The sequence below is a fragment of the Salvia miltiorrhiza genome, chromosome 3 (assembly GCF_028751815.1).
Source record: "Salvia miltiorrhiza cultivar Shanhuang (shh) chromosome 3, IMPLAD_Smil_shh, whole genome shotgun sequence".
Classification (NCBI taxonomy): Eukaryota; Viridiplantae; Streptophyta; class Magnoliopsida; order Lamiales; family Lamiaceae; genus Salvia; species Salvia miltiorrhiza.
In genome coordinates, this window is record NC_080389.1 from 34,622,507 (window position 1) to 34,679,032 (window position 56,526).

Genomic DNA, 56,526 nt, shown 5'->3' on the forward strand with positions numbered 1-56,526 from the left:
AAAAAATTTGCAAAGAGTAATCTCACAGTAGGGTGCTGTGGATTTTGGAAGTTAGAGAGAATGCAAAAGTAATGGAAGATGGAGGAGTGGCCGTAATGGAGAAAGTGTGATCGTGGAGGATGAACAGTTTCCTAGGGCAATCGAAAAGACGTGGGCGGTTTGAAATCTGCGCGCCAAGTCAGGTTTAATAAATTTTGACGTCCGTAATAAATGCCCGTCAGAAAAATACCTTAAAATAAGAGATTTAAACTGATATGGAATATTTGGCACGATCTCTTGCTGAAAATAGGCGGCGTACAATGCATGCTATGATTTGAAACGATATGCCCAAAAAGAGGTGTTCAGAAGTTGAAAGATCAATACTAAACACAAAGTCGCCAGTTAATCATGATGCCACAAAAGCCCTATTTTCTTTAATAGACAAAGATAAAAGCGAATAAAAACAAGTTCCCAACAATCAGTCAGGAAAACAGTCAAGTACTGATAAAGCTTAAGCAGAGTTCCCCCTAAATTGGATAATCCATAATTAACTCAAGTAAATTAGGCAAAGAGAACAATGACAGAGTAAACGTAAATCAGCTAGGAATCAGTAAAAGATAATATTCCAAAAGTGTGCAGAAAAACAAAACAAGGAAGAATGAACTATGACAATCTAAGAATATCATGTACAAAAATAAAGAGTTTCTGATTAGATGACATTCCTTGATCTTCCTTAGTCCTTAGTTGATGCGGAGCTGTTTGCTTGGTTTCCTTGGAGGATTTCCTTTTGTTTCTTCAATCATCTTCCCTTTTCCCTTCTTGTCTTCCTCTGGAGTATGTTCATGCTGACCTGTGGGGGCCATCAAAGACTGAGACTATTGGAGGAGGAAGATGGTATTTCTCACAGATTGACCATTTCTCAGGGAAGCTCTAGTTATATGTTTAGAAACAAAAGTCAAATACTTTTCAGAAATTCATTGAATGGTAAAATGAGGTTGAAAGTGAGACTGGGATAAAGCTTAAATACTTGAGGACTGACAATGGATAGGAGTTTCTTTCTAATGAATTCCATAAATTTTGTGCAGCAAATGGCATAAAGAGGCACAAGACCGTGCAGGCTAGCCCACATCAAAATGGAATTATAGAAAGAATGAATAGGACCATCCTTTAGAGAATAAGGTCCATGTTTGCTGATAGTGGTGTACCAAAGAGATTTTTGGGAGATACAACTGTCAATGCATGTTATCTGATTAACATGAGCCCTTCATCAGCTATTAGTTTCAAAACACCAGAAGAATTGTGGTTAGGAAGAGCACCTGATTATAACCACTTGAAGACATTTGGTTGTCTTGCCTATGCACACATAAGGTGGGATAAATTGGATCCTAGGGCGCTTAAGTGTGTATTCATTGGATATCCTAAGGGAGTAAAAGGATACAAGCTTTGGTGTATTGAACAAGGAAAGAAAAAGACAATTATAGAGATGTTGTCTTTAGAGAAGATGTAATGTCATTTCTCAAGACTACTGAACAAAAGGCAGTTATGAGAAAGGATACTCAAGTGGATGTGGATCTCACATGGGCCAAAAGTCAAGATATGCCCGAAGAGAAATATGACGATAGTACATTTGACACTAAGCAGCCAACTGAGGATGAAGCAAATAATCTAAACGACTATCTGCTAGCAAGATATAGGACAAGAAGGCTCATCAAACCACCTGACAGATTTGGGGAAGCTGATCTGATTTTTTTTGCACTCACTGTTGCAAAGATATGGAATACAGTGTACCAAAGAATTACAAAGAAGCTGTGAATGGGAAAGAAATGGATCAATGAATTAAGGCCATGAATGAAGAGATAGAGTCTCTAATTAGGACTGCAGCTTGAGAGTTAGTTCACAAGCCTGTCAAACAAAAATGCATTGGCTGTAAATAGATTTTCAAAAACAAAGTCGAAGTGGATGACTCTATCAGATTTAAAGCTCATTCTGGTGGCAAAGGGCTTCACTAAAAAGAAGGGTGGTATAGACTTTAATGAGGACTTCTCTCCAGTAGCAAAGCATATCTCCAGAAGGATTCTTTTGGCCATAGTGGTTCAAGAAAATTTAGAGCTTCAGCAATTAGATGCTAAAACTGCATTCTTACATGGTGAATTGGAGGAGAAGATCTTTATGGTGCAGCCAGAGGGCTTTATGCTACCAGAAAATTTGTCAACTCAAAAAGTCTCTTTATATCTTAAAGCAATCATTAAGGCAATGGTGTCTCAGATTTGATCGGTATATGATGAAGATTAGGTTTTAAAGATCAATGTATGATAGTTGTGTCTATCTAAGAAGGAATGACAAATCAGATGTGACATACTTGCTTCTTTATGTTGATGATATGCTAGTTGCCAGTAAGGATGTAGCAGAGATCAAGAGGTTAAAGTCTAAACTACAAGATGAGTTTGAAATGAAAAACCTTCAGAATGAAAGAAGGATTTTGGGCATGGATTTGTTCAGAAACAAGTCCAATAATTGTCTATGGCTGGTATAAACAAGATTACATCATGAAAGTGTTGAAGAAATTCAACATGGCTGAAACTAGAGAAGTCAAGGTACCCTTTGCTCAACATTTCAAATTTTCAACTGCATAAAGACCAGGAAATGATGAAGATGAGAGGTATATGAGAACATTCACATTCCAATATTGTTGGATCAATCAAGTATAACATAATTTGCACCAGTTCAGATTTGGCTCATGCAATTAGTGTTATGAGTACGTTCATGCCAGAACTAGGTAAAGATCAATGATTAGGTTTGAATTGGATATTGAGATACCTTAGAGGTTGACGGAGGTTATCCTTTGCCTTGTCGTTGTGCAGTGGAACTCTCCGTACAAATAAATTTATAATTTTTCTATGCCCACAGCTAGGTTCCGCTAGCGGTAAGTATAAGGTCGATCCCACAAGGAGTTGGTGTATTCTTCTCTCTTGTCACGATGTCACAATCACATTGGTATCACTATGGTCAGAGTGCTTGGAATAGAAGGCTGAGCCCAGAAAAGAGAAACTGAAACAAAACAAAGAAAAATATTAAAAGCAAAGATAACCTGGTCTGGGCACATCTCGTTAAGTCTGGGCACAGTTATCGCTCATAGGTTCAAGGAAAGTCGTTGTGCCCATGTATCATTGGTTATGGGCAGTCGATCAATAGGCTGGCCCCCCTTGGTAATTGTCACATGCGCAACCTACCCTGCCCTCATCCGCTCCTCACATGTGGTTGCCCAGAGGAGGTTTGTTGGACCCAAATAGTTATCAGGCATGTCCGAAGACAAACTACCGCTCGCCCACAATTGTCGCACTTCGTGGAGTTAAGAGATCTCCTAACTTGTGCCAACGTACTGCATGTAACTTGGCCGTGCCCAGAGCATTACCAGCCTCATAAAGCACTGGGTTTGTCCAAGTTGTATTGGAATCAGGCCAATTGCTTCGGGAACACACATGCACAACTCATTTGCCCAGATACAACCTCACAAATTCATATGCTCATACATAATTCGATCATGCCCACACCAGGAAGGAAAAAAACTAACTAGGCATAAAGAAATAAACAAAGACAAAGGAAAAGACATAAAATAAAATACTTAATGATGAAGATAAAATCGTATAATATATTATATCTTTAATTATTGATTTGTCTTGTTGGTCAAGTTAGTTTGTTTCCTTTTAGATGTTTAGGGTTTTATTATAAATATGAGTTTTATTTATGTTTAGGGGAGTCGAATTGAGAGTTAAAATATAGAGGGTGGGATTGTTCCCTTCTCGCGGTGTTCTTTCGGTATTCATGAGTGAATCAACGGATTAACCCTTATTGTACGTATTCCGGTATACAATGGTTATCAACGGAGTTCGTATATTTATCAGTATCAAATATATTTCACACTTCTACCTGCATCAGTTGGTATCCAGAGCCTTGCTACGGTCTTAAGAAATGTCTTCCCGTCAATCAACCGTTCAGAATATTCAAGATTATCTCCATCGTGATGACGACCTTCTGTCTCAACAATTTAAGGAATTATGAGCATAGAATCGAGAGATCTTTGACTTTCTACACGGTCATTATGATCGACCCTATGCAGAACATCATCAAGAACGTTTCCGATTCGAGGATGAATCGTTTCAAGGATGGAGAGAATGATGAAGATAGAATCGTATAATATATTATATCTTTAATTATTGATTTGTCTTGTTGGTCAAGTTAGTTTATTTCCTTTTAGATGTTTAGGGCTTTATTATAAATAGGAGTTTTATTTATGTTTTAGGGGAGTCGAATTGAGAGTTAAAATGTAGAGGGTGGAATTGTTCCCTTCTCGGGGTGTTCTTCCGGTATTCATGAGTGAATCAACAGAAGATTAACCCTTATTGTACGTATTTCCGGTATACAATGGTTATCAACAGAGTTCGTATATTTATCAGTATCAAATATATTTCACGCTTCTACTTGCATCACTTGAATATATCATTGAAGCTCAAACGAAAAACATCTCTACCCAAAACCAAGTTTGGGAAGATCAAATAAAAACAAGGAGGTACAAATTAAACTAAGTCATGGCGAAGCCATGGCTACCCAAACTACTCTAGTGATTACATTGTGATAAGTATGTCTAGCCTCTAAAACTCAAAAACTGACTACTCTGGGCGTAGGAGAGTGCATCCTTATGTAGAGAGTGGAGTGGGCCTTGGGCTAGGTCCATGCAGATTAGGGCTTCTGGGTGCAGCAGCTAGGGTTTCTAAGCACGGCGACTAGGATTTGTGGGCGTAGCCAAGCTGCTGAGATTTCTTTCCATATATGCTTAGCCCAAATCAGATATGCATCCCATAACTTTGGTAAGTAGATTAGGTCAGATCCTCCTATACATGATAAGTGGATATCCGCCTCATTCTTTCCTTATGTTGATGGGTGCGCGCTGTGCCCTTGCATGCCAGGTTGTGCCTCAAAGTCAGCATCATAATTTTGCTTAATTCTCGTTCGACCTCTGACTTGCGACTGTGCCCTTGAACACCAGTTTTTCCTGCTTTGTCCTGGAACGCCAAATTGTGCTCCTGTCTCGCCGCTGTACCTTTGAACGCACTGGATCCCACATGGTACTTGGTCTGGACACAGGAGTACGATTGTTGTGCCCATGAACGATCTCAAATCTGTGCCTCTTTTGCGGAATACAGCCTGCTTTGCCTAAGATCTTGTCCACTTGTCCTTGTGCCCAAAATGTGTCCTCCCAAACACAAAAGACACAAAACACACAAAAACAAGACTCGATCTAGGCCTAAACAACACACAAAAAGAGCACGAAAAATAGGCTCGTCACACTCACACACTTTAAGCACGATTGTCCTCAAGCGTGTAAATGCAATTTGCCCAAAATGAAAACAGAAAAAGACAGAAAAGAAAGACTCAAACATACCAAAGCAATAAGCATAATAGGCACTCTGGGCACATAATCGTATATGCGTGCAAACGGAATAAAGAAATATTATGCCCTCAAGTGATTCAGGAAAAACATGTTGAGTAATGAGAGGGTTCCTTACCAAACACTCTTCGCTCTGTGTATGTGGGCTAAGTGTACTCGCTCGTATCCTCTGACCAAAGCGTTCACCATAGGCTTACCTGCCTTCTTATGCCTCCGCATCTCAAAATTATTGGTCTTAGGTCCTTATCTTTAGGTCTTATTAGGGTTGTAATGTGGCTTAACGCAGAGGTGGGAAAATTTATGGCTCTGGGCTAAGCTCAAATGAATTCCGTTCTGGGCACAACTACCCATCCCTTTCTTACATTAGACTTTGCCCAATTCTTGTGGGCCTAAGCACAAACAACTTGGACTCTATTTTTACCATTTTTTTCTAGTCCTTTTTTTTCTTTCTTTTTCTTTTCACATAAGGGACACAATGAAATCTGTGATTATAGGCATAACCCCTCCCTTTTTATTCCTCCGACTTTCCTTTCCCTTTGACTTTCTCTTTGCCCTAATTCATTTGATCGGGTAGGCTCATTCATTTGGGCAAATTTAAGTGATTTTTCAATTGAAACGAACAAGCTCAAAGGGGTTGTACAAAGGTTCGTACGTAGGGTTTGTCATTTGGGTATATATGGGTTAAGTGAAAGAAAATGCCTAAATCATTTAAGTTCCATAGACCAACTCAATGAGGCTTTGACCAGAATGCAGACAAGTTATAGTTCTACTCAAAGTCAAAGGATAAAATGCACACAGAAATGAATCATGCTTTTGCATATGAAAGATATAGCATGAAAAAGCTCAGACCTCACAGGATATATGCTCAACATTAGTAATCTCTCATACTCACTATCCCTAGGCATGTTCAAATCAAATATTCACATTCACAACACATAATTATCATATCCAAAATCTAAATCACACATCATGCTAGGTCAAACACGTCACACAAAAACAACACGGAATGTCTCCCCACTCACACACTTTGCTTTAGGCAAAGTGAGTTAGAAATGGGGTAACCATAGACCAAAACGAAAAGAAAACATCACATACATACATACAAATAATAACTGGCCTTCTCCACTCACACACTTTGCCTTAGGCAAAGTGTTAGGATAAAGAAGGCCACAAAACAACACCAAAAAGAAAAAGACTCAAAAAAAAAAAAAAAAACAAGGTAGGAAACAATAAGGGACACTAAGATGAGAACATGACTCTTACATGGGCATAGCAAGTGTTCTGGGCAGCGTGAACCTCCATCATTGTCTCCTGGGTTTTGCCCAAAGCATGTCATCATTCTGGTCAGATGGACTAGTTCAGCGGGTTCTGGGCAGAGAGTTGCTGTGTTGCTCTGACCGAAGGCTTTGGGCAGACTCCACCATCCTCAAGTTACCCTCTGATGCACTAGCTTTGCCCTCAGGGCACAGGTCTCACCCTTCTCTCATCATTACCTATCATGTTAGGCTCCAACAAAAAGAAAGAAAAAGACTATGGTCAAAACGAGAACAGAATTACTAGAAACATAAAACTAACGACACCAATTTGATGGAGCCTTGTCGGGATTTACGTTTCTAATGGTGGTAACCTCCTCATGTCTTAACCTGCCCATGTTAGACTAGAACACAAATAAAAAAAATTGAGAGACGAATACTGAAAAACCCAACTCCCCGGCAACGACACCAATTTGACGAAGGTTATCCTTTGCCTTGTCGTTGTGCAGTGGAACTCTCCGTACAAATAAATTTATAATTTTCCTATGCCCACAGCTAGGTTCCGCTAGCGGTAAGTATAGGGTCGATCCCACGAGGAGTTGGTGTATTCTTTTTTCTTGTCACGATGTCACAATCACACTGGTATCACTATGGTCAGAGTGCTTGGAACAGAAGACTGAGCCCGGAAAAGAGAAACTGAAACAAAACAAAGAAAAACATTAAAAGCAAAGATAACCTGGTCTGGGCACATCTCGTTAAGTCTGGGCACAATCATCGCTCATAGGTTCAAGAAAAGTCGTTGTGCCCATGTATCATTGGTTATGGGCAGTCGATCAATAGGTTGGGCCCCCTTAGTAATTGTCACGTGCGCAACCTACCCCGCCCTCATCCGCTCCTCACATGTGGTTGCCCACAGGAGGTTTGTTGGACCCAAATGGTCATCAGGCATGTCCGAAGACATACTACCACTCGCCCACAATTGCCGCACTTCGTGGAGTTAAGAGATCTCCTAACTTGTGCCCACATACTGCTTGTAACTTGGCCGTGCCCAAAGCATTACCGGCCGCATAAAGCACTGAGTTTGTCCAAGTTGTATTGGAATCAGGCCAATTGCTTCGAGAACACACATGCACAACTCCTTTGCCCAGATACAATCTCACAAATTCATATGCTCATACATAATTTGATTATTCCCACACCAGGAAGGAAAAAAACTAACTAGGCATAAAGAAATAAACAAAGACAAAGGAAAAGACATAAAATAAAATACTTGGATATATCATTGAAGTGAAGGATTATTAGCCCAACGGGATCGTTTCTTGGATATCTTAATTTACCATACAACGATTAATCCTAACATGCTGCTATGAATTTAATTGCTGCACGTTGGAGTTAGAATTACTTACTTGTAAATTGTATGCAGAGGCTGTCAATGATTGAATTGAACAACTCCAGTTCTGATCTTCTGAACTGTGTTCCGCTCAGCTTTCACCGTTGGATGGAGAACGAGCTATGAAAGTCCCAAGAGAGAACTCTGCTTCACATGTCTGGTGCCTCCCTACTGCTCTCAAAACCCTAATATTTTAGTGTGTATTTTTCCTGAGAGCAGAAAGCTGTATTTAAATAAAATACAATGTGTGGGGCGCCAGTTTCCTTGTGATAGGCGATTTCTCCCTCTGCTAGGGCAAGGAGACTTTGGGCCAGTCCAGGGACCAGATACAAGGAATAAAGATGGGCCTCAAATAAATTAATTCTCCATGGTCAGCCTAGATCATAATTAATTTATAAATATTAGTTCATTCCACTAGAGAACTAATATTGACTTACGCCTTTATTGTCGGTGATGAGTCGGGGCTTGTATTTAGACTTATTAAATCTCCGTATTTGAAATATCCGACATCCATTAATTAATTAGAGCTCTGACAGCTTAAATTAATTAATCTCTTTGTAATCCTTAAGCGGTACTGATTTATGCTTAATTTACACTATTTTTTAGGGGTTTGTATGTGCGTGTTTTAGGATAATCTTCTGGAATTTGGTGCGTTTTATGGTGTATTCTATGCTTTGCAGGAGATTTAGGCTTACCAGATGAAAGAATGCAATTTTGGAGAATTTTGGATTAATTAGGCGTTTTCTAAGTGTTCTGGAATGCCAGAGCAGAGGAATCAAAAGCCAGTCCAGAGAAATCCGCGGAATATCAGAGAAGCGGAGCCGACATCTCCAGAGCAGAGAAATCACCGTTCCTCTGGCACCAGAGATATCAATGTCAGAGGCGTGTCAGAGGCGAGATCCATTTCTCTGGCGAAGTCAGAGAAGTCATATCCAGCAAAGTCACAACCCAGATCAGAGAAATCGTCAAGAACAGAGAAGTGCCAGAAGAGCCGAAGATCAGAGCAGAGAAGTCATTGCAGAGGGATCGAGTCCCCGCTGCCAGAGAAGTCAATACCTAAATTTCAGAGGAGTCACCGTTCCTCTGGAGAAGGCCAGAGCGGAACCCATTCCTCTGGCGAGGCCAGAGAGATCAACCATTCCTCTGGCGCAACCCGTTCCCCGAGAGACATCCATTCCTCTGGCGAGAATGGGCAGGCAGCGAGAGTGGGAGTGTTTTCAGTGCGTGCATCCAGCTGGAAAGTTGCCTTGTTTTACACGATTCTATTACCTTTAGAATTCTATTTCCTTTTGGAATTCTACTTTGCATGGCAACTCCTATGGTGATTTGAAGGAAATCTGAAGCTTATAAATAGGTCCTCTTTTGACCTGAGGACATCATCAGACGGCAGACACCCGAAAACCTTAGTATTCATACTTTAGTTTTTAGCTTTAGAATTTTATTGCTTTCTAGTTTTCAAGGCTTGGATCAAGATTGAAGATTCAAGTCGCTACTTCAGTTTTTATTTTAGTTTTTATACAATTCAGTTTTTATAATTGCATTCTATTTATTTATGTTTATGTTTTACTTTAGCATGTCTGGCTAGTTTCGTTTAGCTGATTCTAGGGTTTGTAAATAGTTGATTGAATTTATGTGATTTATTTGTTAATACTTTTGTGCCTTCCAGTTTATGATTCATAATTCCTGGTACTTAATTCTTGTGAATTATCTGATCAATAGTTTGCATGTTTAGCTATTCGGTTTGAGACCTAGCGGAGATAACTGTTTAGCGGATTCAGGAATGTATGATATGATTTTAACCTTGAGACCTAGCGGAGATAGGTGGATCATAGGGAGCTATTCTTAGGAGCTATTGGGAGTTAGTATATTTTCTTGAGACCTAACGGAGATAGAGAATTTACTAATCTACGATCGTTGCTGCTCTAGCGAGAGTAATTGATTACTTAAGTGATCTCTCATCATAACTGGATTAAACTGGTACATAGGGTTAATAGATTTATTGCGTAGATTTAATTGATGAATTTACTACCCTAGGATCAGTTGTTTTTTATATTTGATTTTTCCTACGTCTTTTTAATTATTGTTAATTGCGTTTTAGTTTAAGTTAATTAAACCTTCATTCTTTCGTTTGCCTGAATATTACTAGAGTTTAATTAGGATTACTTAGAGTGATTCGTCATAATAGTCCCTGTGGATACGATACTCGGTTACTTAATTTGTGCTACAATTACACCGTGTTAGTTGCGGTAATTTGTTGCTAATAATTTAGTGATCAACTTTTTGGCGCCGTTGCCGGGGATTATTTAGAATTTACTTTAATATTTCTGATTAGACTTAAGCATTATTTCAGGCGTTATAAGTTTTAATTTTATTTTATTTTTAGTTTTTAAAATTTCTGTTTTTGTTTGTTGTCTCAGGCGTGTATGATCACGAGATCCAAAGGAAAGGAACATCTAGTGCCTTTGAACTTGGAAATCGAAAAGCAATACAAAAGAGACAACCGCGAAAAGAAAAAGCTAGCAATGGCAGAGAATAACATGGACCTTCAAACTCTTGTGGAAGTCGTGACAAACCTTCAGAGGCAACTAGATGAAGAAAGAGAGCGCAACCGGGCTCCTCCACCAGAGCCACCACTGAATCACATGTATCAGCCTCGAGTTGATCAATTTCAAGGAGGCAAATGGGGACCAACTGTGCAAGCCAACACATTCGAGCTGAAGCCGGGATTGATAAACATGGTGCAAGCTGAGCAGTTTAGTGGAGCGGCTTCTGAAAATCCGCATGCTCACATTACCCAGTTCCTAGATATCTGCGACACTATTAAGCAGAATGGAGTGCCACCTGATGCCATCAGAATGAAGATGTTTGGATTCTCTCTCAGGGACAGAGCGAAGGAGTGGTTCAAGAGTCTGGACAGAGGTGCTATTACTGGATGGGAGGATTTGTGTAGAGCTTTCCTAGCAAAATACTTTCCTGCCTCTAAAGCTCAGAAAATCATTGCGGAGATTTCTCACTTTTCCCAGCTAGGAGATGAGACCATTCATGATGCCTGGGAAAGATTTCGTGAGCTGCTCAGGAACTGTCCACAACATGGTTTCACGGAGGATCAGCAAATCATTCACTTTTATAATGGTTTGACTGGTCTGACAAAAAGTATGGTGGATGCCACTGCAGGTGGATGTCTTCTCCATAGAAACACAAAGGAGGCATATCGTGTGATAGAAGAGATGGCCTCCAACAGTTATCAATGGCCGAATGACAGAAGTTCCACGAGAAGAATTGCAGCTGTGAATGAGGAGAGAGATAATTTTAAAGAGAAATATGAAGCTCTTCAAAAGCAGTATGAGTTGGAGAGAAAAGCATTGCTAGCTAAAATTCCTCAGCAGCCGATTTTATCCGATGTAACACAGTTTGAAGATGCTAATTTTGTCCAGCAGCAGTACCAATTCAATAGACCAAACTATCAGGGACATCAGGGTGGAAATCCACCGTATCATCCCAATAATAGGAATCATCCAAATTTTTCCTATTCAAATCCCAACAATGCTGTGCAGCCTCCACCTGGGTTTTCTGTGTCTAGTGGAGGAGTCATCAATGAGCCGAAGAAGGATTCACTAGAGGAGATGATGAAGCAAGTGTTGGTGAAGGTGACCGGGATGGAGGCAAACTCGGCAAACATGGGGACCAAAATTTCCAACATGGAGCAAAATTTTTCAGCATTGTCTAAGCAGGTGCAGATGTTGGAGACTCAAGTTGGTCAGATGGCCAACCAAGCAGCTGCGCAGAACAAGCCAGGCCAACTTCCTAGCAACACTCAGTTCAATCCGAAGAGCCAACATCAGCAGCCTCAGCAAAATCAGCAATGTCATTCCATCCGGGTGGTTGATAATCTAGTTGAGGATCCAGAGCAGAGGAATCAAGAGCAGCGGGATCCAGAGCAGAGGGTTCCAGAGAAGCGGGTTCCAGAACAGCGAAATCACTCAGAGCAGAGGAATCCTCCAGAGCAGCGGAATGGCAAGGAAAAAGGTGTCGAGATTTTTGAGGAGGATGATTTGGAGACGATTGTATGCGATTCGCCACCAATTTCTAAGGTGTCGAGTTCTTCTGCAGTTAAGGAGCCCATCCCTAATCCCACATTTCCCAGGCCAGAGTACAAGCCTGTGGCGCCTTTCCCGAATCACCTGGCAAAACCAAGATTAGATGAGCAAAGCTCCAATTTTTTGGAGACATTTAAGAAGTTGGCTGTGAATATTCCTTCCGTGGAGATCTTGAGAAACAAGCCAAATGTGGTGCAAATTGTGAAGGCTGTGATGGAAAAGAAGCGTGCATTCAATGAAATTGAGGAGGTGCTCGCAGTGAAGGAGTATCAGCTGCCTCCAAAGAGAGAAGATCCGGGCAGTTTCAATATTCCTGTGAAGATTGGGAAGTCATTGTTTGAGAAAGTGCTGTGTGACACCGGAGCAAGCATAAATGTCATGCCTCTTAAAGTATATAGGAAGTTGCAGCTGGGGGATTTGAAGCCAACCGACAAGACAATTCAACTGATTGATAAGTCTTGCTCTAAACCTCTAGGAGTTGCGGAAGATGTGCTTGTGAAGGTGAGTGATTTTTTCTTCCCAGTCGACTTTGTAGTGTTGGATATTCCGGAGGATCCAAAGATGCCTTTGCTGTTAGGGAGACCTTTCCTTGCCACATGTGGAGCAAAGCTAGATATGCAAATGGGGACGATGATATTGGGAGCCTATGGGGAAACGGTGATCTTCAAGAAACCTCCACCAAAGGAAGTTCCCCAGAACGAAGTGATTAATTTGGCTGACAGTTTTCTAGCAAATTCGGAGGATGAAGAGGTTGCGAAAAATGAGCTGCCCAAGTATGAAGCCAAGGAAAAAACTCCAAAACCAAAAGAAGTTCTGACTTTTGAGATGTGTTTGTTTTTGGAGCATGATGGGGGGTCTTTGAAAACCCATACCCCCAAGAAGAAGAAAGTGAAATTCCGAATTTTTCGGAATAAGAATGAGAAGGGGGCAATGCTGGTGGAGGATGTCCGAGCCAAGAGAAGTGTTTTGGTGGAGAGGGCACCCAAGAGTAGAAAAGCCTTCCGATGGTTAGAATGTTGTTTCCGACCTCCATGAGTTTTTGAGGTATCGTCGAGCTCTAGACGTTAAATTAAGCACTTGTTGGGAGGTAACCCAACTATTTTTCTTTGTTTTGTTTTCCTTCCTTTTAGTTTCGTTGTGTTTTCTTTTGTTTCTTTTTGTTTCTTTGTTTTGTTTGGGGCTTTTGTTTCTCTGTCAGGTTTCTGGAGGTTTTCGTGTTTCAGCAAAGCCGCTCACTTCGCTGCTCTGTCCAGAGAAGCCACCCTCTCCTCTGTCCTGACCAGCGAAGTCACTCACTTCGCTGCCCTACCCAGCGCCGCCTTATTTACTCTACCCAAGGCCACAAACCTCTTCAACGCCTCTCACGAAGATTCAGCTTTGCAATGCCGATATTCAGGGAAGTTTTCTACACTTTTCATATTTCTTTTATGCCCTGAGGACATGGCATACTTTAAGTGTGGGGGAGTGGTGTTTTGTGCTTATATTTTTCAAAATTGGGCGAAATTGATTTTTCTATGCTTAGTTTTTAGTCTCGAATCTGGCTAATTTTTATGAATTTGTGGAAGAGAAGATGGTTTTCGATGTGAATTTCGGGTTTGTGAATGAATGGAGGATATTCTTGTTTTACCTTTGATATATGTTTCTTGTTTGTGCAAAGAATTATGAGTTTTGTTGCAACACTTTTGTAAGTTAGTAAAACGTGATTTGTCCGGTAGATGCTAGAAGGAGTGTTGTCATTGTGATTGCCTACGATCGTATCTTATCTGTGAAATGTGAAAAATGTTGGACGAATTGCCAACTTCAAAATTGCCAGCTCTGAAACATCTGGCCTGTTCTATAATGTGATAGCTCTGAGTCTCTGCTCCTCTAGTCTAACTATGAGCATGGGAAACCACGTGAAAAGACTTTGGATTACATCCAAATGGTTTTATTTCATGAATTATGGCTCAACTGTCAAAATCTCAAGCACACAAAGTGTGAAAAATGGTGATATTGATTATAAAGGCGATCACATTAGGGAATTCACTTCTAGCGGAGAATTGGGTCTGATCGAATTACTTGCATTACTCTTTTGTTGCTTCTTAAACTTTGAGTTACTTGCATGACCGAGAGATGTATGTTGATTGTAAAGTTTTGAATTGACTTTGTGAATGATGGGATGGAAATAAACGTTGTTGAAATCAATCTCTTCCTAGGATTCATATAGATTTTGCTTGAGGACAAGCAAAAGGCTAAGTGTGGGGGAGTTGATTTATGCTTAATTTACACTATTTTTTAGGGGTTTGTATGTGCGTGTTTTAGGATAATCTTCTGGAATTTGGTGCGTTTTATGGTGTATTCTATGCTTTGCAGGAGATTTAGGCTTACCAGATGAAAGAATGCAATTTTGGAGAATTTTGGATTAATTAGGCGTTTTCTAAGTGTTCTGGAATGCCAGAGCAGAGGAATCAAAAGCCAGTCCAGAGAAATCCGCGGAATATCAGAGAAGCGGAGCCGACATCTCCAGAGCAGAGAAATCACCGTTCCTCTGGCACCAGAGATATCAATGTCAGAGGCGTGTCAGAGGCGAGATCCATTTCTCTGGCGAAGTCAGAGAAGTCATATCCAGCAAAGTCACAACCCAGATCAGAGAAATCGTCAAGAACAGAGAAGTGCCAGAAGAGCCGAAGATCAGAGCAGAGAAGTCATTGCAGAGGGATCGAGTCCCCGCTGCCAGAGAAGTCAATACCTAAATTTCAGAGGAGTCACCGTTCCTCTGGAGAAGGCCAGAGCGGAACCCATTCCTCTGGCGAGGCCAGAGAGATCAACCATTCCTCTGGCGCAACCCGTTCCCCGAGAGACATCCATTCCTCTGGCGAGAATGGGCAGGCAGCGAGAGTGGGAGTGTTTTCAGTGCGTGCATCCAGCTGGAAAGTTGCCTTGTTTTACACGATTCTATTACCTTTAGAATTCTATTTCCTTTTGGAATTCTACTTTGCATGGCAACTCCTATGGTGATTTGAAGGAAATCTGAAGCTTATAAATAGGTCCTCTTTTGACCTGAGGACATCATCAGACGGCAGACACCCGAAAACCTTAGTATTCATACTTTAGTTTTTAGCTTTAGAATTTTATTGCTTTCTAGTTTTCAAGGCTTGGATCAAGATTGAAGATTCAAGTCGCTACTTCAGTTTTTATTTTAGTTTTTATACAATTCAGTTTTTATAATTGCATTCTATTTATTTATGTTTATGTTTTACTTTAGCATGTCTGGCTAGTTTCGTTTAGCTGATTCTAGGGTTTGTAAATAGTTGATTGAATTTATGTGATTTATTTGTTAATACTTTTGTGCCTTCCAGTTTATGATTCATAATTCCTGGTACTTAATTCTTGTGAATTATCTGATCAATAGTTTGCATGTTTAGCTATTCGGTTTGAGACCTAGCGGAGATAACTGTTTAGCGGATTCAGGAATGTATGATATGATTTTAACCTTGAGACCTAGCGGAGATAGGTGGATCATAGGGAGCTATTCTTAGGAGCTATTGGGAGTTAGTATATTTTCTTGAGACCTAACGGAGATAGAGAATTTACTAATCTACGATCGTTGCTGCTCTAGCGAGAGTAATTGATTACTTAAGTGATCTCTCATCATAACTGGATTAAACTGGTACATAGGGTTAATAGATTTATTGCGTAGATTTAATTGATGAATTTACTACCCTAGGATCAGTTGTTTTTTATATTTGATTTTTCCTACGTCTTTTTAATTATTGTTAATTGCGTTTTAGTTTAAGTTAATTAAACCTTCATTCTTTCGTTTGCCTGAATATTACTAGAGTTTAATTAGGATTACTTAGAGTGATTCGTCATAATAGTCCCTGTGGATACGATACTCGGTTACTTAATTTGTGCTACAATTACACCGTGTTAGTTGCGGTAATTTGTTGCTAATAATTTAGTGATCAGGTACCACTCAAACTTTATTATTGCGCCTGAACTTAATCAACCTGCAGGGTTTAACGCAATAAATCTTATTGAGCTCCTTAAGGGGATGTCAACGGCAATCCCATCCCTCGAGCATGCTTCTCGTAGGCCTTTTATGGCAAACTCTTCATGAAAGGGTCAGCTAAGTTCTCCAAGGTATTGATCTTCTCAACCAGCACATCTCCTCTGTTTACGATTTCTCGTATGATGTGGTATTTTCTCTCTATGTGTTTGGTCGCCTTGTGGGTCCTGGGTTCCTTAGAATTTGCCACTGCACCCGAGTTATCACAATAAATTATGAAACTCTTAGGCAAATTAGGTACCACTCCTAGATCCAAGAGGTAGTTCCGGAACCATACAACCTCTTTTGCAGCTTCGGAAGCAGCTACATACTCGGCTTCCATGGTGGAGTCTGCAATGCACTTCTACTTTGCACTCCGCCATGATACGGCTCCACCTCCCAAGGTAAACACATAGCCAGAGGTAGATCTCTTCTCATCCCGGTCAGCCTGGAAATCCGAATCGATATAACCCAAAGGAGTTAGACTGTCTGACTGGTAAACTAGCCTATAATCTCGAGTCCTTTTCAGGTACTTGAGAATATGCTTTACCGCAGTCCAGTGTCCTAGTCCAGGGTTGGACTGATATCTCGCAACCATGCCAACGACATAGCAAATATTAGGTCTCGTGCAAAGCATTGCATACATGAGGCTACCTACAGCGGAAGCATATGGTACCTTCCTTATTTTCTCAACCTCACTAGGCGTCTTAGGACATATGTTCTTAGACTGATGAATGCCATGTCTGAAATGTAGCAACCCTTTCTTGGCAGTTTGCATGCTAAAACGGGCAATCACAGTATCAATGTAGGATGCTTGAGATAAGCTCAACATCCTTTTCTGGCGATCACGAACAACCTTGATCCCCAGGATGTACGCTGCATCTCCTAAGTCCTTCATTTGAAACTATTCGGATAACCACTTCTTTATGTCCGATAATAGCGCCACATTGTTGCCAATGAGGAGGATATCATTTACATAAAGTGCAAGGAAAACCACGTCACCATTGGCATCTAAATGGTACACGCAACTTTCATTTTCACAACGAGTAAATCCATAGGATTTAATGACCTCGTCGAAACGTTTGTTCCATGACCTCGAAGCTTGCTTAAGTCCATAAATGGACTTCTTCAGCTTCCATACAAGATGCTATTCACCCTTCTTCACAAATCCTTCGGGTTGCTGCATATAGATGTCCCTTCCTTCTTCAAGGAAACCGTTTAAGAAAGCGGTTTTGACATCCATTTGCCAAACTTCAAGGTTCATGTGGGCTGCTATGGCAAGGAGTATTCGGATAGACTTAAGCATGGCAACCGGCGAAAAGGTGTCATCGTAATCTATACCCTGTTCCTGGGTATAGCCTTTCGCCACCAGTCTAGCTTTAAAAGCTGCGACTTCGCCATCCGAATCTCTTTTTCTCTTGTATACCCACCTACTACCTATAGCTAAAAAGCCATCAGGTAGTTCGGTTTTCTCGTATACATCCATAGCAGTCATGGATTCTATTTCAGAAACCATGGCGTCGTACCAAGAATCTGCATCTAGATCTTCCATCGCTTGTCTAAAGTTATCTGGGTCGATATCCTTTTGTTCATCAACAGGAAGAAGATCCGAAGATTCTCTCAAGAACATAAATCGATCGGGTTGGACGATAACCCTTCCACTACGACGAAGCGGTGGTGGTACAGCTGTGACAATGGTTTGTGCAGTGTCCTGTGGTGCATTCACTTGCACACTTGGCTGGGGTGATGGAATCGCCTGTCCATTGCCTTCGATTTCTTGAAGAACAATCTCGGACTTAGACTTGTGTTTATCTATATAATCATGTTCTAAGAATCATGCGTTGGTGCTAACAACCACTTTTTGATCCTTAGGATTATAGAAATAACCACCTTTCGTTTCCCTTGGATAGCCTACAAATAGCATTACTTCGCATCTAGGCTCCAATATCTTTACCTCTATGTCAAGCACGTATGCAGGACAATCCCATACCTTTATGTGATGCAAGCTGGGCTTTCACCCTGTCCATAATTTGGTAGGAGTCTTCGGTACAGACTTGGACGGTACTAGATTCAGCAAGTAAGCCGCTATTTCCAAGGCATATCCCCAAAACGAAATAGGCAACGATGCATAACTCATAATTGATCGTACCATTTCCAAAAGAGTTCTATTTCTTCTCTCTGCTACACCATTCTATTGGGGAGTACCCGGTGCAGTCAATTGGGATGTAATCCCAGAATCTGACAAGTATTGCTTAAACTCGTTTTCGAGGTATTCGCCACCGCGAACAGACCTCAATGACTTGATAGATTTACCCAATCTCTTCTCCACTACCGCCTTGAATTCTTTGAATTTCTCAAAGCATTCAGACTTGTGTTGAAGTAAGTAAATATACCCATATCTTGAGTAATCGTCAATGAAAGTGACAAAATACTCATACCCTCCACGAGTTTTTGTGGACATCGGTCCACACAAGTCAGAATGCATGAATTCCAACACATGCGAGGCCCTATTCCCCTTTGCCTTAAAAGGCCTTGCCATCATCTTTCCTTCTATACAGGATTCGCAGGTTCTAAATGGAACAGCTTGAAAGTCTTTCAAGATTCCATTTGACACGAGCCTTTGGATCCTATTTAGATTGATGTGGCCTAACCTTAGGTGCCACGCATGTGTATATTGTTCATGAAAAAAGTATTTCCTTTTATTTGGATTTGGACAGATTTGTGATGTAGATGCAACATGGACAGAAGTATTAATTGGACATGTAATAGTATAGAGAGAGTTGTTCAAAATTCCGGAGCAAATAGTCATGTTATTTTTCATGATAGAGACACATCTATCAAAAGTAACAGAATATCCATCCAAAAACAATTTTGAAACAGAAATTATGTTCCGCCGAAACTCCGGCACATATAAAGTATCTCTCAAAACAAAAATGTCATCACCAAAACATAAAGATAAATCTCCAATAGCAACAGCTGCGACCTTCGACGCATTGCCCATGGAGATGGTGATCTCATCACTTCCCAGCTCCCTTGTCGGCTTGAAGCCCTGCAAGGTGTAACAAACATGATTAGTTGCCCCCGTATCCACTACCCAAGAATGAGTAGAAAACGAAGCTGAACATGTCTCAGTTATTAGAACTTGTGACGTACCTTGTCCCTTTGCCTTGAGCACTGGACAATCTTTCTTCCAGTGCCCAGTCTTGCCGCACTTGAAGCACTTTCCCTTTCCCGTAGGCTTCTTCACGCTGCCGGTAGGGCCACCCGCTTTGCCACTCCCACTAGTTTCCTTGCCACCCTTGCCCTTCGGACATTTCCACTTCTTTTTCCTGTCTTTCGACGAAGAAGCAGATCCCTTGGCAGCGACAAGTACTTCTTTCCTATTGCCCAAGACTCCCTCTGCCGTAACTAGAGCATTCAATAACTCGTTAAGAGTATAGTTGAACTTGCTCATAATGGCATTGAGACGAAAGTTCTCAAAAGACTTGGGGAGAGAGTTCAGGATGATATCGACTTTGGCTTCTCCTTCGATACCTCATCCGAGTAACTCGAGCCTATCAAACAGATTTATCATGTGCATGACATGCTCGTGAACAGAACTGCCCTTGCTCATCTTACATGCTAAGATATCTCTCATTATGTTAAAACGAGCAGATCTCTCGGACTCCCCATAAACCTCAGAGAGGTTCAACATGATGTTAGCTAAGTCATTCATGACCTGATGCTGGAGTTGCAAAGTTTGTGACATAGTCATCATAATATAGCACTTGGCCATATTATTTGACTTGTGCCACGTTTTATGCGCCTCTCGTTCCGCATCAGTTGACTCATCAGTAAGGGCCGCGGGACGTGGAGTAGTAAGCACAAAACTGTGCTCCTCAGCGTCAAGAATATATATAATGTGGCGTTTCCATTCAGTACAGTTTGGACCGGTGAGAGGATTGTTTGCAAGAATAGAGATGATTGGAGACATATACATATCTGAAAGTAAAGAATTTAAACATGTAAGAACATGAAGCACATAATTCGTAACAATAATATTGTAACCTTTTGATAAAATAATATTAATGAAACCTCCAACTGCCCAAGGAATCTCACGAGTAAGCCACGATCGTGTGGACGTTTACACATGAACCCTCAACCAGACTATTTACCTAGTCGTTTAATTTCCATCCATGTCAACTTAACCTTTTGACAAAGGAAATTAATAGTTGGACCTTAACTAGACCATATCATATTCAAGAAGGGACTCCGATGGGGAGTTGTACATTGTACTTGAAATGATATCTAAGCAGCGACCACAATTTAACCTCGATAATTAAATTCTCGAAATTAGCATACTCACTAGGACCATACCGCTTTCAATTTAACTTCTTGGTTATCTTATTTAAAATCCATCCTCGAAAGTACTTATGAAAATCATACGAGTAAGCCACGATCGTGTGGACGTTTACCGCATAACCCCCACTACTTAAATGGATTTAAATATTTTTAACAGAAATCTCAACTTAACAAACTTGTGAAATCGAATATGAAGTAAGCCACGATCGTGTGGACGTTTACTCACATCCTCAATCACTTTGTCTTGAGACCGCTTGTGGAGGTCTACATAATTTTAAGAATAAAAATTATTAAAAAAATTACCACAATCTAACTTTGAAATTAAATTCTTGAATTTGACATACACACTAGGACCATGCCGCATTCAATTTAATTTCTTAGTTATCTTATTTAATTTCATCCTCTAAAGTACTCGTGAAAAATTATACGAGTAAGCCACGATCGTGTGGACGTTTACCGCATAACCCCCACTACTTAAATGGATTTAAATATTTTTAACAGAAATCTCAACTTAACAAACTTGTGAAATCGAATATGAAGTAAGCCACGATCGTGTGGACGTTTACTCACATCCTCAATCACTTTGTCTTGAGACCGCTTGTCGAAATTTAAATAATTTTTAATCATCTATAAAATTATTAATACAACTTAGTCTTTTTTCTTTCAAAAGGTTTGTACATGCTCAAGCACATAATTCTAAACATGCTCTTCTAGAACGCAACACATAAAACATGCTCGCAGAATTCTAAAACATGCTTAAGAAAATGATAAACCTAGCATTCTTGTCTAAGCGCAGTTAATAAACACATATTAACAAGCAAAGACAAAGATAGCAGGTAAAGAGCAAAAAGGATTAACACCACGACATGCAAAGAACAGAATAAAAGATAAAGTTCTTCGTGACCCATTCGTGGAATCCCATGTCTAATCTATTACATATTTTAAAAATAATGTAAAACTCGGCCCGAACTGATCTATCAGGCCCGTAGAGGAGACTAGGGTGTGAGCCCCTTAGGGTTTCTCGAAACTCGCGCCACCTAGGGTTTGGGACCCCCTAGGCGCCGCCACCACACACACCTCGACCGCAGCAGGATCAGCGCGGCAGCAGCAGCCTCGACACGCATAGCCCTCGGCAGCCAGCAGTCTTGGCGCGCAGCAGTCAGCCCAGCAGAGCAGAGCAGAGCTCGCACGGCAGAGCAGAGCTCGCGCAGCAGAGCAGGGCTCGCGCGGCAGAGCAGAGCTCGCGCGGCAGAGCACGCCTAACCCTACCAGAGCAGAATCCGACCAGAACAGTGCAGACAGAAAACTGATCATCAACTCCAAATCCTGTTCTCCGTTCAAGGTTTGATCATCGTCGTTTGCGTCTCGTTTGACCTAGAATTACAGATTACACCCGAAAAATAATTACAACAATTGAAATTCTAATCTAACCACGGATTTTCTCGTGGTGGAAAAATGATTACAACGTCAAAACGACGTATCCCACGAATCAACAAACCACGAAGAACATCAGCAGTAAAACCAACGCATATTATTAATCGTACGCAGAGCCAAGAAAAGCAATCCAGGCTCTGATACCAATTGAAGGATTATTAGCCCCAACAGGATCGTTTCTTGGATATCTTAATTTACCATACAACGATTAATCCTAACATGCTCCTATGAATTTAATTGCTGCACGTTGGAGTTAGAAATACTTACTTGTAAATTGTATGCAGAGGCTATCAATGATTGAATTGAACGACTCCAGTTCTGATCTTCTGAACTGTGTCCCGCTCAGCTTTCACCATTGGATGGACAATGAGCTATGAAAGTCCTAAGAGAGAACTCTGCTTCACACGTCTGGCGCCTCCCTACTGCTCTCAAAACCCTAATATTTTAGTGTGTATTTTTCCTGAGAGCAGACAGCTGTATTTAAATAAAATACAATGTGTGGGGCGCCAGTTTCCTTGTGATAGGCGATTTCTCCCTCTGCTAGGGCAATGAGACTTTGGGCCAGTCCAGAGACCAGATACAAGGAATAAAGATGAGCCTCAAATAAATTAATTCTCCATGGTCAACCCAGACCATAATTAATTTATAAATATTAGTTCATTCCACTAGAGAACCAATATTGACTTACCCCTTTATTGCCGGTGATAAGTCGGGGCTTGTATTTAGACTTATTAAATCTTCGTATTTAAAATATCCTCTGACGGCTTAAATTAATTAATCTCTTTGTAATCCTTAAGCAGTACCACTCAAACTTTATTATTGCGCCTGAACTTAATCAACATGCAGGGTTTAACACAATAAACCTTATTGAGCTCCTTAAGGGGATGTCATTATCCTTTACCGGATACGAGTACTAATACAGATAATCAAATATCATATATTGACCGCTATCACCCAAGATACAGAGTATTCAAGTTACTATATAACTCTCACCTATAGTAAATCAAAGTGATACACGAATCAACACATATATTCGAAATCTTATTAGTATTAAGATTCTATTAAGTCACCGAGATCTTGATTCTTCACTTATGTCAAACAGAAGAATACATCTCACTGTGATCCTATCAATACGCTATGACGTACCAGTATAGACAAGTAGTCAAGATAAGCCACTTCCATCTATACCGCAGCCTAAACCAATGACTCGTCCTAAGGTCATTTCGACTGTGATCATTTTATATCTCTTAAGGTTATTCCAATTATATGATCTTCTGTGATCTACAACACACCATATAATCTACTTATAAAGAGATAAGGAACATACATGTGCAATCATGAACACAATTAGATAGGAGATTAGATAGTGGTAACAGGAAACATTGTATACAAGCATAAAACGTTCTTGCTTTACAGTATACAAATCCAACATGAAGCTCAAACGAAAAACATCTCTACCCAAAACCAACTTTGGGAATAGCAAATAAAAACAAGGAGGTACAAACTAAACTAAGCCATGGCCGAAGCCATGGCTACCCAAACTACTCTAGTGATTACATTATGATAAGTGTATCTAGCATCTAAAACTCAAAAACTGAGTACTCTGGGCATAGGAGAGTGTATCCTTATATAGAGAGTGGAGTGGGCTTTGGGCTAGGTCCATGCTGCTGAAATAGAAATTTTATTAAAAGAAAAGAGAGCACCGACTCTAACAAAGGTTCGGAACATAAAAAAACCGACTAAAAGCAAAACAAACCGCATAAAAACCCCCCACAAAGTACCGCGGGAAGTCGAAAATAAAGGAAACGAAAGCTAAGAAGAAAAATTTAAAAAAACATCCTCGTCCCCAACATCTTCATCATCCAACATAAACAGAGAATTATTATATATTTCATTTTGAACAAGTCTATACATTTTACGAACAGATCAACATAACTAACGAACAGACGTATTAAGTAAAAAAAAGAGAAAAACTCGCCACCAGCAGGATTCGAACCCGGGGAAAATTGCTGTTCATGCGGTACATTGATTTGTTCGTAAAAATCGTAGATCTGTTCGTTTTTATTTCACGAATTCTCTATTCTCTAAATATTTAGCATTCTCTGTTTAGTCCATGCAGATTAGGGCTTCTGAGCGCAGCAGCTAAGGTTTCTGGGCACGGCGGCTAGGGTTTGTGGACGCAGCCAAGCTGCTGAGATTTCTTTCCATATATGTTTAGTCCAAATCAGATATGCATCCCATAACTTTGGTAAGTAGATTAGGTTAGATCTTCCTATACATGATAAGTGGATATCCGCCTCATTCTTTCCTTATGTTGATGGGTGTGCGTTGTGCCCTTGCATGCCAGGTTGTGCCTCAAAGTCAGATTGTGCTCATGTCTCACAATTCTACTTAATTCTCGTTCGACCTCTGACTTGCGGTTGTGCCCTTGAACACCAGTTTTTCCTGCTTTGCCCTGGAACGCCAGATTGTGCTCCTGTCTCACCGTTGTGCCTTTGAATGCACTGTATCCCACATGGTACTTGGTCTGGACACAAGAGTACGACTGTTGTGCCCATGAACGATCTCAAATATGTGCCTCTTTTGCGGAATGCAGTCTGCTTTGCCCAAGATTTTGTCCACCTTTCCTTGTGCCCAAAATGTGTCCTCCCAAACAAAAAAGACATAAAACACACAAAAACAAGACTCGATCTAGGCCTAAACAACACATCAAAAGAGCATGAAAAATGGGCTCGTCACAAGTATAGCCAGAAGTGGGATTCTATATCAGAAAACTGAGGTGCCAAAGGAAGGTTATTTACTTAGGTATGTAGATTCTGATTTTGCTGCGAATATAGCTTCTAGAAAGTCTCAATCAAGATACATATTTACCTTGCATGGATCTGCCTAGCTAAAAGTCAATGCAACAATTAGTGGTGGCTTTGTCTACTACAAAGGCTGAGTACTTAGCTGTTACAGAGGCAGTGAAAGAAACTATTTGGCTTAAAGGGAGTTTGGATGAGTTTGGTGTAAAGCAGCACACTGTGGATGTAAATTGTGATAGCCAAAGTGCTATACACCTGGTGAAACATCGTGTTTTCCGCGAAAAATCAAAGTACATTGATGTGTGGCACCATTTTGTGAGAGATATTGCAAATAAAGGTGTGGTAAGACTTGTGAATGTCTCAACTAAAGAGAATGCTGCTGATATGTTGACAAAGTCATTGCCAACATCGAAGTTTAAACATTGTTTGAATTTAGTCAGGTTGTTTTTCTAATTATTGCTTTAAAAAAATGTAATGTTTAAATTTAATTTTAATAAAATATATATTTTCAAATTTAATGTTAAAATTAATTGAAAAGAACATTAAAAAAAATTAAGAGCCCGGGTGCAGAGAGCCTCAATGTGGGGAAGGGGGCTCAGAAATGGTGGGGACCATTTAAGAGCCCCTTTAAGTGCTCTCGTATGTGGATTCTCTAAGGTTTGTAAATGAGTAAAAGATTAAAACCTGAAGTACAAAACCGGATAATCACTCGACTGTTCTTCAGTAAACCTTTTCTTTCAATATATTGGTTTTTGAGGAGTACAAGTATAAGGTGATAAACACTAGAAATCGGACCCCCCCTTCCTATTACAGATTTAGTATTTATAAGGAATGAAAGTAAAGGGGTACAAATGTCTTTTCTTCCTTCACATGTACTCAGCAGGCACGGCACATTTTCGGTGTCATTATCGTAGTTGATTGTCCTTGCTTTAACGGCCTTGCAGCTTTTACCTTTATCAGAAGGTTGTAATACCCCGCCCATTAATATTAAGTTTAGAATTATTTTTGAACTTAGATTTAAGATGATTCACGCCGGATTGAGAAAAAGAATTTATTTTAATTCCAACAAAAATGATTTACAAAAGCATTTGTAAATTTAGTAATTAAATTTATATGCATTTCATATTTATTTAATTAAGCATTCAAGCATTTTATGAGTGAGCTTATTTTCCAAATGTATGATTTAGCTATTGAGCTTAAATGTTTCAATGAAATGAAAACTGTTTATCCGATAAATATTTTGTGCACTCTGCTCTGTTTAAGGCTCGCAAAAATGAATCGATCGAGGTTCTCTCTTGACCTAACACGTTATTTGAGAATTATGTACACCTATTAGATGACTCGGTGGGTTGATCTTCATTCGGGCACTAATCATGTATGAGGCGTTTTAAGGGTGCTCGACGGGATGTGTTCCGGAGCATTGGGTCCCAAATGGGAACTTGACTGGGTTACGCCCTCAGTTCAAGTAAGCAGGAGTAATGGATCCGTCGGTGGCTAAAAGGTCCGGGATCACAGCGAGTAACGGAAATGGAGTGTGACAATTGCGCGCAATATTATAAAATGTTTTGACATGTTTAGAAGTTACTTGAATTTAAAAACCTTCTAAGTCATGTCAAGTATAATTGGATAAACTGCCCTTATGATTATGAAATGTTTACAAAAATGCTAGCCCACTAAGTACAATAGTACTTAGCCCAAAAATACTTTCAAATGTTTTTCAGGTTGATTGGTCGGTGCTGACGGGGCGAGCTGAGGCTAGGGTTCAACTCCGTATTTTTTCTTCCGCTGTTGCACTAGCTCTTTTGTCTTTTGTTTCTCTAAACATAAGACCTTTATGTAAATTCTGAATTTTGTTTCTTATCGAGCTTAGACTCTCAACTTCTATATATTTTGTTGAGCCGAGACTATTATTTCACAAGTATTTCATTCTAAATGTTGGTTATCAGAAGCATGACACTAAACTTGTGATCCAAAGGGGACTAGCCCGACTTGTTATTTTATTCGGGTTTTAACAAGGTTGTTCCTTGTTTATTTCTATGAATTAGTTGCACCTCGATTATAGTTTATTTCTTCCAGAATTGGGGTGTGACAGAGGTAGTTGGGATTCCATCCTGCACAAGCTTCCTGGATACACTAGTATCTTTAATTAGCTGCACCGACACTAAGGCTGCGTGGGTATCTTTGATTGGCTGCGCCGGCCTCTTGGATGCGTGGGTATCTTTAATTGGCTACGCCGGCCTCTTGGTTGTGCCTGTATCTTCGGTTGTCCGCTGAGGCACTTCGGCTGCACGGGTGTCTTTGTACGGCTATACAAGTGTCTTTGTTCTTTAACCTGCGCTGTTAGTCTTCTAGTTTGTGCAGTAATCGTTATAATAATAGTAATAAATGATAGTAAAATGTGAAGTGTAAATCAGATCTTGCGCTGATGAGAATCTTACCCCTCATCAAGAATAAACTCTTGCAATTTAATTTATCTCTATTTTTTTTCTCTCTAACTAAATTTTTTTCTATCTTACTCGCAATTCTCTTTAACTTATAGGTTTAGTTATTCAAACATTTTAATAATTTATAAACTCTTTAAATATTTACATACACTTTTCAAAACATAATATAAATTATTAAAATTTGTAAATTCTTTAAAATAAATTTAATCAAACACTTTCTTAATTGCTAAGTAAGCTCAACATTCATAGTAGTGACTGCGAGTATCTAAATTTTTTTTAAACAAAAAATGAAATCCGCGAAACACTTGTAATTCACTCTTTAAAGCTTGTCATCTTGAAGAAGTTAAGTGGGTCTAAACATATTTGTTTGGGCCTTTATTTGGAGCCTACTTACATTGATGGCCCATCACAAATTACGAATTCTACATCCTCTTTCAAAGTAATTGTAGTTACAGGCCCTATTTTATATATTGTAGTCTCCATATATAATAGTAATAATAAAATAATTATAAATTTACTATATTACCTTGTAGTCTATAGCTCCAAAGTTAAAATTGATTTTTTCTTTATGTATAGCCATAGCCTCCAAAACCCCAAGCACCACATATTGAAGTATTTAACAAAAATGAAATATAAAAGTTCATTCTTTACCCCTTCAAGCACACCTCCAAAGTCTAAGCCTCTATGTGATTCACATTTCGCAACTTTCTATGCCTTATTTAATATGGGCTAAAGCGAAGACTTGTTCGGCCGCGAGTGGAGCCAACCGTGAGCTTTCAGCTGCCACATGTGCAACGGCATGGAAGAGTCGTTGAGTATTCTGCTATTTGCATCTTCTCTCGAGTCCAAAAGGTCCAACATTTTCTCGATTTGCGATTTCGATGACAGATAATACTCATCGACATCGTCTTCTTCTCCCTCCTAATCATTTTCTCTTTTTGCATCTTCTTCTTCTTTGATAATTTATTCTCCTTATTTTTTCGCTGCAACCATTGTGGCTTCCTTCTGGTAATTTTAGCCGTCCCATTTTGAGTTGTAGGCTTATAGCTACCTATGCCTCTCGTGAAAATCTTGTTGTTATGTATCAATTATCGTGAAAAAAATATATATTTATTTATTTTGAAAGATTGTATAATACTAGGGGTGAGCAGAAACCGAACCGTTTTTGTGCGGTTCGGTCCCGATTCTGCTGGTTCGATTTTCGGTTCGATTTTGATTTTCAATTTTTGATGCGGTTTTAAACCGAATCGAACCGAACTGATAAATACTAATATTTTATTATATATTTATATTTTATAATATATAATTATTTTTCTAATTTTAAACCTAAAACTCTTAACACATCTGAACTCCTCCAATTCTCTCCCTATTCCCTAACCGCACCGCTCTCACTCTCAACCTCTCACTCTCCCCCTTCCATCCACTCTCCTACCCGCCATCTGCCTGTCGTCACCGACTCGCCGTGCCGTCCGCCAGTTCGTCATAGCCTAGGCCGGGCGTCCCCCCTTTCCGTGATAGCCCAGGCGACAAGCATCGTCCTTGGAGGCTGAGGCGACTACTCCCTTCCGGCTTCCAGTTTCCAGCGGCGAGTCCCGACTTCCTCTTCTCGGCTTTCCCTTTTGGCGCGGCCAGTACCCTAACCGTAACCCTAACCCTAACGCTAACCGTAATTTTCTCGGCTTCCCCTTTCTTTGTAGTTGTTATGTAATGCCCCGCTCTTTTAAATATATATTAGATTAAACATGTGCATTAGTTATAAAATTCTTTTAATTATTTATTGTGACTATTTTATTCAGATAATATTATTTCAGCAAAAGTCTGTATAAGAGATACAGAGCTGCGATTTAATATTCATTCATGAATCAAACCAATAATTAAATTATTGGTTTAGCTACACGTTTGAGACCTTGCATTACCAGTTGATTGATTTAATCAATAGTATTAGAAATTTTAGATTTATAACCGATTTCATAAATCGTGTTATTTAAATCGAATTGCTAGAATTATAACTCGAGTTTATGTTAATAATAATTTTATTATTTCACGCTTTATATGTTTAGTACTAAGTTGCGAATTAATTTCGACTTTCACGTATTAAATCTCAAGATTGAGGATTTAATTTATATAAATACGACGAGTATTTATTAAACGAGAATTGGAGAATTATTACAGGAACTAGGAGAAACTAGATCACGGCACTACACGTATGTCTCGATTTTTCATCCAACACATCAATTCCTACACTATTCCCTTGTTAGTCAAAAAGTTGGTGCTAACAATTTGTCAAAAAGTTGGTGCTTTGCAGAAAAGTTTTGGCTGCTTTTGACTAATGCGCATGATTTTTCAACCTTTGCTACAGTAACACTATTCCAGTTTTGCCTATAAATTGCTAGGATTCGCAGCAGTTTAAAAACACACCAAAGCAGAAAATACTTCTTTCTGTTAGAGAGAGCAAGAGTGAGTTGAAGTAAAATCTCAAATACGAGAGTTTGAGGGTTTGAGACAAAAGCTTAGTTAGAAGCTTTTGGTGTGAGAAAATTAGATAGTAATTTTCTCGGGGTATAACGGGTTGAGAGTTGAGTGTTGTGAGTGTTGTAAACACTGTATATTTTTTTCTCCCTTTGTTAAATAGATCTGCAGCAGCTCCGGAGACGTAGGCATAATTGGCCGAACTCCGTTATCAAATTTGTGTCTTTATTATTCCGCATTTATCTCGCTCTCACATATCTGGTTAGAGGGAAATTGCACCTAATTTCCCAACATCCCTACACAAATTTCAACCTTCATAATTTCCATTGTCTACGGAATCCACTTATAAATACATAGCATATCAGTTAACACACAGCTCACTCCACTAGCAAGAACCACACCCGTGCAGAGAAAGTGAAGCCAACAAACTTCAAAACAAACTTTGCATACTTCTTAAGCTCAAGTGAGCTCCCTTCGCCAGGCTATTCCTTCGCCGACCGGCCACTAGGCTCTGAACCGAGAACGTGTACTCGTTCCTCCATCTTCAGGCTACCAAACCCAACAATCGAAAGGCCGAAGCCTTCTCTATATTTTCCTGACCAAAGGCCGCAATATCCTTCGGAGGCCAACGTCGAATTCCCGACTTAGCCACCGGCCAACTTACGGCTTTCGTTTCTCACTATCCTTACGACGAAAAAGGATTGAGAAAACACCGTTGTGTAGCCTGATCTACCTCGCACGAGGAAGACTAAGTCGTAGACCTTCGCGGCTAAACACCATCGCGGAACGACGACCAGAAAACCCCCGACGAACAACTTCCATTAGTGCTCACTTGGACAAGGGTAAGTTGACGCCCTTATTTCGATGCATTCCCGTTTCTATTATATTATGGGAAATTTCTGGGGTATATATGGGAGTGTGGTAAATATTTTTACAAAGTTTCATGTTATTTGAACTTCGTTTACCACCCTTTTAAAATTTGAGAAGTCTACTGCCCGTATCTGTTGAAACTGTCGTGAGGCAGATGATTAGGTTAATTATTTCAGTAACCATATGTTGATATTTAGCTCTCAAATTTTTATTGTATGAAGATATATGTGTTAGATATCTTCATATAAAATGTGACGTTATTCTGGTAACGTTTGCTATTTTTTCAAAAATCTGGACTTTCAGTTGGCAGAAACTGCCGAATCTGGTAGGCGATGGGAAAATCGCTATATCTCTTAAACTACTTGGAGTTTTTCAACATACTTTTTTTTCAATTAAACTAGACTCAAAGAGGTTTCTATTGATATAAAATTCGACTCCATACGAGTTCGGAGTAAAAGCAGTTTATTAGTTGAAGTTGAATCTATACAGTTTTGTTGAGATGGAAATGATTCAAAATAATTCCTATTAAGGATTTTAAAGTTTTATTGTTGATAAAATATCACTTTTAGATTATAAATGAGCTATTGATGTGTATATATATATTGGTGATTGGCATTATTAAATGGGGAAAAGGAAAACGTTTTATGTTTATAGAATTATTCTTTATTTATAATAGATAAATAAATGAATAATATAAAATGGAATTTCCTACATCCTTAAAGGTACATGAAATATTTTGATAAAGGAAGAACGATTGTATATGAGTTAGATATAGTCGTTTAAGGAAATATGGGTAGTTAGAGAAATGAGTGAATAGTGATTCACTGCATTTGTTGTTATCTTTTCTATTATTCACTCGAACACATGTTTTCGTGTTATCAAAGGTTCAAATAAACAAAAGCGTCTGAGTAACCTATCGCGCTAAGGAAAGAGAATCATTGTCTTAAGTAGCAAAACACTGCAATCAGGTGGGCATTACTTTTACTATACGTATATAGAAATCCCCTGCGTGTCGTAGGCCTCTTATACGAATGAATGCATGAGATGATTTAACTGTTAATTTCAGTTTTATATATCTATCAAACGAGTTTAATGCTACCTTTGAGCAAGTTATTTCATGACAAAATCTTTGAGTTAAAGTTATTTCAAGTATTGTCTTGCCATAAAATGTTTAAATTTTAGTATGATATCTATCTGCTTTGGCTTTGCCAATGATGCAATCGAATTCGGGTCCTGAGCAGTTGATAGCTATCCTGCCAGGACTAGTGTACACCAGTGACCGTGAGTCATCTAGCGGGTTGGCCGGTCAAGTGACCGTGAGAGGTGGCCACCTCTCCGGCACACAGTTCCAGATATGATAGATTACAAGAGAACTTAGACTGCAGTCGAACTTTAAGAATCACAACTGAATTTAGTAAGCTTGGGCCTTTTTAGCGAAAAACCCCTTGCTATACTGCTTATGATGGCATGACAATTTAAATCTTTACGAAGCATGTTATATTTCATAGTAGGCATATGTGCCCACTGAGTATTTTTATACTCAGCCCTGCATGTATTTCTAAATGTGCAGGTTGAGCAGCTGATGGAATGGAATGATGTTGAGCGGGTGTTCCTTTGACATTTCAAGAAATGTAACCTTGAGTATACATCTTCATATGTATATCTCACACGTTTTCCGCTGCAAAACACTTTAATTAGAATAACTCTATGTTATGAAGTTGTGACACGTGTTATTGGGTAACCCACCTTAATCAGTTCTCCTTTATGTGTATGTTTTATAAGTATCCAAATGATCATATATGATATTAGCATTTTATCTATGAGTGACATTTCCATATACTTTAATGTTAAGTAATTGTCCATATCCGTTCCCACTCATTAATTCTCATCCCAAGTCATAATCCCGGCTAAATTTGTCATTAAGGGTTGCGGGCTGTGACATGTTAAGAATCTGAAAATCTGCATTCTTAAACTTTGAATTTAGCTTCAAATTTGTTATTGCAGATCTGCTAATTTAGCTTTGAATTATAGTTGAATTTGTACTCGATTTACACTACATTGTGGGGATTTGGCATTTGAAATTTGTGTTTTTTACATTATTTTAAAGCTTTTCATATGGTTTTTTCGAAGAAAAAAAAATTGTATCGGTTCGGTTTAAACCGACAATTTTATCGATTCGGTTTTGGTTCGGTTTGGCACCCTCAATTGGTGCAGTGCGATTGCAATTTTAACCATCGGTTTGGTTTTTTATTTTCATTTTTTGGTGTGTTTTTGCACCGAACTGTACCGATGCTCACCCCTATATAACACAATTTTTGAAAATGAAGCATCCAACAAATAAAAGTTACAAAGTTGAAGCTATGGGTTATAAAATACTAGTATTTGATTTAGGTGCTATAAATTTTAGGATAAAATAGTAAATTCATACTTATTTATTATTAATTATTAATAATTTAAATGAGATTATACTGATTATTGAGTAAAAATAAGAGCTATGGATAGAATTACCCTTGTTCCACGAGTCGCTAAAGAAAAAAATGAAGAAAAAATATAATTAATTAATTAATCACTCTCTTCGTCCATCAAACATTGATTGGGCGTATTTTATACGCATATTTTGGGTGTTTTTGTGAGAATTATTAGCTTGATTGGTATTATATATCATCTTTTTGGTATGTTTTCAGATCCTAAGTGGTTCCTAATGATTTTTGATAGGTTCTGGAGAAGTGGATCGAATTTTGAAGAGTTTAAAGTTGTGCGCGTATACTGGATGGGATGCCCATACCGCTTGAATATCTGAACTGAATTAATTTTAGATGAAGTGGCGAGAAGTTTGGGTCTGCTACTTTGACCTTTATTTATGGGCCCTTTTTATTCTTTTAGTTGTGGGCTTGTGCGCCACTTTTAGCTTGTTTTAGTATATTAGGTTTTGTTTAGTTATTTCCTTAACATATATTAGGGAGTATATATATATACTACTTAGCACACAATATAGACGCCACTTACTTTGGGAGAACGAGGCAGGCATTGGGACGAAATTTTGGAGTTCCTCAATTCAAGTTTTATTATTTTTTTCTTCGCACTTTCTTATTTATTTATATTTATTTATTTTTGTATGAGTTTTAGTTAATTTCATTTATTCCAGCAACGATTAGGGAAGCACTAGCAAGATTATTCTGTGAGATCTAATTTGTTCTTATACTTTATTTTATGCTTGCATCTGTGATTCTCTGTGTTTATCGTCATTAATTATTTTAATCCATTAGGTAGTGCGCAATATTTAGTGGGTTAGAATTAATTATACAGCCAATTGAACCGGCCATCCGTAATTGTGGTTTAGGTTTGATTAGTGGTAAATTGGCACATCAGGGTCAAGGGAAAAGCAGTCTTAATTCAATAATCCTGCGTCAGAGTTTATTGGTTTTGAATCGGGTTTCTCTAGTAATTAATGCTGTCGACTCATTAAATCTATAGAGCGTCTCTTACGGTTGTCAGTCGATTAGGGTAGTAATTAGTGAAGCATCTTCCTGGTTACCGAATAATTAAGGAGAAATAAGATCACGTCAGAAGCGTCTTCGGTGGTTATAACTGGTTTGCTTGCATGAATTAAAGTTATATTTGCATCAATGATCAGAATAATTAAGCTAGGGTGGACTTAATTGATTGCTGAAATTCTTTATTAATTGTTGGAATTTTCTATTTAATTATTTAGTATTATTCTTATAGGTTTTATTTATTTATTTTTAGATTTAGTATTTTCTCATATTTTCCCCATAAATCTCGTTTCTGGAGTTTCTTTGCAGGTTGGATTTTAGGAGAATTCTCGCCGATCCCTTGGGAGACGATTTTGCTTACTGCTGTCTGCGCAGTGTGGGCATACCGGCTGACTGTCGGATATTTTTGGTGTAAAACGACGCACCAAATTTTGGCGCCGTTGCCGGGGATCGGTTTTAAGTAGTAATTTTCCTATTTTTCGATTTGCTTTATTTTATTTTATTTATTTTTGTTTGTTATTGATCTTAAGCTGAAGTTGAGATGTCTGAAGATGGGGACGATGACCGTGATGATACTCTGCCACCACCACCATTGATAAGAGAGTTGGGCCGCCACAGGAGAAATCATCCTCTATGCATTGTGTTGCCCACAATTAATCAAAATGCTGAAATCAAGCCCGATTTCATTCAAGTGCTACCCAAGTTTGGTGATCTACCTGGAGAGAGTGCACACAAGCATCTGGCTGAATTTGATTTAGTTTGCACTACGTTACGTCCTCAAGGTTTTACAGAAGATCATTTAAGATTACTAACTTTTCCTCATACATTGCAGGGTAGAGCTCGAGATTGGTTGTTTGATCTATCATCTCGCTCAATCAGAACTTGGAACGACTTAGAGGAGCAGTTCTTGCATAAATTCTTTCCAGAATCAAAGGCTGCAAGTCTAAGAATAGCTATTAGTGGCATCAAGCAGAGGCAACAAGAGTGTTTGTCTGATTATTGGGAGAGATTTCAACAATTATGTCATAGATGTCCTAACCACGGATTTTCTGATTATCAGTTGCTCATTAATTATTTTTATCGTGGTATGTCTTCTTTTGACAGGAGGATTGTTGATGCTGCTTGTGGAGGAAGTTTGACTAACAAGACCATGGATGAAGCAAAACAACTGATTTTTGATATGGTCTCCAATGGTCAACAATATGAGGATGAGGATAATGATAGGTACAGGCCAGTCAACAGAGCAGAAGATGCACGTGTGAATGAGAAACTCGATGCTCTAACTTCCTTAGTTAGAGGCTTTGTTGGAGCTCAAATTCAGAAGGATAATCATCCAAATTTCAGCTGGAGTCATTCGCCTGAATTTTTCACCAGCGCACAGCCGCAGGCTGGGCGGTATGCCCATACCGACTGCCCAGAGCCCAGTATGAGTGATATTCTTCAGAGTCTGGCACAGAGCAGCCAGATTATTAACAATCTGGTGCAAAGTCAGCAAGCTTTCCAGCAAGAGACGCAAGCCGCGTTGGGTAGTATGGGCGCACAGATCACTCAACTTACTACTCAAGTGAACAAGTTGCAAGTCAATCATGGGAAACTTCCATCTCACGAAGAAGTACATCCTACGGAGTATGTTTATGCTGTGAATTTAATGAGTGAGGAAGATTTCTGTGATCCAAAGCCTAATGAAGATGAAAGGAAGAAGGAAGAGCAAGAAAGTGTTCAGAAAGATGAAGTTATCGAAGAGGCACAACAATATGAAAATCTTTCTTCTTCCGAGGTAAGTGTTGAATCTAAAATTTATAATTCTAAAGAGTTAATTTCTCTCACTTTTCCTTTCAGGTTGGCCGAAAACAAGGAAAAAGAATGTGGCAAGGAGATTCTGGGAATATTCACGATGAATAAAGAACCACCAGAATGTTATGATGAAATTCAAGGGTGTAAAGTGCAGTCGAACTTCACCAATGAAATTCACACTCGGCATCTGTCGCACGGTATGCCCATACCGACCAGCACTGGACAGATTGTGCCTTCAATTGTGAAACTGCCAAAGCGGAAATTGAAACCACCTGATGATTGATGCAGTTTCATGGAAGTTTTTGTTAGTTTGCTTTCGTTTTTATTTTATTTTTATTTTGTTTCTTTTTCTTGTCTTTTATGCTCTCTTTGTTTTGTGTCTTTGTTCTTTATTTTTCCCACACAATGAGGACATTGTATTGTCTAAGTGTGGGGGAGTTTTTATGTCTTTTGTCTTGAGTCTGTGTGCTTGTTTTGTTTTGGTTATTTTTTTTTTTGTGTTTGTGAGTCTGTCTATGGCAACTTTTCATGCGGGCATTTTGATTTGTTAGGATGAGCATATTGATATGGATTGTTTGGTTGTTTTCTTGGATGATACAAAAATGTGTTGAAACCCATATGTATTTGAGGATGACAAATGTGCAAATTGATCATTTTTGTTGAAAGCCACTCATATAGTGAGGATTGAGCCATAGAGCAATAATTTCAATGCTCCTTATTTGTTTTTTATGAGTGTTATGCATGCTTGACTTCTTGATATTCGGTTTGCCATGTTGCCATAATCAATTTTTTTTTTTTGGAATTGGACTCATTTGTGAAGATGATTTAGGCATTAGGAATAAACCTCATTGGCCTTAAAAATTTCCTACCTTGCAATATCCATTAGTGAGCCATTTTGAAGCCTTGACCCTTTTTATTGTTATATATGATTGAAGCCTCGAAAATTTTAGCCATTAGCCTTCTTTTAGCCTTGCTTTGTCCCTTTCCAACATGATGCAAGTGGTTTGTTTTGTGATATTACTTTGTTGGAAGAATAAGGTTGATTGAAATTTAGTGCTTGGTTGGAATGATTGAGGATTGAAATTGACAAAAGAGGTTGTTGGTTGTTTAAGAATGAGGTGATGTTACGATGTTAGTTAAAAAAAAAAAAAAAAAAAAAAGAGGAAAAAAAATCGTGAAAAGTACCATCTGCAAAAAAAAAAAAAAAAAAAAAAAAAGAGAAGGAGAAGAAAATGTTGGAGTTGAATGCCTATGTATTGGGAATAAGGGTTGATTTGATTGAGTTTGATTTTGGGAATTCAAATGTGGTGAACTACTTGCATTTTGTTGGTTTTATTAGCCTTGTTTATCCACTTTTGTTTATCCTACCCATGCACCCTAGCCCCATTACAACCTTGTGGAAAGACCTATTGATTCATGGATAAGTTCAGTTTTCGAGTGAAAATATTGACATAGTGGCAAACTTATAATTGATAGAGTCAAGTTGCATGTGTGTGAATTTACCTTACCTTTTGATATTGAGAGATTTGAGTGAACATGGTAAGGCTGGATTGATTTGCACACTTTTGATTCGAATGAAGGGTGAATGCACATGATTGTTGATTCCAAGAATGGTTTGAGGAAATGATGATTGTATCTTGTCCTAAACTTGAGATTTGCTTGTTGTGATTATTGCCATGGCTAGTCGTTGTTAGTTGAGTCTTGTCTTGTTTTGTTTTGTGTCTTGTGTTTTGTTATTTCCCTTTCTTTTGTTTTTCTTATGCTCGAGGGCAAGCATTGTCTAAGTGTGGGGGAGTTTGATTGGGCGTATTTTATACGCATATTTTGGGTGTTTTTGTGAGAATTATTAGCTTGATTGGTATTATATATCATCTTTTTGGTATGTTTTCAGATCCTAAGTGGTTCCTAATGATTTTTGATAGGTTCTGGAGAAGTGGATCGAATTTTGAAGAGTTTAAAGTTGTGCGCGTATACTGGATGGGATGCCCATACCGCTTGAATATCTGAACTGAATTAATTTTAGATGAAGTGGCGAGAAGTTTGGGTCTGCTACTTTGACCTTTATTTATGGGCCCTTTTTATTCTTTTAGTTGTGGGCTTGTGCGCCACTTTTAGCTTGTTTTAGTATATTAGGTTTTGTTTAGTTATTTCCTTAACATATATTAGGGAGTATATATATATATTACTTAGCACACAATATAGACGCCACTTACTTTGGGAGAACGAGGCAGGCATTGGGACGAAATTTTGGAGTTCCTCAATTCAAGTTTTATTATTTTTTTCTTCGCAATTTCTTATTTATTTATATTTATTTATTTTTGTATGAGTTTTAGTTAATTTCATTTATTCCAGCAACGATTAGGGAATCACTAGCAAGATTATTCTGTGAGATCTAATTTGTTCTTATACTTTATTTTATGCTTGCATCTGTGATTCTCTGTGTTTATCGTCATTAATTATTTTAATCCATTAGGTAGTGCGCAATATTTAGTGGGTTAGAATTAATTATACAGCCAATTGAACCGGCCATCCGTAATTGTGGTTTAGGTTTGAATAGTGGTAAATTGGCACATCAGGGTCAAGGGAAAAGCAGTCTTAATTCAATAATCCTGCGTCAGAGTTTATTGGTTTTGAATCGGGTTTCTCTAGTAATTAATGCTGTCGACTCATTAAATCTATAGAGCGTCTCTTACGGTTGTCAGTCGATTAGGGTAGTAATTAGTGAAGCGTCTTCCTGGTTACCGAATAATTAAGGAGAAATAAGATCACGTCAGAAGCGTCTTCGGTGGTTATAACTGGTTTGCTTGCATGAATTAAAGTTATATTTGCATCAATGATCAGAATAATTAAGCTAGGGTGGACAAAATTTGGTGCGTCGTTTTACACCAAAAATATCCGACAGTCAGCCGGTATGCCCACACTGCGCAGACAGCAGTAAGCAAAATCGTCTCCCAAGGGATCGGCGAGAATTCTCCTAAAATCCAACCTGCAAAGAAACTCCAGAAACGAGATTTATGGGGAAAATATGAGAAAATACTAAATCTAAAAATAAATAAATAAAACCTATAAGAATAATACTAAATAATTAAATAGAAAATTCCAACAATTAATAAAGAATTCCAGCAATCAATTAAGTCCACCCTAGCTTAATTATTCTGATCATTGATGCAAATATAACTTTAATTCATGCAAGCAAACCAGTTATAACCACGGAAGACGCTTCTGACGTGATCTTATTTCTCCTTAATTATTCGGTAACCAGGAAGACGCTTCACTAATTACTACCCTAATCGACTGACAACCGTAAGAGACGCTCTATAGATTTAATGAGTCGACAACATTAATTACTAGAGAAACCCGATTCAAAACCAATAAACTCTGACGCAAGATTATTGAATTAAGACTGCTTTTCCCTTGACCCTGATGTGCCAATTTACCACTAATCAAACCTAAACCACAATTACGGATGGCCGGTTCAATTGGCTGTATAATTAATTCTAACCCACTAAATATTGCGCACTACCTAATGGATTAAAATAATTAATGACGATAAACACAGAGAATCACAGATGCAAGCATAAAATAAAGTATAAGAACAAATTAGATCTCACAGAATAATCTTGCTAGTGCTTCCCTAATCGTTGCTGGAATAAATGAAATTAACTAAAACTCATACAAAAATAAATAAATATAAATAAATAAGAAATTGCGAAGAAAAAAATAATAAAACTTGACTTGAGGAACTCCAAAATTTCGTCCCAATGCCTGCCTCGTTCTCCCAAAGTAAGTGGCGTCTATATTGTGTGCTAAGTAGTATATATATATACTCCCTAATATATGTTAAGGAAATAACTAAACAAAACCTAATATACTAAAACAAGCTAAAAGTGGCGCACAAGCCCACAACTAAAAGAATAAAAAGGGCCCATAAATAAAGGTCAAAGTAGCATACCCAAACTTCTCGCCACTTCATCTAAAATTAATTCAGTTCAGATATTCAAGCGGTATGGGCATCCCATCCAGTATACGCGCACAACTTTAAACTCTTCAAAATTCGATCCACTTCTCCAGAACCTATCAAAAATCATTAGGAACCACTTAGGATCTGAAAACATACCAAAAAGATGATATATAATACCAATCAAGCTAATAATTCTCACAAAAACACCCAAAATATGCGTATAAAATACGCCCAATCAAACATCTTTCCAGGGAGAGTTACAGATTTTAATAAAAGTTAGTTGTCTAGTCCCTCCATCCCACGAAGCTTGATCACTTTATTTTCGGCACAGGTTTTAAGCTGCTACTCTCTCAGTCCTAATAAAATGGTTTTAATTTATCATTTTCGTCCGTCCTTATAAAATGTATCCTGTCTATTTTTGGTAAGTTTTCTACTCATAATAAAGCGGGACCCTTATCCAATTTATAACACATTCAACTACTTTATTAAAATATGTGTCATTTAGAAATGGATACATTTTATAAGAATAAATGGAGTAGTATTTAGTGTCTTAAGTGTGGTATGTGAAAATGTGAATAAAGGGAAAAACTTATGTCATATAAAAAAAGTGATCAAGTTATATGAAATAACTCAGAAAAAAATACGGATCAAGTTTTGCGGGATGGAGGGAGTATCTAATAAGTGAAAAATGAAGATGTGTTATAAACTAGAGAGAAGCGAGAGAATAGAGAAGAGAATACGAATCAAGTGTATTCAATATGGAGGCAAAAGGCCTCTATTTATACAAGTAGGAAGCTAGGGTTTTAGGGAGATTTCTTGGTCAACACACATAAGATATATCTTATAGATATATTTACAACACTTCCCCTTGATTGACCAATCCTTAAAACAAAAAATGTTGCCTCATTAAAACCTTTCTAGGAAAACCCAATGGGACAAAACCTAGTCGAAGGAAAAAGAGTACAACTGTTTCCCCTGAACTTGAGATCATAGAAGATCTTTGAGTCGACGCATGCCGATCTCATGTACCAACTTTCTGAATGTCGATGTTGGTAATGCCTTGGTGAATAAGTCCGCCAGATTATCACTTGAGCGAATTTGTTGAACGTCGATATCGCCATTCTTTTGAAGGTCGTGTGTGTAGAAGAGCTTGGGAGAAATATGCTTCGTCCGATCGCCTTTGATGTATCCTTCCTTGAGTTGTGCGATGCAAGCAGCATTGTCTTCATATAAAACAGTTGGTTTGGCCTTTGATGAAACTAACCCGCATGACTCTTGGATATGACTCGTCACATTTCTCAACCATACACATTCTCGACTTGTTTCGTGGATTGCAATGATTTCAGAATGATTTGAGGATGTTGCAGTTAATGTTTGCTTCACAGACTTCCATGATATAGCAGTTCCACCACATGTGAAAACATATCCAGTTTGTGACTTAGCTTCACGTGGATCGGATAAAAATCCTGCATCCGAATACCCCACTAGAGTATTATCAGAATTTTCTTGATAATATAATCCAAGGTCAATGGTACCCTTTAGATAACGTAGAATGTGCTTAACACCATTCCAATGTCTCAAAGTGGGTGCAGAGCTAAATCTTGCTAGAAGATTAACAGAAAAAGCTATATCCGGTCTAGTATTATTAGCCAGATAAGTCAACGCTCCAATTGCACTTAGATATGGTACTTCAGGACCAAGTATCGTTTCACCTTCTTCAATTGGTCGAAATGGATCTTTCTTAGTATCAAGAGATCTAACGACCATTGGTGATGCTAATGGATGTGCATTATCCATATAGAAGCGTTTTAATACTTTTTCTGTATATGTGGATTGATGGATAAACGTTCCTCCACGGATACGTTCCATTTGCAAACCAAGACAAAACTTTGTCTTTCCCAAATCTTTCATCTCAAATTCTTTCTTCAAATATTCAGCAGTTTTATTGAGCTCTTCAAGAGTCCCAATTAAATTTAAATCATCAACATAAACTGCTATGATTGCAAATCCACTTTCGGTTTTCTTAATGAAAACACAAGGGCAGATATCATTATTCTTGTATCCTTCTTTCAAAAGATACTCGCTCAGTCTATTGTACCACATACGACCAGACTGTTTCAACCCATACAATGATTTTTGCAGTTTAATTGAATACATGCTTTTGGGTTTTGACTGCAATCCTTCAGGCATTTTAAGTCCTTCGGGAATTTTCATATATATGTCATTATCTAATGACCCATATAGATAAGCAGTCACTACATCCATAAGACGCATATCAAGCCTTTGTGACACAGCCAGACTAATAAAAAATCTAAAAGTAATAGCGTCCATTACTGGAGAGTATGTTTCCTCACAATCAATTCCTGGTTTTTGTGAGAAACCTTGTGCTACGAGTCTTGCTCTATATCTCGTAACTTCATTTTTCTCGTTTCTCTTTCTAACAAAAATCCATCTATATCCAACAGGGATTTTAGATTCCGGAGTTAAGGCTATAGGCCCAAATACTTTCTGGTTATCACAGGAATTTAATTCCCTTTCTATAGCTTCTTTCCACTTTGGCCAATCAAGTCTCTATTTGCATTGTGCAACAGATTTTGGTTCAGGATCCTCATTTAAAACTTGAAGAGCTATATGAAAGGCAAATATATCATCAACGATGATATTTTCTCTCTCTAGTATCTGATTTGAATGTAAATAATTTATTGAGATCTCATGATTTTCAGATACTTGTAATTCTTCAGGAATTACATCACTTTCATTTGATTGATTAGTCGTTTTCGTCATTGTTTGGTTTCCATCTTGCCCCTTTCTTTTTCTAGGCATGGAATCTTTGGAACCAACTGGTCGACCACGTTTTTGACGAATTTTGGACTCATTTGCTGCCAAAGCTATTTGTCCTTCAGGGACATCAATTTTAGCTGGAGTATTTACAGCATGTATGTGAGATTGTGTCACTTTTCTTGTATCTACAAAAGCATCACGAATTTGATTTGCAATCTTTTGCAAATGAATGATCTTTTCAATTTCTTGTTCACATTGATTTGTTCTAGAATCAAAATGTGATAAGTTTTTCTCATTCCAAGAGATTTCCTTATGCTTTTCTGGATGTAGATTTATTCCTCCTAATGTTGGAAATGTCATTTCATCAAAATGACAGTCTGCAAAACGTGCAGTAAATAAATCACCCGTTAAAGGTTCTAGATACCTTATAATCGATGGTGAATCAAATCCAACATATATCCCAAGTCTTCGTTGGGGACCCATTTTTGTTCGTTGTGGGGGTGCAATTGGGACTTGAACCGCGCAACCAAAAGTTCGTAAGTGAGAAACATCAAGTTCTCGACCAAAGATAATTTGCATTGGGGAGTATTCATGATTGGCTGATAGCCTTAGTCGAACTAATGTTGCAGCATGTAATATGGCATGACCCCAAGCAGTAGTTGGGAGTTTTGATTTCATAAGTAATGGTCTAGCAATAATTTGAAGACGTTTAATAAACGATTCTGCTAAACTATTTTGAGTATGGACAGGAGCTACTGGATGTTCAATCTCAATTCCAATAGTCATACAATAGTTATCAAATGCTTGAGATGTAAACTCACCAGCATTATCAAGACGAATTCTTTTAATTGAATTGTCTGGGAATTGAGCTCTTAATTTTATGATTTGAGCAAGTAGTCTAGCAAAAGCTGCATTTCTAGTAGAAAGCAAGCATACATGTGACCATCTAGAAGAAGCATCAATCAATACCATAAAGTATCGAAAAGGTCCACAAGGTGGATGTATAGGTCCACAAATGTCTCCTTGAATTCTTTCTAAGAAAGATGGAGATTCAGTATTGGCCTAATGACTAGCTTGCCTTGCGCACAAGCATCACATGGAAATTCATTTGTAGAAAGAATCTTTTGATTCTTTATGTTGTGCCCATATGAATTATTGATTATTCGGCGCATCATAGTCGCTCCAGGATGTCCAAACCTATCATGCCAAAGCTTAAAGCTTTTTGTATCATTGAACTTTACGTTCATGACATGGTTTGTCTCAATTGCTTTTATGAATGTGTAATACATTCCAGAAGGTAGTGTTGCTAATTTTTCTTTTGTCGGCTTATAGCCTGAAACAAAAGAATTTATGTAAAGATATTCATTGCTACCTTCCGCAATTGTCTCGATGTGGTATCCATTATTGCGGATATCCTTGAAACTTAGTAAGTTCCTTTTAGACTTACTAGAGTACATGGCATTTTCAATATCTAATTTAGTATCATTTGGCAAAATGATACAAGCTCTTCCGGAGCCTTCAATGATGTTTGATGCACCTGATATTGTGTTGACATTATCTTCGGCTAATGTCAACTTAAGGAAATACTTCTTCTTTTGAAGAATAGTGTGTGTGGTGGCACTATCGGCAAGACAAATATCACAAGATTCCATTTGATTTTCTGAGATATTTTTGAAAAAAAAAATTAATTATTATTGAGTAAGCATTTCAAGATAAAGAAATAAGCAAATGTTCAAATCAAAAATAAAAACAACAACTTGAAAGTAAATAGTAAAAATAAGCAATGTCATCTTAACAACTAGAAATAAAAGATTAAATACTAAATAGTGTCCATATTTGGTAAGATGTCAACTCACCAACGTCCTAAAACTAGAAGATTAATGGAAGATCGGAACCTGAAGAATAAGAGCAGATGGATACTTCAACGTTCTTGAATGGAACAGTTCTTCAAGAATACAAACGTATATTGGTAAAAAACTAGAATTCAGTCCTCTATTCTATTACAGATGTGTTATTTATAAGGGACAAAGATGGAGGGGTAGAGTTGTCTTTTTCCTTCATGGCACGTGCTCGGTGCGTCCTTGACGTCGTTGTCATCGGTAACTGTCCTTGCTCCAACGGCCTTGCAGCTTTTGCATCCTCCAGAAAGTAGTTGGGAAACTCTTGCCCGCGCTAGCATCTTCGGGCATTCACATAGAGATAAGCTTGCGCTGTCTTCTTGGCTATGCTGAGGTCTGCACTGCCCTCTTGGCTACGCTGAGGTCTGCGCTGCACTCTCGACTACGCTGAGGTCTGCGCAGCACTCTCGGAGACGCTGATGTCTGCGCTGTCTTCTTGTCCACGTTGGCGTCTGCGCTGTCTTTTAGTCAGCGCTGGGATCTTCACTCTTTGTCCTGCACTGTTAGTTTCCCAGTTTGTACAATAATCATTATAATAGTCAATCGTTAATGCTAGCAAAATGTGAAGTACGAATCAGGTGCTGCGCTGATGAGGGCCTTATCCCTCATCAGCTACTCCCACCCTATTCTACGAAAAGAAGTGGATTTTCACATGAGTTTTCGTAGAATGAAAAGTGCTTGCTTTGAGGTATAGAGGAATGATCAGTACAAGAGAAAGTAGTAAGTAATCCAACGCAGGAGGGCTTCATGTTGTCGCCTGCGCCGGACGTCATAGTACAGGCCTCATCCCATCGTATTTAATGTTATCTGACGCTCTTGGGTGCTTTGCTACGTCATCCCACGTTTCTACCTTTGTGAGGGTGAGATCTCGGCCCTCCGATTTTAACTGCCATCCTAGGGTGAAATCCCAACCTTCCTTTTCCCATTACACATTTCCCAACCCTAATAATTGTTTCCCCTCGTCCCTTCGATTCAAATTTCTTCTCTATAAATACCTCCATCTCTTCGTCTTCTTCCTCTTCCTTTTCCCTCAACTATAAGTTTTCTTTCGGGCTTTTCTGGTTTCTCCGATCTCCCGCCGTCTCCGGTCTTTTTTGTTAAGCTCCCCATCCGACCATCACTCCTCTTACCAGGTTAGGTCCTCCCTTCCTTCATTATCCCCATCGATTTGCTCGCTTCTTTCAGTTGTGCTGTTACGCATTTTTTTTTCCTTTTTGCGAATTCTTCGTGTGTACATCATGGCCACCGTGGGTGCTAGACAACAACAAATAAATGCGGCGGAAGATATGACGTGCCAAGGCTGTCATTTTCCTCGTTCCACCATCACCGCCGCCCAAATGTCGGAAGTACGGGGGTTGTTACGTATTCAGCCGGACGATCCAGAACTGAAGGTTCGGATGCAGCGAGAATCCGGTGACATGCCTGATGCGGACGGGAAATGGCGCAAGGACACCATTCCTATCTGGCATGCTCAGGTGAAGGCGGGCCTACGTTTACCCCCTTCGGGTTTTCTTGTGAAAGTATCTGAGCGATTCGGGATCCCCTTTTTTCAAATCTCCCCTTCTTCTCTCCGTAGGGCCCACATTCTTCACATCCTCTGCGTTGTTAATAGTTACCCCCACAGTGTGGAGTTGTTTCACAAGACCCACATCCTCAAACGGACCGATTGCCATTACAACTTCACCGCTAAGCCCAATATGAATTTAAAATTCTTAGGTAATCTTCACTCTATAGATAAGAAATTCCGTGACAAGTATTTCTTTGTACAAGTGCGGAATGGGACTTGGGCGAGCTATGCAGGAACTAACGAGGTGGAGTGGCATCGGACGAAGCACTCCTCTCCCCCAAATAGAAAACGCCTAGATGACCTAGAAACTAGCTTCATCGATCTCCTAAGCCAAGCCTTTGCTAACAAAGATTTTGATGTCCTAAAACTAGTTGCATCTCCCTCTGTCTTGGCTGGCGCCGGCCTCTTCTCTCGTTATCCCCAAACCTCCATCGGTATATTTCAAATGTTTATATTGTTTTGCGTGTTAATGCTTTGCATTTCTTAATCATTTTTCTTTCTGTGCAGGGATGTGGAGATCTAAGGAGCACGGTGCCCTCGCTTCCTTCTGTTTCCTCCCCGATCCTGCTGCCGAGGGAGATGCTACTCCGCGGACTGGGTCGGCGCAGCGTGTGACCCCTGAATCTTTCAATCCTGGGCAACCTCGTCCGATCTTGTCCGCTGCTGGCACTCAACCTCTTCAACTCCGCGACGAGAGTGAAGCGAGTTCCGCTGAAGGTGAGGCCCTTGTTACTCGTAAACGTCGCAAGGCTCAACAAGTAGTCTCTTCCCAGCCATCCAAGAAAAAGAAAATCCCTGCTCCTGATGTCGGGGATAAGGATTCTTTCGACGCTCTACTCGATGATGCGTCTCATCAAGCTGCGCAGGCAGGGAAAAGGTCCGACTCCATTGTAGAGATCCCAGGCCCTCGTGCTTTGAAGGATCTGACCGGTCAAGAGTGTCGATCCCAAATGGAATCGCAGATCGCCTCTGTCGACCTGCACAGATACGATGCTATGGACATGGGGGAACTGGCTTTCGACATGTGCCTGGGCGTGGAGCAGGTAAGTTATGTATGTTCTTGTTTTATAATTTTTCTGTATGCGGATTTTTAGCTTATGTTGTGGGCTATGATTGTGTCTGTGCAGTTGCGGGTGAAGTGCTTGGCAGCTTCCCGACATATGACCCGGGCGGCCTCTATCCTCCGTGAAAAGGAAGAGGAATTCATGGCCTCTCTGGCTAATAATACTGAGCTACGGGAGCAGCTGCGCCAAGCCCAGGCTGAGCTAGCAAAGATGAAGGTGGAGAAGGAGTCCATCGAGACTGAGTTTGCTCGTATGTCCAAAAACAGGGCGAAAGAACTTGAGGCTGTCAAGCACGAGATGTCGGAGGAATGTCGGGTGAAGTTGAACCAAGTGAAGGCAAAGGTTGCTGATCAAGAAAACCAAGCTTTCATGCGAGGGATAAAAGAGTACCGCCAACAGTACTTCCTATCTGCGTGTGGTCAATTATTCCTGCGCTACATGTTAGAGGATTCTCTTCAAGCCTTCCGTCGTTCTCCTGACATGCTCCTCTTAATGGGGCCCGCTATGCAATTCTTGGTGAAGGAAGGCAGTCGGCTTGCCCTTGATCAGGTGGGGGCGACGCCCGAACAGCGCAGCCGATTTGACTTTGATGCTGTATTGGATCAAGTGGATGACACCGGTCTAAACGAGCTGCTGGGCATTGACCCTTCTGCTCCTTCGACTCCTGGTTGGTGGCTTCCAGTTTTGGATAAAGCCCTCCGTCTCTTTGCTAAGAATGAAACGAGGGACACCTTACCCACGAAGCCGGTGATTCGATCTCCCTATCTGGATGAGCTGCATAGCCATATGCGTTCCTCTCGAGGCAATTATCCCGGGGGGACCCTGGTCTACCCTCCTTCGACTTCCTCCAAGGCCGTGCCTGTTTCCCAAGGCAAAAAGGGGTCTACCCAACGAGTGACGCAGGCAGAGACGGAAGTAATGGTACCAGACGTTGCACCGTCGGGAGTTGTGCTAGAGGTAACTTCGGTTGTATTTCAGCCGCCAGTGGTATCGAATCCGGTGATCCAGGAGGTTGTGCAGCCTGTCCACGTTGAGGAGCCCATTGTCGAAGAGCTCATTGTGGATCCTCCTTCTTCTCCCCAACACCTTGACTGAATGAATCCCTTCTTCTCTAACCTATGTTACCTTCGTTGTAAAGAATTGTTCTTTTTGTGGAAGTTATCCTTGTTGTAAAAAAATTTCGGACCTACTTTATATAATATGTGGTTTGATCCTCTTGGATGCTCTGGATGATGTTGTTTCATGTTTATTGTTATCGTATGTTATTCCCATATTTTATGTTTGTCTACATGGTTTCCTACCTCTTGGTTAAAGGCTTATCGTCAAAATCTGACTGAGTATGGGTGTGATCGAAATTTTTTTATGTGTTGGAAATGGTATATGCTGTCATGGCATTTCTTTTTGGGTGAGGTTGCTGTTTCCTTTCTTCAAATCCATGGTATTAATTTCCCGCAGAGCGGCCCTTAATAGAACACAAATGGTACGCCCCCGCAGAGCGGCCCTTAATAGAATATATATGGTACACTCCCGCAGAGCGGCCCTTAATAGGATACAGATGGTACACCCCCGCAGAGCAGCCCTTAATAGGATACAGATGGTACACCCCCGCAGAGCGGCCCTTAATAGGATACAGATGGTACACCCCCGCAGAGTGGCCCTTAATAGAATACAGATGGTACACCCCCGCAGAGCGGCCCATAATAGAATACAGATGGTACACCCCTGCAGAGCGGCCCTTAATAGGATACAGATTCAGTGTGAGTGTGTGTCCGGATGTTACGCAAGTAAGAGTAGGTTTCCCTAAACCATGAAATCCATTTTATTAAGATGTCCATGGCCCAAACCTCATTAAAACCCAGTGGGAAAAAGAGTGTTTGGTCTACATGATGGTAACCGAATAGGGCACTTACACGTAAAATTTCTTAAGGTTATTTATGTTCCATGGCCTGGTGAGAGGCCGCCCTCCTTGGTCTGCTAGGTGATAAGCTCCTCCTCCTAAGACCTCCGTGATGACGAAAGGACCTTCCCAGTAAGCTTCGAATTTCCTTACGGGCTTCAAAGCATCTGCTCGTTTGAGTACCAAGTCTTCCTTCCCAAGTCTGTGCAGCTTTACTTTCTTGTCGTAACCAGCCTTGATAATGCTTTTGTACTTTGCCGCTCTCACTTGAGCTTCCTCTCTCTGTAGCTTAATCAAGTCCAAATCAAGTCGGCGCAATTCCTCATTCTGTGTGGTGTTATAGGTAGTGACCCGATGAGATTCCAGCCTTACCTCAACAGGTACCACAACGTTTGACCCGTATACCAAAGTGAAAGGAGCTTCTCCGGTTGCGGTCTTCAGGCTAGTTCTAAGCGCCCATAACACTGTGTCTAATTCCTCAACCCATCGTCCCCTGCTTCGTTCAAGTCTCTTCTTGATCCCCTCACATATGGTGCGGTTTGCCAGCTCTACCTGTCCGTTGGCTTGAGAATGCGCTACTGACACGAATTTTTGTGTGATATCCATCCGAGAACAAAAATCCTCAATCTTCTTGCTCGTGAACTGGGTTACATTGTCCGAAACCAAAATCCTTGGCACCCCGTGTTCGCTATTTTATTTAACACGCCGCAAGTGTACGGGTGTAATTGTGTATAGTAGCAAGCAAGGTCGTATTCCACAGAGACTGAATTAACCAATTCCTATCCTAAATTATTCTACTCTATCTGGACAAACGAAATTGAGTGTTTTGTTGTAAAAAAACAAAATAAATAAACAGCAGGAAAGAAAACAAATCAAGCTGTGAAACAGAGAAACAGATAAGACAAGATTTCCCAAGGCAAAGGTTTCAACAAATTCTCCTAACTAACATGTTCAATTCAATTAATGAGATGATTCCTAAGGCAATCTCAAAACTAGTCTATACCCACTCCCGTGGCATACAAACCGTTGATTACATGCAAGGCTACCGTCTCCGGATCACACTTCTAACATGCAACTCCTAAAAGCTCATAGGATTAACGCCCTCACAAATATCAATTCCCTTTAGAATTAAATATATGTGTTCTATGTTCTTAGTTCAGGTAATAATTATCATCTCCCGATATCAAATTAAAACCTATGATTATGCTAAATTGGTGATCAAGCAAAAAAGCAAACAATTATAACAAGAACATAAAAATGAATAACAATCTCAATTAATTGAATCAAACAGTCAGAAATTCAAATCATGTCTACTCCCTAAACCCTGGGAAAAAGGGATTCTAGCCACACATAGACATATGAACTAGAATATAATTCTCAATAAAACTATAAAACATTCAACAATAAAACCGTAGTAGAATCGAGAATCTTTAGTTCTTGCTCTGGCTCCGTTCTCCGTCTCAGCTCTCAGGAAAAGTAAAAATATGATAAAAGATGATAAAAGCTGCAGAGAATAAGTTCTTGGGGAGTATTTATATGCCCTAGGTCTTGTAGCTCTCAAAAATACCCAAAATCACAAAAAAAACGAATTTTGGGCGGAAAAACGGCGTCTCGCGCGGCCGGGTCGCGCGCCGAGCCCGCGCGCGCTGTCCAGCAGGTCTGTCTTCGTCGCGCGGCTGGGTCACGCGGCCGCGCGCCTGGACCGCGCGACCTCGCGCGGCCTTGCGCAGTGATTTTGTTTTGGCTCGTTCTCCCTCGTCCGAACTCCGATTTATGAACCGTTTGCGCTCACGAACTCCTATCGAGACGAACTACAACTTCTATTTCAGCCAAATCTTCCAAATTCTGCTTCTTTATTTCTGAAAAATACGTTCAAACACAAGCAAGTGACAAGTTCTTGACCAAAAACCAATATAAGCTCAAATAAATCAACAAACACACAAAATCCTCATAACTAAACATCAAAAATGACACACCATGAAGTAAAAATGCATGTTTATCAACCCCCAAACTTGAACTATTGTCCGTCCTCGGACAAAATAAAGATGAACCAAGAATGAATCAACAAGAGCGTAGAGAAAAGTGGATAACATTGTGGCTTCAGATTTGTCAACAAAATTACCAACATGCATTTGTATCTCCAATCATCTAGATATCACACTCACGACAAATTCAAATTATGGTCTCAATGAATTGCAATCCTCACCAAAAGGATAAAGAAAATAAGAACTCTCAACTCTCAAGTGTATCAATAAAAAAGGACGTGTATACGCTCAGTTCAAGCTAAACAAGTACTCATCCATAAGCTTGTCAATCGTCTCACCTCTCCACCACTAAATGTGTGCTCCTATAACTAAGATCAAAAAGGTCTTTATTGAGGGTTGTAATGTAGGCTCTTTGGTAGGATAGAATATATTTGGCTAAGTGACTAATAGATACTCTCAATGTAGCATAATCACCAACCTTATAGCATTCTTACTCAATTCTATCCTCCACCTTCCGCAAAACCAAATTTTTCAATACGAAAATCATCACAACTCAACAATTATTTCTCATAACATTATGTCTCTCTAATGCATCCTATGTACCCATTTTTTCCAATTCTTTTCATTTTTTTTTTCTTTGTTTTTTTTTTTCTTTTCTCCACCATTCCTTTTTTTTTTCTTTTTTTTTTCTTTCAACAACTCTTGTAGGGTACTAGGATTTTCAATTTAAAACCACAAAACATAACTCATGATCATTTATCTCCACAACCCAATTATCTCCTATCAAATAATCTCCAAGCTCCCACACATAGCTAAATCAAAGAATATGGAAAAATAAGGCTCAAAGGGGGCGAACTAGGATCATATAAAGATATAGGACAAATAAGGGATAAATAGGCTAGCAAAGATGGCCTTCTATCATCGCAAAGTTATTAAGCACACTACGTGACCTCGAGGGAGAAACCAAGACAAGTTCTAGTGAGACACATGCAAGCTCGAGCAATCACTCAAGAATAAGAAATAAGACTGTAAAAATAATGACAGTCAAGGCTCAAATCTCACAGCTTATTTCATTGATTGCAAACACATAGAGACCATGCTTATCATTCATCAATCATGCTCGATCACAACAATATCAACACAAACGCATGCAATTTCACAAGTTTAAAGCAGAAATCATCATGAGCCAGTTATCTAACAAGACTCTACACAACTCGCATCATCATCAAGGTACATCACGAAGAAACCACCAAAGCAAGACTAAGGGAACTCAACGACAAAACAAACAAGAACAACCAAAAAGAAAAGTGCACCCACAAAGACACATCCCCCCCAAACTTATTCACCACTAAGGAGAATAAGTTTGAAAAGGATTTGTGGGGCACAAAAACAACTAACAAACGAAAAGAAACGAACTAACCAAGATTGGGTTGCCTCCCAATAAGCGCTATTTTTAACGTCGTTAGCTCGACAGAACATCAAACTCATCAAGGAGGCTGGTACAAACAGTTCTGCGAACAGCTGCTCCCTGCTCCACTCTTGCTAGCCAAAATGCCTCCTTTCAACTTCCGATCACCTGGGTCCTGCCAAGAAAAAGGATCCGTATCAAAAATATTAAAAATATCAACACTTACCTTGCCCGGATCTTTAGCTTTCTTGGGCACTTCATCTTCTTGGATGTGGCATGGTTCATAGACATGAAACGTTTGGCTTTCCTCATGAACTCTCAACGTGAGCTCTCCTTTCTCCACATCAATCAAAGCTCTTCCCATTGCAAGGAACGGGCGCCCCAAAATCAGCGGAATTTTATTGTCGTCCTCAATGTCTAGAACCACAAAATCTGCAGGGAAAATAAAATCCCCCACCTTCACAAGCACATTCTCCACAATTCCACGCGGATAGGTAACCGATCTGTCCGCCATCTGCAGCCTCATAGATGTCGGCTTCAACTCTCCAATCGCCAGCTGCTTGAAAACAGATAACGGCATGAGATTGATGCTTGCCCCCAAGTCGCAGAGTGACCTTCTGAATTGCTGGCCTCCAATAATGCAGGAAAGTGTGAAGCTACCCGGATCTTTGACCTTCGCCGGCAGCTTCCTCTGCAAGATTGCGCTGCATTCTTCATTGAGATTCACCGTCTCAAACTCTCCCAGCCTCCTCTTCCTCGAGATAATGTCCTTCAGGAATCTAGCATACTGCGGCATCTCCTGCAGTGCTTCCACCAATGGAATATTAATATGTACTTTCCTGAAGATCTCTAAGAATTTGGAGAACTGCTCTTGTCCCTTCTCTTTCTTCTGGCGCTGAGGGAGAGGTATAGTCACAGTTGCTGGCGAAGTAGCTGTCTGCTTTTCATCCTTCTTTTTGCCAGAAACCTCAACAGTGACCTCCTCTGCTCTTTCTTCAATCAGCTGTGCACTCTCTTCTTTTGCCGTCATAGCCCCTTCATGTGTAGTCCTGCTCGGCAGATCAACCATCTTAAAATGACGCTGGGGAAACGGCATCCACCTAGGAGGACGCAGATGAGGTGGAAGTCGTCGGCCTTCCTCCCAGACTCTCCACGATAGCTCTGGTCTCTCCATCTCACGAGATCCATGGCTGCAATCTGAGGTGACTTCACTCTTTAACCCAATGGCCATGCACTGCTCCTTTGGGTTCACCTTGGCATTGTTTAAGAGGTTACCCGACTGTTGGAGTTTGTTGATGGCGGTGGATATTTGACCCAATTGGGTCTCAAACATCTTCATTTGAGTCCCCACAGCAACGGCATTAGACTCTAGCTTTTCCATCCTCTCATCTGCCTTGGAGATGAACTTCATCATCAGCTCCTCTATATTTGGCTTCTTCTCTTCATTAATGATTCCATTCGTAACAGAGAAGCCTGGTGGAGGTTGGATTGCATTATTGGGATTCCCATAAGCCAAATTGGGATGTGGACGCCCCCCATGATGAAACTGCTGTCCACTATTGTATCCACCCTGTTGCCCATGCTGAAAGTTCCCATAGTTTCTGCCATTGATGTAGTTGACGTCTTCTACGCCTGTCGGGATCTCTACAGCTGGCTCAGAATTGCCAACAGTCATAGCATTGGTTTTCGAGTTCATCTCTGCCAGCTGAGTCAAAATCAATGCCATGGGATCTGAGCTGGAAGCAGCAACAACTTTCTTCAGCTGCACCCTCTCGGACGGCCATTGGTAGCTGGTAGCTGCCATACTTTCTATGATCTCCATCGCTTCTGCGCTTCCCTTCTTGAGCAATGAGCCCCCTGCAGCTGTATCCATGAACATCCTGGTGCGCTCTCCACAAGCGTTATAGAACATGACCACCAGAGTCCCCTCATCGAAGCCATGGGACGGGCACTTCCTCAACTTCTCCTGGTATCTCTCCCATGTCTCTGCTAGTGTCTCTCCATCGAACTGTTGGAATTGGAGAATCTCCATCTTTAACTTTAATATGAGCCCGGGAGGATGGAACTTCCGCAGAAAAAGATCAGCCAAATCCCCCCATACAGGATTAGCTCCCAGCTGCAAAGTATGATACCATGACTTTGCCTTATCCCGGAGTGAGAATGGGAAAAGGCGGAGTCGTATGATGTCATCTGGGACTCCGTTCATCTTGACAGTGCTGCACAACTCCAAGAATTGCGCCAGATGCGCATTTGGGTCCTCCACGGCTTTACCTCCATATTGGTTTTGCTGCACCATGGTAATCAACCCAGTCCTTAGCTCGAAGTTATTCGCGTGGACTCTGGGCGGCTCTTGGTACTGGTACAGTGGAGTAAATGCCTCATCAATAGGTGGCTGTTTCTGCTCAGCAGCATTTTTCTGAGCATCCAACACCGCCTGCAACTGCTCTCTCAACGCACGGACTTCTTCCGCAGTGGCCATAGAATCCAAATTATCTTGCTTTGCTTGGCTGTTCTTGCGGCGGAGCGTAGCTTCAATCTCAGGATCAAAATCTTCAAGAGGAAGCTTCTGAGATCGCGTGTTCATGCACTACCTAGAAAACTCCAACGCAAGAATCAGAACCGCAGGAAAAATAAAGAACAGAAAATTAAAGAACAGAAAAAAAAAAAATCCAGAGTAGTATCAAACAATTAACAGAATAGTACTGATAAAAATCAGTCCCCGGCAACGGCGCCAAAAACTTGTTCGCTATTTTATTTAACACGCCGCAAGTGTACGGGTGTAATTGTGTATAGTAGCAAGCAAGGTCCTATTCCACAGAGACTGAATTAACCAATTCCTATCCTAAATTATTCTACTCTATCTGGACAAACGAAATTGAGTGTTTTGTTGTAAAAAAACCAAAATAAATAAACAGCAGGAAAGAAAACAAATCAAGCTGTGAAACAGAGAAACAGATAAGACAAGATTTCCCAAGGCAAAGGTTTCAACAGATTCTCCTAACTAACATGTTCAATTCAATTAATGAGATGATTCCTAAGGCAATCTCAAAACTAGTCTATACCCACTCCCGTGGCATACAAACCGTTGATTACATGCAAGGCTACCGTCTCCGGATCGCACTTCTAACATGTAACTCCTAAAAGCTCATAGGATTAACGCCCTCACAAATATCAATTCCCTTTAGAATTAAATATATGTGTTCTATGTTCTTAGTTCAGGTAATAATTATCATCTCCCGATATCAAATTAAAACCTATGATTATGCTAAATTGGTGATCAAGCAAAAAAAGCAAACAATTATAACAAGAACATAAAAATGAATAACAATCTCAATTAATTGAATCAAACAGTCAGAAATTCAAATCATGTCTACTCCCTAAACCCTTGAAAAAAGGGATTCTAGCCACACATAGACATATGAACTAGAATATAATTCTCAATAAAACTATAAAACATTCAACAATAAAACCGTAGTAGAATCGAGAATCTTTAGTTCTTGCTCTGGCTCCGTTCTCCGTCTCAGCTCTCAGGAAAAGTAAAAATATGATAAAAGATGATAAAAGCTGCAGAGAATAAGTTATTGGGGAGTATTTATATGCCCTAGGTCTTGTAGCTCTCAAAAATACCCAGAATCACAAAAAAAACGAATTTTGGGCGGAAAAACGGCGTCTCGCGCGGCCGGGTCGCGCGCCGAGCCCGCGCGCGCTGTCCAGCAGGTCTGTCTTCGTCGCGCGGCTGGGTCACGCGGCCGCGCGCCTGGACCGCGCGACCTCGCGTGGCCTTGCGCAGTGATTTTGTTTTGGCTCGTTCTCCCTCGTCCGAACTCCGATTTACGAACCGTTTGCGCTCACGAACTCCTATCGAGATGAACTACAACTTCTATTTCAGCCAAATCTTCCAAATTCGGCTTCTTTATTTCTGAAAAATACGTTCAAACACAAGTAAGTGACAAGTTCTTGACCAAAAACCAATATAAGCTCAAATAAATCAACAAACACACAAAATCCTCATAACTAAACATCAAAAATGACACACCATGAAGTAAAAATGCATGTTTATCACCCCGTATCGACAACAGATGTTCTTCCATAAGAACTTCTCCACTGTGTTATCGTCGATTTT

The 56,526-nt window shown here is 39.7% G+C and overlaps 1 protein-coding gene and 1 non-coding gene across 2 annotated transcripts; one reads left to right on the plus strand and one right to left on the minus strand.

Moving 5' to 3' along the window:
- Window positions 1–11,058: 11,058 nt before the first annotated feature.
- Window positions 11,059–11,165, minus strand: LOC131019278 (small nucleolar RNA R71). The gene has a single exon (XR_009100197.1). It is a non-coding gene; the product is annotated as a small nucleolar RNA R71 (small nucleolar RNA).
- A 23,424-nt stretch (window positions 11,166–34,589) lies between these two features.
- LOC131018697 (uncharacterized) lies at window positions 34,590–36,125 on the plus strand. Its single transcript, XM_057947411.1, has one exon. It carries the CDS (start codon window positions 34,590–34,592, stop codon window positions 36,123–36,125), a length of 1,536 nt encoding a protein of 511 aa, XP_057803394.1.
- The last annotated feature ends 20,401 nt before the right edge of the window (window positions 36,126–56,526 follow it).

What these genes read in the sequence shown, in the direction of transcription:
- LOC131018697 (XM_057947411.1), top strand. Translation starts at nt 34,590, where the DNA reads ATGTCTGAAGATGGGGACGATGACCGTGATGATACTCTGCCACCACCA.